Source organism: Tenrec ecaudatus, chromosome 1 (assembly GCF_050624435.1).
Source record: "Tenrec ecaudatus isolate mTenEca1 chromosome 1, mTenEca1.hap1, whole genome shotgun sequence".
NCBI lineage: Eukaryota > Metazoa > Chordata > Mammalia > Afrosoricida > Tenrecidae > Tenrec > Tenrec ecaudatus.
In genome coordinates, this window is record NC_134530.1 from 209,762,111 (window position 1) to 209,834,199 (window position 72,089).

Sequence of the window (72,089 nt, forward strand, 5' to 3'; positions counted from 1 at the left end):
TCTTTATTTTTTAGTATTTAATTGATGATGGTTTGAAGTAGCATATACATATCTTACTTTCTGTTTTTAAATCACAGATCTTTGTTATTCTACTTTTTTTTGTCTCTGGCAGACATGCATGATTTTTCTGTGTGAGTAATGAATGAACAGAAGTTGGAAGAAGTTATTAATTCCATGAATGTGTGAGGATTAGGCTGTTTACTCCATATATTTAGGGATGAGAATATACATGAAAAGGAAGTTTGGACAGGGCTTAGTGTCTATAGATGCAGCTAATGTAGAAAACCTGAGGGTGTGACAAGACCCTAGCCCCCTGTGAATACCCCCTCCCTTGAATGATGAAATTGTCTCATAAATTTTGGCATGGTTACAAAAGTAGAGCCATTTCTGAGAGAATATTCTTTCAAACATATTCATATGTTCTAAGGTTTGAAGTACTAGGTCTTTTGGAATTTATTCCTGATCTGTACTTCTCTCAAACACACACAAATATGGATGTGTTTCAGAAATTATAAGTTCTCACCTTGTGCACTTATAGGACAGGGTAGAACTGCCTCTGTGAGTTTCCACTGCAATTCTTTATGAATTAGAGAGCTGCTTCTTTTTCCTGAGGAGCCACTAGCGGTTTTGAACTGTTGACCTTGTGTTCAGCAGCTCAACTCATAACCACTCTGCCAGCAGAATTAGTGGAATGGACATATAATGGCCTAGAGCAGGGGAAGGATACTATAATGTTGCATGCACAATCAGGGTGAGATGCTCAGATGCACAGAGAAACGAAGAGAGATTGACAACAGTGTGTACAAGAGTGCATGTTGAAACTTTCCTTCCTTCCTAGTTTGGTCTACCACATTTCTGACAGTGCTTTTTGAAATGCACTTCTATTTAGACTACTGTACCTTCATTCTCTAGAGAAAAATGAGGACATCACACTTTTAGTTCTCAAACTGTCTGACTATGGGGAGTATATCATATGAAATTTACACACTGAAAAAAATGTCTACTTTTAAAGAAATGAGATAGGAATAAATATTAACATACTGAATACTATCAAGAAGTAACACTCCCTAAAATAATTTGAATTATTGTGCAATTAAAAATACTTAAATGATCTTGGATGGGACCTAATCAAACTAATGCTAATCTCATGACATTGGTATGGAACTAATGAGTTAGCCTGAGATAAGTGATAAAATATAAGAAAATAAAGTTATGGTATTTGAAGCTACACACTTGTGGTATTTCTACTACAATAGCCTTTTGAGAGCATTATTCAATAAATGATGTGTAGAAAACTGACAAACTATTTGGGAAAATGTATTAGAAACACTGCTGAAAATCACACTGAAAGGAAATCTAATGGGTTAACTATATAAATACTTAAAAAATGAAAATACACCATGGAAGTATTGGGTGGTTGCCATGCAGTGCATTATTTAATATGACTTTTCTAGCCATAGTCTTTCTAACTCCCACAAATCAACTTTTTCCTGATGAGTTTGGATAAGAGAAGTTGGGAGAAGATACAGATATGTTTCAGTTGTGAATGAGTGTTAATCTAACAACGGAATTGGTCAGTTTTGACATCCTGCCAGATTTAAAACGAGCCATCTCAGAAGCCTGGGAAGGAAATCTCAGTACCATCAAGAAAGAAGGATTGGACTGTGTTTGGAAGACCCTGAACCCCCCTGGTCATCGAGCCTCATTGATCCAGGGACAAAAGCCTGTGACACGAGAGAAGTGGCAACGGCATAACCAAGGGCCAGAGCACTAGATACAGTGATGGGCTGCCTGCCCAAGGAGCCAGTAAAATTCAATGCCTTTGGGCAGGAGACTGTCTTGTGGAGTAGCTTGTCTCCAGTCACTGAATCCGGGAGCTAGATTTTCTGACCCACCCACAGAGCTGGAGTTGAGCTTCTACAGCCTGAGGATTATGGCAAAGTGATGTGCTCATTGAGAATTAATTGGCAGCCATAAAAGAGCTTTATAACATTATCCAAGCAGAGAAGAGTCCAGGTCAAAAGGCTGAGGGCCAGAGAGAAGCCTGCCTACATGCGTGCTAGAGAAGAGGCTGTTCTTGTGTCTTGAGTATTTCTCAACTAAATGGTAACCTGTTAACTCCCCTAACAAGCCCCATAACCATGAGTAGTAGCTGTAAGTGTGTATGGCTATTGCAATGAATTGTGAAACCTTTCTTATAAGTAGCTGGTCTGTGGGAACATGGTTGGCGTGAGAACTGATAACAAGGCTAGTAATTGAAGGCATGTCTGTCCTCAGCCTCACAGAGATAAGCCTTGGAAGGTGATGCTGATGTTATTTACTTATTGTGAAGTTAGAAGAGGTCATAGCAGCCATTTCCCACCCACAGTGGTGAACATTATTAACATGCCTTTTGGATAACTGAATATTTGAGTCCACCCAGAAGTGCCTCAGAAGAAAATTCTCACAATCTATTGCCAAAATATCAGCTATCAAAAAATCAGTTCTATTCCAAAGTATAGGAGGTGCTCATGAGATAGAATCAACTAGCAGAGTATGTATGAAAATGTAGAGGACATTTTCTTCTCTTTGAATCTAGGTTTTCTGATTTGTGACCAATAGATTATAACTTTGGGAAACTGATAGTTTGCCTTTTTTATTTTTTGAGATATTTGCTTTTGAAACTCAACCACCAAGCTGAGGTGAATTGCATGTTACATAGGAAATCTGTCTGTGGAATGACTGGCCGGGGGTCACAGGTGACGTACGAGCTAAGAGTCAACATGTGAGTGAAGAAGCCATTGAGATGATTTAGGTCCAGTCACTGTATGACCTCAACCCTAGAAGAGAGAGGTCCTAAGTGACTCATTCAAGTCTAGTCCTTCCCCAGACTACGAGAAACAACGAAGTGATTGTGGTTGTTTTAAGTTTGTTCTCTCCCATTAGATATCTACAATGACATTTTTACAAGAAAAATAGAATATTAAGACAAATGACTGAATGTAGGAGATGTTCTGTCACAAAATGGTACAAAAAGGGTACATAGAAGGTAAAAGATAATAGACTAACATAAAATTATATTTTTCTGATGGCAGACAGCAGCATAAACCAAGCTAAAATTAAAGGACAAGTGGCCAAGAGTATTTGCAACCCATAAGCATAGTAGTAATTGGAGTGGCATTTAACAGAGTGGTACCACATAACAGCAGTAATTGGAGTCACACGAGCATTTACCAACAATAAGATAAAGTAACAAACATATAGAAAATGAGCATTTAACATAAAATAGGAAGGAACCTTTAAAGTTGTGGAAATCCTTTGGAAAGATCATCATCTTCATATTGTTAAAAAATATCCAATGCTATAATACGGCTATGGATTGAATTATGTTCTCCAAAATATACATTGATATATTGATATATGATATGAATCCAATTCTCTCTATCATTGTTTATAGTATTACTGAAGAGCCAGTTATCTTTGTTATGTGAGTGATTCAGGATTAGTGTTAATAGGATCTTGGACCAATGTCTTTGGTGATAAAAAGAGATTAAACAAGCAAGGCAGTAAGTAGAGATCATAGAACATAATTACCAAGTTATCATGTCCACATTATGATACTTATTGCTACACGTTTCTGTGATTTTAGTTTTTTCTGGAATAATTTTTAAAAGAAAATATTTCATTGACTGCAATAAGTAAAATTAGAAGCTGTGACTTGTTTATGTTTACTAATTTTCTTTTATAACGTATCATCTCAATGTCAGAATAATAACTTGGGGTTTACACAGATATAGAATTGATGGGACCAGAGAGAATTGGGGACCTAGGGTCAATAGAGTGAGGACACAGGTTAAGCATAGCCCCAGCTGCTGGAGCTAAAGAATCTGGGCCTGTACGGGGAATCCAATATCAAACATTATGGAGCAGGTAATATAGACCGTGTAACTGTTCAAGGATTGCTTCCTTTGGACATATTATCAAGAAGCACCAATTCCTAGAAAAAGACTTGTGGGTTTGTAAATAGAGGGTCAATGAAAACAGAGCATGTAGGAAGATGGATTGATACATTGGCTACAATAATGGGCTCAATGTTTGTGAGGATGGCCCCGAGTTGATCACGGGCCATTGTGAGTTGGAGCCATTGTGACTCAATGGTGCGTAACAATAGCAACTGACAAAAGTCAGTACTAGGCATAAGCAGCAAGAACTATCCTATACACCCGTGTGTAACCCGAGGTTTTCAGCACATTTTAATGCACTTTTTGTGGTAAAATAGGTGCCTTGGCTGATAGTCATATCAGTTTACACTGGAGTATACATGGTACATTACGCAGATGAGGAGAATAGCTCCTTAGAGTATGTGGAGCTCTAAAGTTGTGGCCGGCAGTAGGTAGGAGGGTCCAGTAACCTCCCAATTTCTTGGCCAAGACAGATTTTAGGGCCCATGAAGAGAACAGCTCTGTAGGAAGCTCTTGGTGGGACATGTGTGCATGAGAGCACTTGCTCCCAGAGACTGGAGTGCTCCAGATGGGCCAACAATCGCAGCAAGGTGATGGTGAATCCTCTCAGCCTTTTCAGGAGCATCTCAGCTCTTTTGCCATCCAGGGTAGAGCTAAACCTGCTTCTGAGGATTAAATATTCTAGCTGAGTGTAAAAGAAATATAGCAGCAGGGAGGCAGACACATCAATATATTTGGTTTTAGAATAATTGGTGAAAGCACGAGATGCTGTGGAAACGAGTCTCATTCTTACAATCAGACTGGGAAATGCTACATGCATTATCTCCTTCGAAGACCTACGCTGTGCTGCACATTAGCATGTTAAAAGCTCCGAGAGCTCATGCAGTAGAGAAAGTTTTACATCTGGCGCCTATTACCAGCCCATGCTTGAGAATGGTTAGATTAGAGGCCCTTCTTTGCAGTTGCAGTCATCGACAGCTTTGTGAAGCTTTGTGATAACTTAAATGGGTAAAGGCTAGAAACACACTATCAACTGCGTCTCCAATAAATAGAGATTAGGTACCAGTCAAGTGTGAGAAAAAGAAATTTGGTTCAAAATAGTTTGTGAGTATGTCATCAAGATACAGCTTGTCAAGAGGGAAAAGCAAGTGTGTATCTTTGCCCGGTTTCTTTGTTAGCAGAAGTCAGGAAAGAAGCTATCTGTTTGGTTGCATAAGTGTGGATTTAAGCACTAGATGAAGAGGAATAAAGGCAAAGAGATCTTTCAAGTGCCTGTCTCTCCACATTTCATCTCCAGCCCCGATAAGAGCCAGTCCTACAATGGACAGGCTGCAACGCTGAAGGAGATGAGGGCTAAGAGTTGATGTTAGGGAGAGGGTGTGTGGCAGCAAGAGGCAGAACAAGAAAGTACTCTCTTTAGTGCTAGTTAGAGGCTATAAATAGCCTGTAAATGTTGTTTCACCTGTGCAAGGCATGTGTTTCTCAAAACAACCTAACTTATTCTTAAAGAGTCAATGCCGACTCATAGCAACCCCAAAGGACGGGGTACAGTTGCCACTGTGAGTTTCTGAGACTCTGTTAACAGGAGTGAAACCCCATCTTTCCCCTGCAGAGTGGCTGGTGACTTCAGACTGCTGACCAGGCCAGCACTTCACCACGTAACCACCAGAAATCCTTTTAACACGTTTATAGCAATGTAATTTTTGATTTACAGGCCATTCTTGTAAAAATATTTTTAATGCTTCCTAAAAAATCACACAACTGAAGGTATGCAGCAGAGCAGCAGGGGAGCAGACTGATGAAGCCCCCGGGGGAAGACCAAAAATAGACTTGGGAGACAGAGTGTGACACCCCATCAAACTCCACTGGAAACACTCATAAAGACCAATGGAATGACCTTGAATTATTTATAGGCTTTTCCATTTTTGTCAGTGCTATTGTTATTTTGTTCTTGCTTTCTGCTGTTGTTATTGTTCTGTTGGTTTGACTTCCTTTGCTGTTTTATTTGACTCTGCTTGGTTTTCGCACTTACTGATGAATCTGCAGATCTGTCTAGATAAGATAGGCAGGATAAATAATTTGGAGATGAAAAGAAAGGGACCTGTGGTTGGGGGTAGGGATGCAGGGAAGTGGGAGGTTGGGTGAAGGAAATGGGGGCAACCAGCCCAGGGACAAGGGCAAAACAAGTGAACTAAAATCAGTGAAAGGAAGGTCGTTGGGTGCCTAGAGGGGCTCAGTCAAGGGCACTGCAGTAGCGAGGAATTATTAAACCCGAGTGAGGGCCAGGCATGATGGCGGGACAAGAGGTAAGTAAAAAGGAGGTAGAGGAGAATTGGGATTGCAGATGAACTTTGGGTCTCCACTATAGTATTCCCTTAACATGGCAATGCTTTGTTCTAACAATCTGGCATCCTGTGATACTCACCTTCCCGACACGATCCCTGGAGACAGGATGGGTACATGGGCAAATGTGGTGGGGAGAGCAGATGGTGCCGGCTATCAAAGGGTATAGCGTCTGGGATCTTGGAGGCTTGAGGATAGGTGAATAGTCATCTAGCTCAGAAGCAATGGGGCCCACATGGAAGGAGTGCACCAGTGTGTGGTCATGGGGTATCCATGGGATCAGGCATCAGGCATCTAGGACCCAGAATAGAACTATGCCCAGTGTGGGTGGCGGGCGTGGGGGGCATGCCCATCTGTGGGCATTGGACACCCTCTCACAGAGGGTGTCACAGGGAAGAGATGAGCCAGTCAGGGTGCCATATATCACCGATGAAATACATAACTTTCCTCTAGAAACATGCACACTACTGCAGATGGGAGCCCACGACACAGGGGATCCAGGATGGATAGGCCCCTCAGGGCCAACACGGAGAGTAGAGATACAGGATTAGGGGAGGGTGGGGGGAAGAGGGGGAATCAATTGCAGGGATCAATTAGGACTCGTTCCCAGGGGCCGGATAATGGGAAAATGGGTGAGGGGCAATGGAGGATGATGTAAGATATGGAAATAATAATCTATACCTTATCAAGGGTTCGTGAGGGAGGGTAGGCGGTGGAGGAAGGGGGAAGAAATGGGGAGCTGAAGTGGGAAGAGAATGCTTTGACAATAGTGATGGCGGCACATGTGCAAATGTGCTTGGCACAATGGATGAATGTATGGATTGTGATAAGAGATGTAAGAGCCCCCAATAAAAGTATTAAAAAAAAGAATTGTTTTTGATTTATGGGATCATTGAGGCACCAAATGAGCATGAAGTGCTTGGGTTATTGTGGAGTTATTTCTCACATCAAAATTGTGTTCTCTTGAGGATTCTTCCCTTTTTACAAATTTTATATGTGATCAAGAAGCCACAGAAGTAGATAGCATAAGTTTGTGCACACAGCAGTTTAGGAGCTATATACAAGCATACGAAAAATACGCCCAACAGAGGGGCAGCATTGGTAGGAAGATGAAGCAATAGTTTGGGCAGCTAGCAGGTGTTAAGGACAGAGGTCTGTAAGAGGGAGAAGAGAAATCAGAAGAGGTGGAGAGGGAATTAAACACAGGGCTGGGGTTAATGAGTTGTTCAAATTGCTGAATGCAGAGTTGATAGTCTGAAATACAAACTCCTCTCCTAATCTATAATAAAAATTAATTAAAAATTGCGGCAAATCATAGAACACTATTAAACAAAAAATATTAAAAGGCGAAGCTATTGTTTTTGATTTATCACCCATTTGGTATAAACATTTCTGAAAGTGGATTTCCATCTTTCTAACACTTTCCAAAGGAATCCTGTGCTCTTTGACATATAGTGCATTAAAACAGCCATTCTGTGAGGAAATAAGTCTAAAGGGGCAAGGTCTGGGCTGTAAGGGCATAGGACAAAGTTTTCCGATGAAATATTGGTAGGAAAGCTTTTATTATCCGAAGGGAATGAGTAGGTGCATTGTCATTCTGCGGGGGTGGTGGGTGGGGAAACCTCAGTGCAATATTCCCACGCTCTTTCTCACCAAAACCGTTTTCAATTTTCTTAAACAGTGTTCAAAATAAGTACCCATGATTGTTTGGAAACCCATAAAAGAGTCATCATAATTTTGGTGTGAGGGAGGACTAGCCCCCCCACAAATAATTACGGGTTTGATGGGCACAATTGTATAGTGATCATAAATAAAGATCATAGTGAAGTCATAGAGAACATGAGAGATGGAAGAGAGATTGAAGGAATGGAGTCAGACACATTTCATGGTAACATAATCACCTCAGCCCTGCTTGGTGGTCCTCGTGGGGAGAGCCTGAGGGGGCAAGAGCAGGAGAGAACAACTTTATTGCTAACCAAGGGTTATAATTACTTAGGGGGGGCGTGATTACAGGTAGCCACATGTCACAGGAAGGGGCAGTACAATAGGCATACATATCATAGGAAGGGGATGTGTGATACGCATAAGCGTGGCAGGAAGGGGATGAGCTAGGGGTGTGCACATAGGAATGGGAGGGACTAGAGGTATACATGTGACAAGATGGGCAGACCCTAGTTTCATGATAGCCGCCTAACCTTGGTCACCCTTGGGTGGGCTTGACCTCTCAGGGGTCTCCTACAAGGAAACAGTCAATTACTATCCTTATCAAATGGGAGTGGGTCCTACTTGTTGTGGGAGAAACAGTGGTGTCTGCTTGCTCTAGATGGCTGATAACTCTTAGGGAGAATAACCCCTGACCTACTTCTGTTGACATCGAAGTATATAGTCATTCACCACATGTAGCAAGCAGCTAAATTTGACATATATTTGGGGGAGACAACTTGGGAGAAATCTTTCTGTTTCCCACATTTGAGCTGATCCCTCTGCCTTAAGTTTAACTGGCTGAAGGGATTCCCTCAAGAGCGACTGTTTGGATCAGATTGGACTGTCTCAAAGGCACAGATGGATGCATTACTGAGAGCACGTCTCTGCAGCCATCCACTGATTCACACATAAGCTTTCTTTAGAATCCCAATAGCAATCAATATCTTGCGACTGTGCCTCATATCTACATGTTAATGATGCATCTATATTTACAACAGCATCTCCATGTATTTTCTTTTTTTAATATTCTTTATTTGATATTATTATTTTTAGACATTTTATTAGGGACTCATACAACTCTTATCACAATCCATACATACATCAATTGTATAAAGCACATCTGTACATTCTTTTCCCTAATCATTTTCAAAGCATTTGCTCTCCACTTAAGCCCTGTGCATCAGGTCCTCTTTTATTCCCCCTCCCTCCCTGTTCCCCCCTCCCTCATGAGCCCTTGATAATTTATAAATTATTATTTTGTCATATCTTGCCCTGTCCGATGTCTCCCTTCACTCCCTGTTCTGTTATCTGTCCCCCAGGGAGGAGGTCACATGTAGATCCTTGTAATCGGTTCCCTCTTTCCAACCCACTCACCCTCTACCCTCCCAGTATCGCCCCTCACACCCCTGGTCCTGAAGGTATCATCTGCCCTAGATTCCCTGTGCCTCCAGCTCCTATCTGCACCAGTGTACATCCTCTGCTCTGTCCAGACTTTCAAAGTAGAATTCGGATCATGATAGTTTGGGGGGTGGGGGGGAGGAAGTGTAAGGTCTCTCTCTCCGGGACTAGATTTCAGCCTTGGTCCTTGGTTCCACGCGAGAAAGATTTCATGCCGAAGCCGGGCTCGTGATCCAAGTGAATTTAGTGAAGGTTCAAAGAAGCATCAGGTTTTACGCGGCACCCATAGGATTCCTTTGACCTTGCGGCCTGGCAGAGACTGCTCCGGGACACACAAGGATCTCTCCCCTCCCACGAAGACGACCAGACCACCCAAGCAAGACAAGACCAAGAGACCAAGAACCCAAGAGACCCTCTCCCTTCAGGTCCTTGCCTTTTCAAGGGTTCCCGGGGGAGGTGTGGTGAACGACCCCAGGTCGATCCCATTGGCTGAATTGCAATCACCCGGCCCAGGTGGGCTGCTCCAGGTGTAACGCCCATCCGAGCCCACCAGCGGGGAAATCCAGCTTTGTCCTTTGCTGGCTCTCCTGGGCATGCGTAAATGGACTTCCCAATTCCCTAGGCTAAGCTACCTAACAGAAGCATTTAGGAACTGGAGGAAAGCTGTATTCTTCATCGATGCTACATCACACCCTGACTGACTCATGTCCTCCCCTAGACCCCTCTGTGAGGGGATCTCCAGCGGCGGACAAATGGGCTTTAAGTCTCCACTCTGCACTTCCCCCTTCATTCACTATGGTAAGATTTTTTTTTCTGATGATGCCTTATACCTGATCCCTTTGACACCTCATAATTGCAGTCTCCATATATTTTCAAAAAGAAAAATTATGTTAAAATATCTTTTTATTAAGGGAAAATTCTCCTTTTCCATTTGGATTTAATAGCATAATATTATATTTCCCCATCTAAATGTTTTATCACATTTTCTCTATTGTGCATATTTTAGTGCCATAGGTCAGCTATAGATTAAGATATACCTTTATATATTTACATTCTACCAGGTAATTTATGGTAAGAGGATATAACTCTGATGCACACCCTTCTAGATTTTAAATCAAACAGTATTCTCCTGTTCTATTTGTACAACTGCCTCTTGATCCATTTGTGGGTTCCACTTAAGAACAATGAATTGTTCTGGAATTCTAATTCTTCTGAAGCCTATCCATAGATTGTTACACGTGATCCACACAGTCAAATGCCTTTGCTTGGTCAATAAAGCACAGATAAACATATTTCTGGTTTTCTCTTCTTTCAGCAAGTGAGGACAGCTTGAAGCACTTGCTGATGAAGATCAAGGATTGCAGTCTTCAATATGGATTACAATTTAATGTAAAGAACACAAAAATTCTCACCCCTGGCCAATAAGTAACATCATGATAAGTAGAGAAGAGATTGAAGGGTTAAGGATTTCATCTGGTTTGGATCCACAATTGATGCTCATGGAAGCAGTAGACAGAAGATCAAATGGCACATTACCTTGGGCAAATCTGCTGCAGAAAACCCCTTGAAAGGATTGAAAACTAAGAATTTTACCTTGAGGCTTAAGATATGCCCAACCCAAGCCATGCTGTTTTCAATGGACTCATATTCATGTGCAATTTTGACATTGAATAAGAAAGACCAGAGAAGAAACAATGCATGGAAATTATGGTGTCTGTCTTGGAGGGATATGACCAGAATGCACCTTGGAGGTAAGGATGACGAGACTTTATCTCATGTGCTTTGGACATGTTAGAAGGAGGGACCTGTCACTGGAGAAGGATACTATGATTGGTAAAGTAGAGGGGCAGTGGAAAAGATGGATTGACAATATGGATTGACACAGTGGCTGCAACAATGGGCTCAAACATAAGAACAATTGTGAAGATGGGTCAAGACAAGGCAGTGTTTTGTTCTGTTGTTCATAGGAGTGCTGTTAGTTATAACCGACTTGAAGGCGCCTACAAACAGCAATATATAATTTACAGGTTTTATACTGTGATTCATCTAACTTGAGTTTAGTTAATAATTACTATTATTTTGATGGGAAGTTTTGTGGTAAAGTGAAATTGGTTGCTGTGACTCTCCTAGGCATCATCGTAATTCCCACCCTGTGACTAAGTAGGAGCCTCCAAATAGCATGTAGCTACCTCTATCTTGGGGGATTATTCAGTTTTATCATTCCTCACAGGGTACAAATGAGCTATCTCATAAACAGGAACAGAGGATACCTAGACTATAAAAAAAGAAGAAACACCAGCAGAATATGAGCACCATCACCCCTGAATTGCTGGTGGTAGCAGAAGTCTCAGATATTCCATCCGAGTAGAGGAATGGTGCCAGTTCTGTGGGACAGAGCAGGGGGTCCAAGAAAGGAGTGATGCTGAAGGTTTGGGGGCAGGGGGCTAGATTCCGGTGTTGGGTGCCCATTGGGTATCATCATCGTCTAAAGAGCAGTTACCTGAGCAGAGCAGAGCAGAGGCCCATAAGCCTTGTGACTAAGAGACTGAGAGCCAGAAAGAGACCAAAGATCTGAAAGAAAATGTGCCTGCAGGCATGACTATGAAGAAGTGCTGTTGTGGAAAAGGGATGTATCCTTAATGTTTTCTCATCCTGCCTTTTAGGAGCTTGTTAATTTGTCTAAGAAACCTCCACATAATCAATATTGTTTTTTGGGACTTCTGTGTAGCTATTGAGGAGGACCATCAAAGCCAGTGGCAAGGCTGAGTGTTTTGGGAGGGATGGTTGGTGTCAGAATAAGGTAAAGAAACTTGCAAGTTGGAGGCATGTCTGACCTCTGCCTCAGAAGCATCATTGCTGTGCAGATTTGAGCTGGATTCTCCTTTTGCTTCATGTAACTAAAGGTCAGATATGATCTCTATACTATTCTGCCTTACTGCACTACTGTGTATATTAAAATTTAGATAAACATTAAGTTAACTGAGTGAGAAGCAGCTTTTTATTTAGAGTGATTTCAAAAATCTTTGAGCCGGAATGAGCGGCAATTCAAGGAAATTGTTCCATAATTCAGAAGTCATCACTGTTTTAAACATGCTTTCAAAATTTGTTTTAGAATGAGTATCACTGAAATCAGGAGACTAAATGCTTCCAGGTTTTCAGTATTCATGGTATCTTTTATGTGTTTCCATTCTTTATGATATTTCATTTTTCAGTTCAAACAGACAAACTAGACCATTCTACTAGTATAGAATATAGTAAAGGGGTTTTGGAACCATAAACTATCTTTAGCTGAGAATTTTTAAGTTTTTGGCAAATGTTAATTAACTATACTTCCTACCAACCCTGTGAGTAGTAACAGTGAGTAAGTGTATCATGATAACCATTTTTATGGGGAATAAAATTGAATAAACAATAGAAAGAAAACAGATCAAGTATATAGCTTCTCTAACTGTAAATTTTTTGCAAATATGCATGGAATACAATTGTACTTATTTAATACATTGAGTTCCAAATCCAGTCTGCTTTTTGCCTAAATTAAAGCACTTTTATTATAATTTATGCTTAAAATTTACATTTTGTGAAAAAGTACAGAGCCTCTATTATTTCTAAAACAAGCTACTTGATAATATGGAATTGAGAAAAAATATCAGTTTATTTCTGCTTCCAAGGAGTTTACCGTTTATAGGCTCATGGCTTAGGTGACTTTGAATATGATTAAGAAGACAAGGCAAGTGAAACATGAGACAAAGATAATTCATAGTGAAGTAGAAAACTTTCTTCACCATGGGTCCTAGAAAAAGCAGTCCCAGGTAGAAATGAAATATGTTTTGGAGGCTGGGTGAAGTGGAGGTGGTCCAAGGTCACATGTGATCACGTTTGAGTGTGAGAAGCACTTTGTGGAGGAGAATGTGACTGAGAAAGTGAGGGGAATGTAGGGTTTTGGGGTGGGAAAGAGAAGAGCTATAGGTGAAGAAGAAAGAACTGATGATGGATATGATGATGAAGTGATGAGAGAAAGTAGGAAGGGAAGGCTGAACAGACATCGAAACAGCTGTCTTAGGTTTCAGGTCTTTGGGCAGCGAACTGGACTTCAGAGCTTTCTAATTTGTGTCATGCTATATTATTTCCTCATTCTATTTTAGGAAAAGATGTAGTAAAAACCCTCCAGTTTGCTTGTCTTCCATTGTTGGGTGGGATGGGATGTTGATTAATAATATCCATGGTGAGGCAGATCTTGGCACAATCCAAATGTTATGGGAATTGTCACCAGGAGTTTGACTTTTTGTTTCAGGTCTCAAGTTCTAGCCAAGATTTAATTAACATTCTACAGTGGAGCCAAGAGTTCTTTTCTACCAAATTCTGCCAGATTTTGATCCTAGGTTGAAATGGGATAAAACAGGTTCTGGGTGAGAGTGGTGGCCCTGGAATGTTTTCTCAGTGAAAGAGAGGAATATTGTTACATGCTGAAACCTCAGAGACCATCTCTAGGGACTTCACCCTTTGATACCAGATCTTTCAGATATACAGGGCATTTGAAAAATCTGTAAGCCCAGAAAACCGAAGAAACAGCCTTAGGAGATTTCAGGCTGGTTATTCACTTTCCCACATTCTTCAAAGGAATCCTGTAGGCATAGTGGATTCCATGTTGGGTTGCTAACCACCAAGTCAGCGGTTCAAAACGTCTTCAAAACCCACAGAGGGTGGTTCTGCTCTGCCCTGTAGGGTCATTATGACTCAGAAGTGCTTTTGTTGGTTTGATTGAGAATGTCTCCCGTCTCTACAAATTTTGAGAAATGGAAGACTTCTGAAATAGAAGAAGAAGGAGACGAAAAAATTATTTGAATAATTCAGGATGTTTTCCCTTTGTATTTCTCTGTGGAGGGGCTACTGCTTTGTGCAAGGCAATTAAGCAAACACTACAATTCATGGTGAATTCTACTGGAGAGAAGACCATCTTGTGGAGAGTCTAGCATAGGTGAAATAGGATGGAAAATTCTATTTAGTTACACATTGAAATGTTACAGAGGAAGGAAATCTCAGTGTTGGACAAATTCCAAAATTAGTGAATGTCTCCAGTGTTCATCTTTAGGAATTTTGTGATCTCAAGCACAGAGCGAGCTTTCATTATGTGCCAGATGGCCTGATGCTCTAAGAAATCTTATAGAGCAATGCTGGGTGTTTTTGAGAATTTGGCAAGAGATAAGGGTGGGATTGACAATGCAACAATGGCATGTGTGGCAAGCACTTTAATGGTGGGCACAGATAGACAAACTCCTCTGCCTCTACTTCAGGAGAACAGGGTGAGCTTTGTTGGGTAGGTCTAGGGAATGAGAGAGTAAAAGAAAGAGAGCACTTAAAAGTTATTGATGCTTTTAAGCTAATAAAGGTAAGAGCATCACCATTTTCAAAATATATAAGGAAAGCATCAGAACAGTTTTGTAGAGGAATGATGCTTTCTTTGTTTGACTTTAAAAACATATTTACATATATAGATCTGCCAATTCAACACTGTGATGATGGATTCGGTGACATCAATTACATCCATCACGCGTGCAGCCACCCCCAGTATCTGTTGCCAAGATTTCCACCACCAGAAACATATTCAATATCTCCTAAGCAACATCAGTGTTGAAAATGATGATTTTGATAAGAGATAGTCTACTTTAGAGATTTCACTTCCACTTCAAGAGCTAGCTCTCAAGCAAGCAGAATTTGGAAATCAACAGAAAAATAATTAAAGAGATTTGATAGATAAGATGCTTGGATTTAGGTATAAGCTAGGGCCTCCAAGGGAGAAACTCAAAAAGTGGGAGAGCTCTACCTCAAGACCCTGCAAAGAGCCGCCACAAAGGGGTTCAGAGACAGAGCTGCTGCGAAGCGTAGTTTAGAACAGGAAGGAGCGATAGGTGAGGTCAGCAGTGCGATACTGTATTGAGTTTTGGGTAACACTATTCAAACTGAGGATCCCTGGTGCTGCTGTGGCGGTTTTTCCCTGCTAGCCAGTGAGAGGGACAAAAAATGTTGCCTTCTTCTCTCATAACCATTAGGCTTGGAAACTTTATAATACCTTTCTACTCTGTTTTATGAATCTGAGGACACTCGATGGCAACAGGTCTTTAAACTTCACATTAACCAAAGCTTCATCAAGATTAACTGGATGAGGAATCTGTCAAGATGGCGTCCAGGTAGAATTACCTGCCTGGTGCATCTGCTGCCAGACCAGAAAATTAAGATTTAAGGACTTCAAGACTGGGAGGCTGGGTGCTAAAAATAGAGTCAATGTACTAGGGTTCAGCTCAGACCTCCCCCTTTGATTTTCACCCACAAAGCAATTCAAGAATGCACTGAAATGCTCTAAGCTGACTAGGTCTCTCTGAGGGCTCCACTAACCCTGTTTTAGGCCCAGAAGGATGGCATCTGCCACCCCTTCCTGCACCCTAGTCCCACAGTGAGCAGTAATTTCCCCAGACTACTATCTAAAAGTGGTCATAATCCTAGGCTCATAGAGAGCCTCCAAGAGCTTGCCCCACACTGCTAGCCACCCTGTGCTTTCAGTTTAAGGCTTACCAACTCCCCTCCCCAGCCAGGAATGGCCTACCTGCCTCTCCCCAGCTCCCCTCCTATCAGCATTGGTAACTATAGGTAGTTAGCCAGTAATTTGCAGCCATCAAAGAGGCACTGTGATATTTACCTGTGTCAGAAGGCAGTTCCACAGAGCACAACTGGATAGCCAGGGACAAATTCAGTTCCAATAAGTCCCCCCAAACCCTCTCTGCTAAGCTAGTCCCTCTTCCCTGGGACCAGTGTGGCAAAGCCCTGAAATCAGGGCACCACAAACCCAAAATAAAAAGGGAGAAAAACATTTCTTGATGAAAACACTTTCAACTCCAGGCTGTGGTCCTTTGTGTACCTTAAGAAGAAAACAAGAAAGACAAAACACAAGAGTGTATTTATGACACTTATAGAAGAATCAGACATGGATCTGTCACAAGACGACCTTTTCAGAAGGCTGTTTGGAGTAATACAGGAGATAAGGGAAGCAATGCAGAATAAGGATGCAATGATAGAGGAGATCAAGTCCATGATATAGGGGATGAAGTCCATGCACCAAAGGGAAATTCAGGATCTAACGGATGAGGTAACAGAGGCTAAACACAGGATCACGGATCTCATGAATAGACTAGAGGAGGCAGAGAATTGTACCAGTGATTTGGGGACAATTGGGCAGACTTCAACAGATGAGAGAGTCAAACAAGATAATCAAAGAGGCAGAAGAAATTATGAGATCAATGACAGATGCTATGAAAAGGAACAATATTCAAATAATTGGATTACCAGAACAAGCCAAAACAAAGGAGTCAACTAAATTAGCAAGGGGATTTCTGAAAATAAACCTACCCAACTTAATGAATAAGAATCATACAGGAAGCAGGGAGGACACCAATTATACTACCCCCCAGGAAGAACTCACCAAGGCATATAATAGTTAAATTATACAGCTTTGAGGAAAAAGAAAATTTTAAGAGCAGCAAAAGAAAAAGAGGTGGTCACGTACAATGGTGCTCAGGTAAGAATATGCTCAGACCTATCAGCAGATACCATGACGAGGAGGAGAGAGTATAGTAACCTCATCTGAAAGCTGAAAGAGAAATAAAAGCCCACCTGAGAATCCTCTACCCTGCCAAATTATCTATTAAGATGGACAGTGAGACAAGACTCTTCCAGGACAAAGAGAACTCAAAAAAATATGCCATAAGACACCCAGCATGGTGGAAAATCCATGCCAACTCACTATGGAAGACCAACATCCACCAAGTACAAGCAGGAAAGGAAGGAGCAAACAGCAATAGCCAGAATGTGCGACGAAACAGGGGAAATCACAAGAGACCCCGATGAGATGACAAGGATCATCACAAATTTCTTTGAAAGTCTGTATTCCAATGATTTCAACAACGTGAAGGACAGAAAAATATTTGGAAAAACAATCCCTCCCTAGAGTATCCCAGATAGAGGTCAAGGACCTTAAGAGAAAAAGAAGAAATAGATATGGTTATCAAGAAACTACCAACAAAAAAGCTCCTGGGCCAGATGGCTTCACAGGAGAATTCTACCAAGCATTCAGGGAAGAGCTGACACAGATCCTCCACAAAATATTCCAGAGCATAGAAAAGGATGGTAAGATCCCAAGTTAGTATAATTTTGATACTCAAACAGGGAAAGGATCCCACAGAAGTACAGACTGATATCTCCAATAAATTTAGATGTAAAAATCCTTAACAAGATATTGGCCAATAGAATACAAAGGTATATAAAACATATCATCCACCATGATCAGGCAGGACTCATCCCAGGGATGCAGGGATGATTTAACATGATTCTATACACTGAAAACCCCCAAAGCTCCACAATAGGAGTACTGACAGTGATAGAGGAAAATGGAAGAGTGGCAGGATACAAGATCAAGAAACAAAAGTCTATTGGGTTGCTATATACATCAGACGATACTATGGAAGAGAAGATCAAGAAGGCTGTACACAAAAGTCAAGAACAAATTGAAATATCTAGGGATGTATTTAACAAAAAAAACAAAAGACTTATACTAGGAAAACTACAGGACCCTATTACAGGAAACCAAAGGTGACCTCCACAAATGGAAGAATAGCCCATACTCATGGATCAGAAGACTCAATATAGTAAAGATGTCAATCTTACCCATGGCACTATATAAGTTTAACACTATCCTGATTCAAATACTGTGTTAGACAGAGTTTTCTAGAGAGATAAAAGCAGATTGCTAATAATTATATATAGATAGATAACACAAGAAATAAACAGTTAAATTAGAAAGCAGTACAAATGGGTCAGTACAATTCAAATGTGTTAGAGAGTTGTGAGACACTGGCAGTCCTTCAAGTCTTGAGGGCTGCCAGGTAGTCCTCTGTAGAGAGATTCAGGCTATCCTGGCGCAGGCAGCAAAGAGCAAGGCAGGTCACCAACAGTCAACCAGGTCACCAACAGTCAGTCCCCAGCTCAAGAGATGTAAATTCCAATTGTATGGTGAAGGAGGTCTTAAAGGAATCTCAAATTACAGTGACATAGTCCACAGGTTAGGTGTCCCAGAGGTAGTGTAGCTTGTAAAGTGAGGCGCAGAACAAGCAAGGCAGCCACACACTGGTCAGATAATCAAAGAGCAAGAGACAAGAAAGGTGAGGCTCACAGAGCCATTTATCTCTCCGCCCTTCAATTAACCCCACATGTGTTTATCGGCCAGGCTGGCACAATAAGCTAACTATCTCAAATACCAACAACCGTCTGCAACGAATTAGAAAAGCTGACCTCCAATTTCATATGTAGAGGGAAGAATCCAGAATTAGCAGAGAACCCTCAAGAAGAAGAACAAGGTCAGAGGGCTTGCCTTACCTGACTTTAACACCTACTACACAGCTACAGTGACCCAAAACAGCACAGTATTTAGTATAATGACAGATACTCAGACCAATGGAAAAGAACACAAAACCCAGAAATTAAACCAAGAGCTGATAGACAACTGATCTTTGTCAAGGGCTCAAAAAGTATCAAGTGGGAGGCAGATGTCCTCTTTAACAAGTGGTGCTAGAAGCAATGGATATCTACCTGTAGAGAAATGAAACAAGATATGTACTTCACCCCATGCACAAGAACAAACTCTAGGTGGACCACAGACCTAGAAGTAAAACCCCAAACTATCAGGACCATCAGTGAAGGAATTAGGACAACCCTAAGACCTTTGGCTCAGGGAATACACAGGCTCAGTGCAATAGGGCAGGATACACACATAGGTGAACCTGACATCGAGAAGTGGGATGTACTAAGGATAAAACACCTGTGTGTATCTAAAGACTTCACCAAGAGGGTAGCAAGAGAACCCACAGACTCGGAGAGGATTTTTAGCAATGACACAATAGACAAGGGAGTTATTCCTAAAACCTACAATACTCTCCTAGCCTGCAAAAAGAGGAAAACAGTTAACCCCCTGTGGAAGTAGACAAAAGACCTGAACAGATGTTTCACAAGGGAGGAAACATGAATGGCCAATAAACATATGAGAAAATGTTTCTGATCATTAGCCATCAGAGAAATGCAAATTAAAACAACCATGAGATATCGTCAAACACCCTTGAGGAGAGTCCAAACCAGAAAATCAGAGAGCAACAAATGTTGGAGGGCATGTGGCAAGATAGGAATTCTGTTCCTCTGCTGGAGGTCTCGTAGATACGTACAGCCTCTGTGGAAAGAGGCATGGCGATATTTGAAGCGTGTGGAAATGGAGCTACCTCACGAACTAGTTATACTTCTACTGCACAAGTACGCAGAAGAGGTGATTTTGATTAGATGGGGAATAAGGATTTTGTAATCTCTTTACATTTTCACAATATTTTTGATTCCCAGGGCAAAGGAGCCCTGGTGGTACTGTCAGGGAAGTTTTGAATTACTAAATGTAGGGCCGGCTGCTAAAACCTACCAGCTTTCTATGGCAGAAAAATGAGGCAATTTGCTACTTTCATTAAAGACCCGCAGCCTGCGAAACCCGAGGTGGTCACTGAGAGTCAGAATTGGTGCAATGCCAGTAGATTTATTTGTGTGTTTTCAGACACAGTGATTTTAACAATAGGATTAAATGTAGCAATTGTGGGGAGGATGGCACAGGACCAGGCAATGTTCTTTCTGTGGTCCCAGGGTTGCTATGAGTTGGAAACAACTTGATGGCTCCCAAAAATAGGTTGTTATTTTGAGTGTTAAGGTGCCCTTGGCCCAAGCCATGGTATTTTCCATGGCTTCATCTGAAAGTATGACACTGAATAAAGAAGACCAGAGAAGAATTGATGCATTTGAATTGTGTGCTGGAGAAGACTATTCAAAGTATTAGGAGCTACTCACAGAACAAACAGATCTGTCTTAGAAGAAGTGTGGCCAGCGTGTTCCTTATTGGCAAGGATGGCAAGACTTCATCTACATACTTTACCAAACACATACAAGGGTATAGTGCTTGGTAAAGTGGCTCTGCCGTGGAGAAAAGGAAGGCCCTTCCTGAGATGGATTGACCCGTGGCTGCAACAAGGGGCTCAGGCCAGGAACCATTGTGAGGATGGCGCAGCACTGCGCCGTGTTTTGTTCTGTTGCGCACAGCGTTGTGATGGATTGGAACTGACTCGATGGCGCCTCACAGCAACAACAAAAATGTTACCTCAATTGATCAATCAGATATTCAAAAACTTCCATGAATTCTTATTATCGATTGAATGCAAGTTTTATTTTAACACTGGTTATCCTTTCTTCTAAAAAGCGGTTGAGAGAAAAGACAAGCTATGATGCTACCAGTAGTTTTTCAGTTTGAATTCTGTTTCAAAACACAGGGTTACAGTTTGTATTCTATACTTTTGTCATGTGCAGTTTTCTTTATGTGTATTTTACTTCAATACAATAGTTGTTTGCAATTCACATAAAAGTAAATATAGCAGAAATAGAAAATTATACACGGAGGAGAAAATAAACAAACATACCCCCCACGACCCCCTGGAAAACCAAAATACTCTGACTGCTTTTAAAAGTCGTACTAGGAAACATGAATACACATTCTTGCAGTCTTTGCCCAATAAAAGCCAGCAAATTAAATAAATGCGATTTGATTTTTCTTCAATCTCTGGGAGCTCTCCACCACATTTATATGCAAATATCTGGACAGAAAGCAGAGGAGTGGGCAGTCAGTAATGGAACTCAGAATTCGCTTGGTATATTTTTAGTCTACAGTTGGTGTGGATATTTTACTAAAGGGTTTAATAAAAACACTAGTTAATGAACTGGTTAGAGAGAGACGATTAAAATGTGAATTAAAAATTTCTGTGGGCAATGAATAGAGCTAATTGAAAATTCTGTCTTAAATTTAAAAGTACACTTTAAGAGATAGTATCAATTCAACTTACCAATCCTATGCAGACACTGGTTGCTGCCAAGTTTTCACAAATTCATTATTATTAGCCCGTACTTATAAAAATCCTGTAATATTCCAAACCAAACACATACATTGCTTCAGCTATATTTTGATTCAAAGCAGTCTTATCGGACAGAGTAGAATGACCCCATAGACTTTCTAGGGGTGCAGTTATTCACAGAAACTACTACATCTGCTATAGAGCAGCTAGTGAGTTTGAACCCCTGGCCTTCTCGTTAGCAGACCAATGCCTTACTCACTAAACCACCGAGACACCTTGGATGGTTCTTACTGCCGTCGAGTCAGTGCTGACTCCGTGACCCTGTGTTGGTTTCTGAGACTATAACTGTAAGTTTTTTAAGGAGTAGAAAGCCAAGTCTTTTTGCCACGAAGCTGCTGGTGGTTTCAAACTGCCAGCCATGCAGATCATAGCCCAGTGTGTAATCGCTATATCAGCAGAGCTCCATTCTTGGCATTTAATTTATGTATTTATCCTTGGAACCCAGGGTTGGTCCTTGAAACTATCTGCTATGCCCAGGGCTATCCCAAGTGGGGTTGAGGAAGTATTTTGGAAATACATTTGAAGGTATCCATATATGCCCTAGAGTACTGAATCTTGTTTATGGATTGCTAGACTCAGTTCCTTTCTCATACCAATGAAAAGATGGCTTGACAAGTATTCTTTAATATAATTTTAGAAGTGGTGATCAAGAAAAGAGCTCTTGGGTTTTCTTCCTGATCCATTGGTCCATGTTCCTACCATCATACCAGTATGAGGCTGTTTTGACAGCTATGACTGTAGAGTAGGTTTTCAGGTAGGGTAGTGAAAGACCACCTACTTTGTTCTTCTTTTTGAGGAATATAAAAGTTATGCTTCAATTAATTAAACTAATTAGAAGATGCCTACATCTTATTTGCAATCATTCTTTAGGGAGAATGGTTTCCTTCTAGCTGCAAAAAATGAAATTTGTCCTTTTTCATATGAAGTAGTCATTGCTTCATATAGTGATACCCCCTGCGGAATCACTTCTGATGGGTCTACTCCTTAGTCAGTCGAGAGCCTCATTATCTCTCGATGGTCTTCACTTTTGACCATAGTTAATATCAGCTCCCTGTTGCGATTAAATCACTTTTATCCCTGAGAGCCTGTCTAGTGTATACCCACCCTCCTGCAGCGCTCTATGATTTTCAGTAACTACCTGCCAGCTTGTGGGGCTGGCACACAAGATAATTAGCATGACTCAAACTGATCTTCTATTGAGTTTTTTTCCTTCCTTCCTTCTGCCTGCCCTTAGTTTATCCTCCCTTCCTCCATTTAAGTCTTTTTTCCTTCTGTTTAGTCCTATTTATTTCTCTTTTTAACAGCAAATATTTATATGTTCAATTAATATTAATTTAATTAATATTTGCCTCTTTGAGGCAACATATTAGCCACCATCTGAATTGTTTGTTCTACCCAATTTCTATTCACTCATTCCATTTATCATCTTCCTAATATAATCCTGATTTTTGTTATTTTTTCTATGTTTCTCCATGCTTGTTTCGAAGAAGGCTTGCTGTGACTGTTACATAATTTCCTGTCAACTTGAGCTAAGGGGTGGAGTCTAGCCTATCAATCAGGTCATAGCCAATGATGCCTCTGTTTGGGCCTGGCCCTCTCCTGAGGATTCTGGGAACTCCTGTCTTCCTCTGCGTAGGTGGGACAAACACTCTCTCTGCTTCACATTCCTGTTGACAAGCTACATGGAGCCACACTGATGACAGCCAGAGCCGTGGAGCTGGAGGAGTCACATGGAGGCAGGCGCCAGGGCCGAGATGCTTCTACTGCCACTGGCTCCATCACTGGCCTGTGATCTTCCTGTATTCAGCATCCTTGCTTATGCTGTGTGAATCAAAAGGGGGACTTCATGAACTAGTATCAGATTTATGGGCTAGCATTGGGCTTATGGACTTGATCTGGACTGGGCTGGGATGTTTTCTCAATATACACTTGCTGTTACATATAAGGCTCTCTCTTTTTTTTTTTTTTTAAATTTTAACAATTTATTGGGGCTCATACAATTCTTTTCACAGTTCATATATATACATACATCAATTGTATAAAGCACATCTGTACAGTCTTTGCCCTAATCATTTTTTTCTCTTTTCTTCTTTTACATTTTATTAGGGACTCATACAACTCTTACCACAATCCATACATATACATACATCAATTGTATAAAGCACATCCATACATTCCCTGCCCCAATCATTCTCAAGGCATTTGCTTTCCACTTAAGCCCCTTGCATCAGGTCCTCTTTTTTTTCCACTCCTCCCTCCCCATTCCCCCCTCCCTCATATGCCCTTGGTAATTTATACATCGTTGTTTTGTCATATCTTGCCCTATCCGGAGTCTCCCTTCCCCCCTTCTCTGCTGTCCCTCTCCCAGGGAAGAGGTCACATGTGGATCCTTGTAATCAGTTCCCCCTTTCCAACCCACTCACCCTCCACTCTCCCAGCATCGTCCCTCACACCCTTGGTCCTGAAGGTATCATCCACCCTGGATTCCCTGTACCTCCAACCTTCATATGCATCAGTGTACAGCCTCTGTCCTATCCAGCCCTGCAAGGTAGAATTCGGATCATGGTAGTTGGAGGGAGGAAGCATCCAGGATCCGGGGGAAAGCTGTGTTCTTCATCGATACAACCTCACACCCTAATTAACCCATCTCCTCTCCTAAACCCCTCTATGAGGGGATCTCCATTGGTCGACACTTGGGCCTTGGGTCTCCACTCTGCACTTCCCCCTTCATTTAATATGATATATATATACATATATATACATACATATATACATATACACATATATACACATACATACACACACTTATATCTTTTTTTTTTTTTTTTTGCATGATGCCTTATACCTGGTCCCTTGGGCACCTTGTGTTCGCACTGGCCGGTGTGCTTCTTCCATGTGGGCTTATTTGCTTCTGAGCTAGATGGCCGCTTGTTCACCTTCAAGCCTTTAAGACCCCAGACACTATCTCTTTTGATAGCCGGGCACCATCAGCTTTCTTCACCACATTTGCTTATGCACCCATTTGTCTTCAGCGATCCTCTCATGGAGGTGTGCAGTCAATGATATGATTTTTTGTTCTGTGATGCCTGGTAACTGATCCCTTTGGGACCACTCGATCACACAGGCTGGTGTGTTCTTCCATGTGGACTTTGTTGCTTCTGAGCTAGATGGCTGCTTGTTTATCTTCAAGCCTTTAAGACCCCAGTCACTATCTCTTTTGATAGCCGGGCACCATCAGCTTTCTTCACCACATTTACTTGTTCACACACTTTGGCTCCAGCCGTTGTGTCGGGAGAGTGAGCATCATAGAGTTCCAATTTAATAAAAGAAGGTATTCATGCATTGAGGGTGTGTTTGAGTAGAGGCCCAAGGTCCTTCCGCCACCTTAATACTTGACCTATAAATATAGACACATAGATCTATTTCCCCATCCTCCTATATATATTTGCATGTACATGTCTTTGTCTAGACCTCCATGAATGCCCTTTGACTCCTAGCTCTTTCCTCCATCTCCCTTGACTTTCCTCCTGCCCTACTACCATGCTTCATCGCCACCTGGGCTAGAGTATACCTCTTCTCTAAGCAACCTTACCCTTGATCATTTCCCACCAGGCCTGCCAGTCCCACTTCTCTACCATTTGGGGTCCCATGTTTTTCCCTTGTCCCTGGGTTTGTTAACACCACGTCCTTATCCCCCCTACCCCCCCACCCCAAGTCCCCCCAAAACTGTCGGTCCCGTTGTTTTTCCTCCAGATAGTTCATCCAGCCTGTCCTATTCAGACAGACCTGTGGAGTCACTAACATGCACGAAAACTAGACAGAGGAAAACAAAGCAACAGTATACAACCAGACTTCAACCCAGTGTCGCAAGGTGTGAACGCAATATCCCGGTGTGGAGGAGGGAACCGGTGGAGAGGTCTGGGAGGCTGGCCCCAGCACCATAAATTAAGTGGATTCCTGCCCCTCCCCCGAAAAGAATTTTTTCCAAAGGACGACATTGACTCTGCAGCTCTGGGAGATGGACATATTTGATCAGAGCACACGGGAGCAGATGAAGGGGCAGGAGGAGAGAGTGGAGCACAGCCTGGCCCACCAGGCCGTGATGATGATGTTCCTGAGTAGAGCAGCCAGTCCACAGAGAGAACAACATGGCTGGCCCCACTATGAGACATGATGCCCCTCAGTGACTAAGGGTGATACAGGGGACTGCACCGGAGACACAGTGTGGGAATTGCACCTGACCTGATCCCACCACACCGAGGCAAATCACTGGGGGAGTGCAGCGGAACAGCAAAGGAATGGAGTGGCAAGGTCCCCAGGGAATGCTGAAAGTGGACTTCGGGACCAGGGCGTGGTGCCCCAACAGACTGGACTGGAAAACGCTCCTAAGGGCCAGCAAACGATCCCTGAACTAACTACAAGCTTTTCTCTTGTGAACTGTTTTATTCTGTTCTTTGTCAGTGGTTTGTTTTTGTTGTTTTGTTGTCTGGTTGTATAAGGCTCTCTCTTATACACATATGAGAGTCCCTAAATTTGTTTCTCTAGTCAATCAGGTCTAACACACTTGTAAATTTTCTACAACCACAGTGGTGGGTACTTTTGGTTGCAGGCAACTCATCATTGTTTTAGTTTCCCTTATTTGTGATGATTTTAGACTTTGGCCACTGAAGCATGAGGGAAAGGCCTCTGATAAGTCTAGGAAAGGATGACTCACTCTTAAAAAGTGTCCTTTGTTCTTTTGTGCATGATTATGTCTGAGTATTTTCTGTTGGAATCACTGTAGATCTAGTTGTTCTGTGAGAGGAAATAGGGCGAAGCTCAAGCTAATACTTGGTAAAGAAAAGGAAAAACAGTTCCATTCTAATTAATTTGACTCATAGCCATGTGTGTCAGAGTATAACTGTGCTTCGTAGGGTTTCAGAGGCTATAATTTTTCGGAAGATAATCAGGTCCTCCCCCTTCCAATAGTATTATTGGCACCTACTTCATAGATCGTACAATTGAATCATTTAAACATCTTCAGACGATTTGTGCAATCATCACCACCATCACTTTCAGATGTTTTCTTCTTATGTTCTTTGTTGCTGTTGCCCCATTTCCTCACACGCTCCCTACCATGCCCCAGACAAGTGTCACTCAAATTACTGTCTCGATAGATCTGCCTAACCTGCATTTTATATGCAGAAAATCATGCACAGCACAAACAAGAAGTAAACAAACAAATAAACTAACATCGATGACAGGACAAAATATAGAAAAAAACCTTGATCCAAACGAAAGGAAAAAAAGGGAAACAACTTTAGAATGCATGAAAAAGGACACGGAGTGATGAGGTATTGTATTTTAACCTGACTCCATCTGCTATAACCGACTCTACAAAGGTCTCTGTCTGATAGAAAGGGTATTCACGTCCCTCCACCATTGTCAGAGGGAATTCACCAGAATTCATCCACGTGGGAACCCTGGAATAGATTTTGAGCTTCCACTGTTTCTTAGAGCCTTCTGCAAATCAGGTGTTTACAATCAACACTATTTCCTCCTTTTGATTTGGATTTTATTATTTACAATCCTTAAATCACACAGGCAGGTGTGCTTCTTCCATGTGGGCTTAGTTGACATCTCACTTGGACGGCTGCTTATTTGAAGACAAGCCTTTAAGACCTCAGAAACTTTCTGACATTTGGACACTATCTGGCTTCTTCACCACACTTTGCTATAGTATCCATGTAATGAGATCTTCATGAGCGTGAGCATCAAATAAGGCCGTGCCATAAGAAATCATTGTTTTTGGATTGGGCTAGAATTAGGTGGGAGCCCAAGGTCTTTTTTTCTGAGGTATCTCTTGGTATACTTGAACTGCCAACTTTTCAGAGTGAAAAGGTGAGAAGAACCTGGCCTTTGATTATGAGGTCATTGAATTAACCAGTTCTCTACCTATGGATCAATTCTTAGTTGAAATAATAACATTTATTTAGTTTAAGTCACTCTGAGTCATGTGTTGCCACTGTGGGAAACCTTTTGATTCAATATGTAGAGCTTCTAACTATTGTGTCAGCTTAGAAAACACATTCTTTCAGAGCTTCATTTTCTGCATCTTTATTTTTGTTTTATAGATTTGTGGAGGTTCAATAGCATAGTAATACTAATAAACATTTACTGATCCTTGTTTACTGAGCATTTCTTATGTAAATCTAATATTGAATTGAAATATTTTATATGTTTTAATTATTTAAATATGTTTGTGAGATGCAACTCAGTATTGGCATGGAGTAGATGTTTTCTTCCTGCTCTTTCTGTTCATCAAAGTATTTGACATGAGAGAATAAATGTGTAGTACATCATCATTTCTTCTGCTTCAGCATGAACTAATGGAGCCCTGGAGGTGCTGTCAGGAAAGAGAGAAAGAGACCAGACCCCACCCCAGAACAGCAAGCTTTGAGGGCAATACGCTAGCATGGAGCAGTGAACTAGTAGAAAGTACAACAGGGCCAGGCCCAAGCTGAGCTATGTTGGCCCCTTCCCAAAAGAAGGCAATAGAGAGGAGAGTACTGAACACAGAGCCTGGGGAGAGAGGATCACTGAAGACAAAATGGGTGCATAAGCAAATGTGATGAAAAGAGTGGATGGTGCTTGGCTATCAAAAGATAATAGCACATCAGGTCTTAAAGGCTTGAAGATAAACAAGCAGCCATTTAACAGGGAAGCAAATAAGCCCACATGGAAGAAGCACACCAGCCTTTGTGATCATGAGGTGTCGACAGGATCAGATATTAGGTATCAAAAGATCCAAAACCAATAACTATATCAATGTGAACGAGGGGAGTAAGAGTGGAGACCCAAAGCCCATTGGTAAACAATTGGACATTCCCCTAGGCTATAAAGGAAGGGATGATTCAACCAAGGTGCAGTATAGCACCGATGAAACACACATCATTCCTCTAGTTACTGAATGCTTCCTCCCCCCACTGCCATGACCCAGTTCTACCTTAAAAACCTGACTAGACTGGAGAACACACATTGGTGCAGATAGGAGTTCTCAACACATGAAATTCAGGACAGATACCCACCAGGAGCAGTAGTGGAAGTAGTGATATTATGAGGGTAGGGGATGGATGGGGAGGTGGGAGGAGGAGAAAGCAGGAACCCATCACAAGGTTGGATATGTAGCCGCCGCCACCCCCACAAAAGGGGTTGAATAACAGACATGTGGGTGAAGGGAGACAATGGACAGTGTATGATACAAAATAATAATAACAATATATAACTGATCAAGGATTCATGAGGGCGGAAGGGTGGGGGAGGGAGGGAGGAAGAAGGAGCTTATACCAAGGGCTCAAGTAGAAAATGTTTTAGAAATGACGTCAACCTATGTACAAATATGCTTAATACAATCAATTTATGGAATAAGAGCCGTAAGAGCCCCCAATAAAAAGATTAAAAAATTAAAAAAATTAAAATTAACAATGGTAGATGTGAGCTAGTTTGGGAATTTAGATTATTTGCAAAAGAAACTCTGGTGAGGATATTGGAAACTTACAAATAACTGCTAAATTGGATGGCAATGACCTAAGTTGTAATCTAAGGATAATTTGGAAACTAGAAGGCCTGAACACATTTCAAGGTCCTGAACAATAAGCAAAGTAGAATGGAAGTTTTTGATTTAGGAAGTAGGAAAGAATGGCGTGGCAGTGGCGTCTGCCCTCCTCTAACTTCACCAGGGTATGAAGGCAAACACACCTCAACATTAGCTCAAGGCCAGCTCCTATGAGACAGAGGTTAGATATGCTTCCACCTCCCCAATCTTCTTTAGCAATCAGACATCAATCATCTCTCCAGAGGCACTTTCTGCTTCTCTGAGTTTGAGAACTCATTGCAATGGCCACAAAACTCACAAGGGACACTTACAATTATGGGGCCCACTTGGGAATTAAGAGGTTACAATTCAAAATGAGAATTATTTAGGATACAGTTCTCCCAGTCAGGAATGCCTCTTCTCCACTGTCTGTCCTCCACTGGTGCTCCTCTGATGTCACAGTTTTGTCTCCTGGATCAACGATATTCAGCATGCAGCAATCTTGGAGTCCAGAGAACACATTCCACATTCCCCTTTTTTTTTTTTTTTTAATGACATTGAGCATTGAGCTCTTTCATTCCTGCATCTGAGATGGTTCTTTTTAAGTAAGAGAGCAAAACTGACCGATCCTCTTGTTAGGGTTTCATACATTATGTTTGCAGGTTTCCAGTCATAGTCTTTGAGACACAAATAGTTTTTGTGGGAGTTACAAAGACCATGGCTAGAGGAGCCATCTCAGAGAATTCACTACCACTGCAGAGTAAGATGGTAAAAATGAGATGTAAAGAAATTTCATCAAAGTGAGGAGAGAAACTACATTTAATAAATAAATTAAGGACTCTTACAACATAACCCAGCTGAGTTGTTGAGATCTAAATTAAATTCATTTGTTAAAATTTTAAAAATCAGAAAGATTAAATAATGATAATATATTTTGTGTCTTAGTATACGAGGGGGTAAAACCACCACCACCCCACAAAAAAACCCAATAACAACCAAAAACTGGAATAAAACTCCACTAGATGGAGCGTTCATAGCACGCATCTCCCCCGACTAGTCCAGCATTGAGCAACTCACTGAATTAGTGCACCCGGTGGCATTGCTTGGGAAGGTTCTCTCTGGTCACAGTGAATTTTTTGAAAATCAGTTTCTCTCAAACTTCACTTTTTTTGTGATGACCAATTTAAGACAACAGCATGCAGCTCTGAAATTTTATTCCCTGCTCAGGAAAAAATGCCACAGAAACGGTTATGATGTTCAACACGGCTTAGAGGACAGCACTATGGGAAAAACTCAAGTGCATGAGTAGTTTTCTCATTTCAAAGAGGTGAAATGTAGATTGATGATAAACCTTACTCTGGACATCTGTCAACTTCCTGAGTGAATTAAAATCTTGACAAAATTCATGTACTGTGTTCAAAGACCAACAGATGGATCTCTGAAGTGATAGTGAAGTTATCTGAGCTCTCGGAGCTGGGTTCAGCGAATTTTAATGGGAGAATTGGGAATGAGAAGGTTCACTGCGAAATGTGTGCACCACTTCTGGCTGACCATCAAAAAGAGCATCAAGTGGAAACATACCATGCTTTTAAAGAACAGTTCCAAAGCGACCAGACTTTCCCTCCCACAAGGTCATTACTAGTGACGAGACATGGTGCTGTTCTTACAACCCCCAAAAGCAAGCTTCAGTTAAGCCAGTGGAAGACTCTATCCTCACCCCAACTAGCTCGCTAAGTGAAATCAAAGAACAAGACAATCCTCATTTGATTTTTTTGATGTGAGGAAGATCATTCCATCAGGTCAGAGTGTTAATCAAGCTTTCCATTTAGAGCAGCCATGCTCAACCTGTGGTCATGACCCCTTTGGGGGTTGAATAACCCTTTCACAAGGGTTACCCAATTCATAACAGTAGAACAATTACAGTTATGAAGTTACAGTGAAAATAATTTTATGGGTGGGGGTCACCACAACATGATGAACTGTATTAAAGGGTCAGAGTATTAGGAAGGTTGAGAACCACTTATTTAGAGGTTCTGTAAAGATTGCGTAACAGTGTCAGACAAAAAAATCCCGATTTGTGGCAAATAGGGGACTGGTTTTGTCCCCATGACAATGTACCTGCTCACACAGACCATCGCAGTGTGCCAGTTTTTGGCCACAAAAAACCAGCTTGCTTCTCTTGTCCCCACACCTTACTCACCTGACCTCGCTACATGCAACTTTTTTTTTTTCCATGAATGAAAAGGGACATGAAAGGAAAGAATTTGATGATGTAGAAGAGGTGAAGAAAAAAATGCGGGAGGCGCTGTCCGCCATCCAAACAGATGAGTTTGAAAACTGTTTCCAAGAATGGAATCACAAATTTGACAAGTGTATTAAATATGATAAGAGTACTTTGAAGGTGATAAGGATGTTTTGTAAAACAATTTATATACATAGCTTTGAAAAAGAATTCCAGTTTATTTGGGTGCACTCTCAAATCATACCACTGATTTTCACCAGAATTCCGTAAGTGAATTTAGACTGCTTCAGTGATTTTTACAGCCCGAGACCTAACAAATGATGCTCTGTTGTCATTGACGGTATTCATGTCTTAAGGAATCGTCTTATAATATGAAAGCATTCTATACACTCAATATCTATAGGTATTCTCAGTTAAATAAAGAGTTAAAATAGAGGTTCGCATCCCCTACCACTTGGAAAAATGTCAAGTGGTTTCATTTAATTTAAAAATCTAATCATCTCTGTATTTATTGCTTTAAAAACTTGTAGGAAACTTACAGAGTATTTTAATATGTTTGTTATATATACATTTTTGTATATATTTCATTGATCTGGCTGTAAATATTATTGTTTTCCACATCAGAGAAGAAAGCAAGCCAGTATATCATAGGTGACACCTCTGGTTAGTGAAAAGGGGAATTGTGGAGAGAAAATACCTAGGTAAAAAAAAATCTATTTGTCTCAGTTAACAACAAAATGGTTTAAAAGAACAAGGCCTAGCAAATCATAGAGTGAAACAACAACAACAACAAAATGTAAGAAACAGGAAAGAGATAATGACATGCCACAGAACAGAAGAGACCATGCCCAAGGCTGGGCAACTCATTACAAGTACAGACATAAAACCTCAAGTGAATACAAGGTCAAAAACAGAATTGTCTCAGGACCTCAATTTCAGGAAACAAATCATATATGGCCTACACATTGTCATGAAGCATTATTTCTTGCCCTCTTATCAGAATTTTATTGTATTTTTTTATTGATTGTCTTAGATGCACCCAGCAACAGAAAACCATGAAAAATTACCACCCATGTGTTTAAATATAAAATGATATGACCTCAGTATTTTGAATACTGTTAACTAGAGAGCAGAGAGGTCTAAACACCTCAGTTAGATGGTTTTTGTTTTTCTCCATAACACAGACCGATATTCATTTAATTGGTTTAAAGATTTATGTAAAATTAAAGATAATCATTCATTAATAAAAATGGATGCTGTCTCTTTTGTTATACTGTCCTCTCATTCATTTCATGAGAATTGTTAAGTTATATTCAGTTCTTTTGATTAGCAAAATATTAGGTAAATTCCTTAAATACCCAAGATGCTTACTGTGGTTAGTAACTATTGACAAAAGACTTTGTTGTTTTGTAACTTTTGTAATTTATAAACCTTAAGTTTAAATATCATATTAATATTTCAAACAATTTGTGAAAATAATATTGCACAGGCTAATTTAATTTGAATCTATTTTGTAAATATTCATTATGTGTTCTTAACATGGAATGAGCTAGAAAAATCTTGTCTTGCCCTTTAGACCTTTACAGGGAGAAATAATTATTGACCAACCTATAATTGTAAATGTCATGGAAGAAGAAACATGGGACATCAGCAATAATACTTCTTGTACCACTTTCGCTTATGAATCCAGCTATATTTCTAACGGTTCCCTGATGATGCACTATTGTAACAATATTAAAAATAATCTTTAGCCAAATTTTACTTGAATGTGACATGAATGATATTATTTGATAATTTCTGCATTCTGAGAGATCACATTTCATAGTTGTGCACATTTCTCAACAGGCATTTTTAAAACTGTATTTGTATATTGAAGCATCTCCATCGGTGTCCCATCAATTCCTGAAGACTTCTTTTCCCCAATGCCTTCAGTATAGCATAGATGTCTTCCTTTAAAACCATGCATTCTTGACCAGAGCTTGTGTCCTGAGATGTTCGAACACTGCCTATTTCTTTTTAGCACATCGATTCCGTGTATGTCTTTTCTTTTTTCAATCTTTCCTGTAATGTTCAATATTTGTTCTTACCCCCTTCAATGTTTAGCTCAATATTTGGATTTTTATTTAATTTTGTTTCTTTCAGTTTGAGTGTGCTGTTCCTATTTGGTTTTCTAATTCCAGGCTTTTGCCATAAAACTGTAATTTGTCTTGAGTGGTCCTTTAAAATTTTCCGTTCTCATCTCTCGCCTCATCATTTCTTCCCATTGCTTTAGCTTCCTTACATTCTAGACCAAATTTCAAAATCTCTTCTGACATCCATTGTGGTCTTTTGTTTCTTTTCGGTCTTTTAAATGGCATTGCACGTTCTCCACGTATGATGCCTTGATGCCATCCTAAAGCTCTTCTGGTCTTTGGTCATTAGTGGTTGAGTGATCAAATCTAGTCTGAATTCAGCTAGTATGTACGCCAAATCATAGTTTGACTCTTGTGGACTTGCTTTAATTTTCTTCAGCTTCATCTTGAAGTTGTATATAAGCAATCGATGGTGTCTTTAGCAGCCATTCTCTAGCCTTATTACAATGGATATTATTAGTATCTCTATCACCTCTTCCCATCAAGCATTTTCCATCAAGTCAGGTGTATGGCCACCATTTATGTTTTTTTATTAAAAAAGTATTAGCAGTAGGTTGTTGGTCTTGTAAGTTTTCGTCTGAAAACTTCTGACATAATTTCTATCACCAAGGCTTTATTTGCTACCTGCTGATGCTTCTCCACTTTTCCTTAATATTCTTATACCGATTACCAAAAACTACTGCATCTTGATGGCATGTTTGATAAATTTCAGACTTCAGAAGTTGCTAAATCTCATATTTTTCATCTTTGGCATTAGTAACTGGTGTGTAAATTTTATTTATAGTTGTATTAACTGGGCTTTCTTGTAGGTATGTGGATATCTTCCTAGCATTGACAGCCTTGTGGATCAAAGTAGATCTTAAAATGCTCTTTTTGATTATAATGGTGATATGCCATTCCTCTTCAAATTATAGATAGATTTCAAGGCATAGTAGATCATATGATAATCTGACTTATAAGGACCAGTAACAACCCATTTCATCTCATTATTTCATCAGATATTAATCTTTATGAGGAAATCAGAGAATACCAGAAAGATGTTTTTCTCTGTTTTTAAAAAGACTATTCATAGGCATTCAACTGTGCAGATAATAATAAGTTCTGGATAAGATTGTGAGGAAGGGAATACTTATTTGTGTCTAGATTGAACCTATATATTGACTAACAGACATTTGTTTAAAGAAAAAATCAGGAAAGATGTGTGTCAGGATGGTAATCTTTGACAATATATTTTTTCACCAGTATGCTGTGCAGATCTGCGAAGATGGAATTTATAAAGAAGAATCTGCCATCAGGTTTGGAGGAAGAATCCAGCACATGATTTGCAGTGACCCAACTTTACTTGACACAAGTGAAGAAGCCTGGAAGCACACACCGATGAAGGTCAAAGACTACACACTTCACTGTGGATTACTTTTCAGTTTAAAGATAACAAAAATCCTTACCACTAAGCTATTAACAACATCATGATAAATGGAGGAAATTTTGAAGTTGTCAAGGTTTTTATTTTACATGGGTCCATGGTCAATACCCATGAAAGCAGTAGTCAAAGATCATTCTATTAGGCCAGTGGTTCTCAACCTGCGGGTCACAAAAGGGGTTGAACAGCCCTTTTACAGGGGTCTCCTGATTCATAACTAGTAAAATTACAGTTATGAAGTAGCAATGAAAATAATGTTATGGTTGGGGGATCACTACAACATGAGGAACTATATTAAAGGGTCGCGGCATTAAGAAGGTTGAGAACCACCCTATTAGGCAATGTAGTTGGCTGGGTTGACTAGAGAAACAAATCCAGTGACACTCATATATGTGTAAGAAAGAGCTTTATATCAAGAAGCAATTGTATATTGGGAAAACATCCCAGCCCAGTCCAATTCAAGTCCTTAAGTCTGAAACTAGTCCATAAGTCCCTTCAGAGACTCACACAGCCACATGCAATGGTGCAGAATGCAGGAAGATCACAGGGAAGTAGGGGAACCAGCCTTGTGGATCCAATGGCATGGAGGTATCACAGAGCTGGCCCGGGTCTCAGTGTGGGTCGTCAACAGTAAAGTGAAGGCAGAGAGAGAGATGTTGCCATGACTTTCCTTATGTGAAGGTCATGCCCACATGGAGGCAACATCAGGCTGTGATATAATTGACAGGCTAGACTCCACCCCTACACTTCTACATCTTCAAGTTGACACAAATTTATGTAACCACCACAGGCAACTCTGCTGCAAAAGATCTCTGTAAAGTGTTAAAGAGCAAGTGGTTAAAGTTCTCACTTTGAGAATGAAGGCTTGCCTGACTGAAGCCATGCAAAATGTGGACAATGAGCAAGGAGGATCAAAGAAGAATGGAAGCCATAAATTATGGTGTGAGCAAAGAATATCGAACATGCATGGACTACCACAAGGATGAAGAAATCTACCATGAAAGAAGTACACCCAGAATGCTCCTTAAACATCAGGATTGCAAGAGTTTTTTCTCAGGTCCTTTGGACATATTACCTGGAGGAACAAGTCTCTGAGAAGGGCATCATGCTTGATAAGAAAGCATTTCAGACCCTCAAGAAGAAAAAAAAAGGAAGCCCCTCACCAAAATAGATTGTCGACAGGGACCAAGCCTCGCAGGGAGGATGAGCAATGGTACAGCGCTAAGTAGTGTTGAGCTCTGTTGGACATTGGGTTTTTCTATGACTGAAGACACTTAACAATGAAACAGCAACATAGAAGCAAAAAGAAGTAGCAGGAGCTGGGAGTGGTGAGGGACATGAAAATTCAACCCACACCCAAAGGTTGAGTGCAAACTGGCATGTTACAGGGAAGGGAATTCAGGTATGTGGACAGAGTATATTTAAGGATATGTATGGACAAGAGGTAGTAGGAACTTTTCAAAAACAGAAAATTTAATTTTTGTGGAGGTTGGTGCTTGAAGACATATGTGTGCAAAATTGAGGTTGGAAAAGTAAAGCTTCTCGTAAATCTTCAATGTGAAGAAGATACCCTTTTCCTCCCACAAGTACACAAGTATTCTTAAGGATACTTTACAAGAGGGAAAGGAAATAAAGAGCCCGAGTAAATTTCTTTTTTGTTTTTCATTATATTAATTGTTTGATCTATTTTAAGCAAGTCTTGATTTTTGTTAGTTCCTAGGCATGTGAGACAGAGCCTTTACTTTAGTACCTCCCTCTAGAGTGTATTTCCTTTCACAGCCAATTGAGAAGTTGCATTCCAAGACTCAACTTCCAATAGGAAATTTATAGTTCTCCAAGGAAAATACTTGGCGGAGATAAGCACTATATTCAAAAGAATGCAGATTTTTTTCATCTCAGAACATATTTATGAGCCTCCAGAGGCAACATAGAAATGCCTCAGAAGAAACTACAGAGAATGGGTTTGTTCTCGCTGCAGGAAAACTCATTGATGTACTATCAGTAGACGCGTCAAGGTTGACATTTTATTTTAAATACTCTCCTTTCAAGGATTTCATTTCATCATATGGTTTAGTTAGAGATTCCTAACTCCACCCAGAGAGATCCTTAAAAGGACTATGTTTTATGGAGTCAAACGAGTTAGTTGTTATCTCTGTACAAACAGCTAAATCTGACAGGATCTTGTGTTGAAAACGCACAGGTGCTATAAACAGTTATGCCACTCATGAATTTTTGACACTGAGACTGTCACTTGCAAAAGTTGGCAACTAACTCAATGTCTGGCAGCTTGAACCTCCCCAACGCTGCTCAGAAGAGAGGTTCGGCTAATCGCCTCTGTACGATCACAGACTACATGCACCAAGATTCTGCCTTGCTCCCATGCGGTCCTCCTGGTTACAGTCAACTCAGTGGGCACTAGCAACACGGACTGCTCCATGGGGCTTTCATTTGGATATGCTCTTTAGTCAGCAGCATCTTTGCTGGTGAGTCTAGTTCCAGGTTCTCATTGGTGTGCTTTCATAAATGAGATGTAAAACAGAAAGCTGAAAAGTTCCTCATTTTTTCTTCTAGTTGTATGAGTTATTAACTGTGACCTTTAAAATTATTTATTTAGTTACCACATGTTGTTGTTGGATGCAGTTAACTGGGTCCCAACTCGAAGCCACAGGGTGAAGCACAGCCCATCCCTGTGGGTCCTTACAATTGGTCTGGGACTCTGTCAATCCATCTTGGATTGACAAGCAGAGGGCTTCTCTCTTCCCCCCCGCCCTCCACTTAACAAGTTTTGAGGGACTGCTTTCTCCTGAAACATGTCCAAAGTAAGGGAGATGCCCTTTTAAGGATATTCTTCCAAGGTGGATTTGTTTGCTTTGGGGGGCAGTCTGTGGTACTTTGAATATTATTCACCAGCATCATAATTCAAATGCACTAATTCTTCTTCAGACTTCTGGGTTCAATATCCAAGTTGCACAACCATATGAGGTGACTGAAAATGCCATGGCTGAGTCAGGCCCGCAGCAGTCCTCCAGAGGACATCCTTGTTTTTTGACATTTTAAGGCAGCGGCTCTCGAGTGGTAGGTCACGACCCCTTTGGGGGGGTCAAACAACACTTTTACAGGGGTCACCCGATTCATAACAAGAGCAAAATGACAGTTATGAAGTAGCAACAAAAATAATTTTATTGTTGGGGGTGGGGGTCACCACAACACGAGGAACTGTAGTAAAGGGTCCCGGCACTAGGAAGGTTGAGGTCCGATGTTTAAAAGTCTTGTCTGTAGATTTATTCAGTGCAATGCATCCTTTGATCTCTTGGCTGCTACTTCCATAATCATTGATCCAAGCAAGATAAAATCCTTGGCAACTTCCACCTTTCCGCCATTCATCAGGATGTTACCCAGTGGTCCAGTTGTGAGGAATTCTGTTCTCTTTACCCTGAGGTGTACTCCATAATGAAGACTGCAGTCTTTGCTCTTTATCAACAAGAACTTCACGGTGCCACTTACATAATTGTTTTTTTATTTCTACCTCTGTTCTATGAATTTGATTCTCATAACAAAGTGATGAGATAGATACTACTATCATTGCTATTTCAAAGCTACAGGAACAGAGGTACAAAAAGACTAAATTGCTTTCTCAATGTCACATGATGTAAGTGGCAAATCAGGCCGTCTGGTGCACTTTTATGCTTTTAAATATCCTTCTGTTAGTTATGCCACCTGAGAGGTTTCATAACTTATGGAATAAGAAGTAAATATTTCACCAACCTTAGGTCAATAGCTTAACAAAAAGCAATAAACTAGTTTATGTGAGAGGATTTACCAGGAGTGTGAGCCACTGTCTCCTGAGTTAGCTAGACAGTCTGCTGAAGTCTCTGCTCCTGTTGCTTTTTCCTAATGAGAAATCGATTTCTGGAGAAAAGAAACTGTTGTCTGTGAGCCTAGCTTAATTCTATAATGGACAATATTTTAGGAATGGAACAACTTTTATTTTTATACCAGGTCCTGGAGGAGAAATTGGTGCTCTTCTGGCTGACATCACAGTAGCACATGGATATATTTCTCAAGGTTTGGCCAACATTCACCTTTAAACAAGCAAATCTTTCTTTGGGGGGGCGGTTACTAATTTTATTGAAATGAATGAAGGAAATGTAAAATAATTTAACATTGCTCCCATAAAAAGAAAATATCGGTTCTTAAAATGGATGAGAAAATGAATAGAAATTGGGAAAGATTTCTTTCATGAAATTAATTAGCCAGAATAGGTTAACTCCTGAGGAAAAAAGAAAACCTCAGTGGCTTAAAATAAAAAGCCTATTGCTCACCCCATGAGGTCTGGCATGGGCTTGCTCTGGAATCTCGTTGCCAAACAAGGACTCAAAGGCTCTCTTTCCTTCCACTCTCTGACTGCACTCTGCTAAGAGAGACAAGAAGGCTGTGCATGGAAGTGTTGTGTGGACAAGACCAACCGGCAGTTTACATATTTCAATTTATAGTTCATTCACCAAAACTCGGTCACGTGCCTAAAGGAACCAGTAATGGAAAGCAACGAAGCCAAGAGGGTTAAAAAAAAAAAAGAAGAAGAAGAAAGAGAGTTTGGGGAAAACTAACCAGCATTCCACAGGGAATTACACAGAGAAGAAAGGTGTGCTTACCTTCGCTGGTAGATGATCTCTTTGCCCCTAAGTATTTATTTGACACATCCTACCACTGTGAAGTAATATGCTTTCTTTCCCCTTAGAAATCGGGTTTGGCTCTGCTATTTGCTTTGGCCAATGAGATGCAAATTATACCACCTTCTGGCAGAAGTGTACAAAGTCATTGTGCTTTGGCTTTTAGTTCATTCTGTGTGCCATAAGAACAGCATGCTCCAAATTGAGCTGCTCATTGAACCTGGGCCTGGAATGTGAACCTGTGGAGCTGGGCCAAAGGGAGCTGAGAAGAGCTGATCGAAACTGCAGCAGCTTCAGCCAACCCATAGCCACCAATGTGGATCAGAAGCAAGACATAGATGTTTGTTATTAAAAGCCACTGAGAGCTGTTGGCAGGCAGCTGCGGTGCCCATTATTGAAGGGGGAGGAAAGTCTCAATTTTGGCAGAATGGAGAGGGCAGGAACTTTGGGAAGCTGTGGGGCAGGGTTGTGGGCAGCCCATCCACCCAGACTGCTCATGGCTTGTACAACGAATGGACGGCAGGGGTCGCGCGGGTCACTGCCGAGGACTCCAGCATCACTTTGGTCCCTCCTTCTTCGTCACCCCCCACAGCGTGCACACCTGCACTCCACTCGTGTCACCAGGGCTCTGAAAATCCTTTAAAACATAGTTTTACATGGACATATATTGTGTCACCATGACTGAGTGTTGAAGTATGGCAACTGTTTTTTAAAATAAATGAATAATAGTGCATCTACTCTCTCATAGGAGCCCTGGTGGCGTAGTGGTTACGCATTGGGTTGTGATCTGCAAGGTTGACAGTTTCAAAGCCCCCAGCCACTCTGTGGAGAACGATGAGGCTCTCTCCTTTCATAAAGAGTTAAAGTCTCTCAAACTCACAGGGTCAGTTCTGCTCTGCCGTATACGGCATCAACTTGATAGTAATGGGTTTTTGAGTTTTCATTACATGCACTCAAATGATATGGCTATGAAATAGATATTCTATAAGAGCAAGTAAGAGTACTTCTACAAAATTGTAGAAATCTTTATGAAATGAAAATACCCAAATGTGAAACTATTGTTTTTCCATAGATCCTCCATCGAGGTCTGTGCATTATGGGAGGCCATATGTCCACTGCTCTATCCTCTCCTCAAAGGATTCAGAGCTCTTTGATTCGCTCCCTGCAAAAACTAAAGTTTTGGCATCCTTGAAGGACTCAAATCATTTTCCTTTCAAACGCCCTTTGAGATTTGGGAAGAGGAAGAGGTCTGAACGTGTAGAAACAGGGTTGGGGGGTGAGTGAGATAAAGCTTCGCAAGCAACTTCTCCTAGGATAGCCCTTGCTGCTCTTGAGGAAGAGCATGTGCTTTGTTGGGACGGAAAATAATTTCTCGGGGGCAACTTTCTGACCACTTCCTCACCAGTTCCACTTTAATTTTCTTAAAACTTTATCATCAGTCTCCCTGATCATCCTGGGTCCTTCTAGAAAAATCTATCAACATGGCCTATTTGGTATCTCCCAAGATGTCACTATTCCTCTCTAAACTGATCTCGGTCTTAAATTGCCTAGCACATACTCTTGGAATTCACTACTGTAATTCCCTGCCCCCACCCCCCACCCGGGCGTCTTTATTTTTTGGACAATGCCCTAATGAGAATAAGACAAATGCACTACTGAGGGAACTTGCCTGCAGCCATCCACTCGTCCTAGAGACATGTCTAACTTTGTTGGTTTGGAAGAAACCAGTGCATGTATAAATGAGAAGCCTAATAGCAATATTTTTTATTTATTCTCACATATTATATATATAGCTCTCTATATAATGCTGAGAATATGATAGGCAGGCAAAAAAAATATTGCATTACTATCTACTTTAGATGAGCGTGGATAGTTATTTTAGAAAAATTTCAGTTCTATTCTTAAACTTTCCTCCGACTAGCTTTGGCCTTTGACAAGCACTTGGGTGGTGAGGCCGCGTCCTTTCATTTATACAATGCACGCTCTGGATTGGGTGGTCTCTACTGTCTTCCACCGTTTTAGCTATGAGTGCTGGCACTGGCCTGCATTTCTAGGACCAACCTGAATTTTAAACGGCCTCTGAGATTTAGGGGGCAAGTGGCTGAGTAATTGGGTGAATGGCCCTTTCCTTCTCAATTATACTCTGTCTTGGCCCACAGACCTGTGGACATCAAATCACTTCAGTCTGGTTTGTAATATTACTGAAATCCTGCAGCTCTCCTTTCTACAAACCAGGGTGGAAACTTTCCAGTGCATCTGCCACTCTAATTTATACCTAAGAGGATCGGCTGACCAGAAAGGCCATGGAAATGCCTACATTTATTCCCATTTGTTCAATTACGGTGCCTCTTTCGGAAAAGGAGGGTTGTTGCTACAAGATTTTGAGTATTCTCCCTCTTTCCTGGAAGAGGCAAATGCTGACCATAAAACCAGCAGCCTGAAAAGTAGGACATGCCTTGAACGCAGCCATCAATTATCTCCCGGGCAATGTTTCTAGAGAAACGTGAGTCAAAAAGCTGGATGCGAACCACCGCCGGGCCCTAAGCAGTGCATTCTGAGTCACCCCCAAATCGAAATGGTCCACAATTTCCCTAACCCTATGCCCCTTCCCACTCTACTTACAAAGGACATTTTTTTGTTTCTGCTAAAAATACATATAATTCATCTTATTTCTTCAACTTTTATTGGCAATGAGACTTGTCTTCTTACCATGTAAAATGTATAGGGAATGGCACATTTGAGACGAGGCCAATAGACTCTCAATCGTGTAATGAAGAAGTAATTCACCAATTATTAGTTGCAATATAACTTTATCAATGTGGCAGATAGCATGAGGTAATTAAATTTTATGCAAAGGGAGAAGAGATTAAAACAAATATCTGTTAGAAATGAATGTATCAGACCCTGTGATAGACATTTTCATATACACGAATCTATTGCTTCCACAACAATGCTGCAAGGGATGTGGAATTGTTCTAGCTTCTGTGTGAAGATGTGCAGTTTCAAATGGTTATATGTAACTCATAGCTAATAAATCAAAAGCTCTGATTATAAAGCAGTGCATTTGGCTATGAAGCTAATTCTTTTTCTTCGCAATACACTCTGTTAATCTGGATTTTAATTGTATAAAGTTCAGCATTGATCTTTGTAGTAACTCCCACATTTATTACATATTTACTCTGTGTCAGGCTTTGCGCCAAGGTCTTTACTTCTATTAGTTAATTTAATTCGCATAACAAGGATCCCAAGCTACTTTCACCATTATGGCAGTTAAGAAATAGATCGGTCAGCAGGAGTGTCTGTTCTCTGCTCCACACTACATCCAGAGATTTTTAAGAAAATAATAATGAAAAGAGACCATGCCATTTTTGTGAGGACAATCTTTCCATGCTCTCCTCTTCCAATGCAACATTGTGTGGCCTGTCCCTTGCAGGCTCGCCAATCCCATCTCGGCTCACTTCCCACAGCTCGGTGCACCGCAGGCACTTGATCTTGGAGTTTTTCTCCCCAAGAAGGTCCTCGTCCCCAGCACTCCACTCACCCTCCTCACCAGGTTCACTCGGATTTGCTCTTCGATCCTCATGACTTTTTAATGGAAATCTTCCCGAAACAATGTGGCGTTGCTCTTCCATGCAAGCCAGGGCTGACTCGTGAACCCACTCTGGACAACAGAAGGCAGGGCTGTGGTCACGTGGCACCTTCATCCTTGCTGCTGTGCCCGAGGCCCTTGGCGCTGTCATCCATCTCTTTGAAGGGCGGCCCTCGACTTTTCCAAGCACTGTGTCATTTTTGAGGAGTGGGTCTTTCCTGATAAAATGTCTGAGGACAATTTCTATTTCAGAGCAGTAATCACAGGACTTTGAATTTTTTTTAATTTTTTTAAGCTGCTGGACAGGGGCAATGTCTGTCGCTGTGGTCACCCCTCTTGGGAGCGCATCTCTTCTTGTTGCAGTGGTTAGCTGGCACTGGCTTGGTCCCTGACTTTTGGTGCCCCTATCCCAATGTGATGAAGCAATTGGGATCTATAGTACTTTCATTGGTGGGTTTTCAGAAGTAGATTGTCAGGCCACTTTTAGCCTGTCTTCGTCTGAAAGCTCCGTGGAAATCTATTCACAGCAGCACCCAAGCCTCCACTGGCGGATGCGAAGGGGAACTTGCTGGGACTCAGATCGAAGTTTTGCGCAGTTCTACCAGTGATCCACTGCTTCCTCCTTGGAAGAAGATAGCTAAGCCGCTCCTAACTTAGTCATGTGAATTGAGAACACGTGAGAGATTTGACTAACTGCTATAATTATGCAGGAAACTGCGAGTCTAATAAAAATTCCTTGCGACACTACCGGTGGAAGGAGTAGATTACAGATGACTGCATGAGTGATTGGGTGTGGGCCTGAAAACAGCCGCAGAGAGTGCTGTCGTGGAGAACCAAGAGTGCTCATGTATTTTTCTTTGTGGCGCCAAGTGGCATGGATGTGACACTGGGGGTTGATGGCCTAAAGAAGTCGCACGCTCCTAGCACAGGAGATGCAAGCACAGATGAAAGCTTGGATTATGCACATTGGAGGCCAGATGGTGCACATAACAGCCTGCATGGTTTCCAGCATGGGAGAAGGCAGACAGCGGAGGCCAGTGGTGGAGATAATCAGAGCCACGCTGCTCCAATTACGTTCCAGGAATAGCAGGCCAGAGAAACACTGAAAGCACACGTGCCTCCTCACCGATTCTCCAAGGCAGCAGCGAGGGCAGAAAGAAGAAGGTCTCCAGTTTGACTGAATCAAAACTTTAAGTAATAAATCATCTCAGGGGAAATAAAGACTTCAGCTAGAACTTAAGTTCCACTGCAGCAAAGTGTGAAATAAATGTATATTTGAGTACGTATAGTCTTGTATACCCAAATTCCTGGTTAATGAGAAATTGTACCTCCTGCGACTTATTGTCCTTTACTTTTTCAAAGATATTTTACAATAACTAGAGAGCCTTGTATTTTAGGTTGTGTGAAATCAATGTGGCTAAAACATACTCTGCCCTTCAAATCCCAAAGGAAATGAATTTTGCTGTTGGTGCCTAGACTCAGTAATTCTGTGGTGGCGATTGCCTTTCTCCATTATACCAATAAGACAATAGGACCTGCATAATTCATGTGAAGCAAAACATTCAGTCCTAAAAGTAAACTGCTCACAGAAAAGGAGAAATATCACTTTTTATTATTTTTCCATATACCTTGGTATTATTACATTGAAGATAAACTGCCTCAAATTCCAATTTACCAAACCAGAATCCTCTAATAAAAGCAAGATCTGTCAGGTGGCCAGATTTAGCCTTTCATTACTTTGAATCACTGGCAAATACAAAATTTTCTAATATAGTAATGTTTTCATTTCACATTCTGTTCCAACGTGTAACTGGGGAAAAGTACAAGAACTCTCGATCCAATTTTGCCATTTTGAATGTTGTCCATTTTGTTGTTTATTAAATTAAAAAATGTTTCTTTAAAACATAAGTGACCTTTTTAGGGCAGACTGACTTTCTGCTATTTAGTTGAATGTTCTTTGAATTATGACTACTTCTTCAAGGAAAAGAATGTTTTCAGAGGTTGGCAAAATAGGCGCATTCATTTTCATGTCAGGTATTCATTAGTTGATGCTATTTTAACTACTTAGCAATTTTTAATAATGTATTTATTTTAAGAAAATAATTATATTTTCCTATCAAGAGTTAATTATATTTTGCCTTTGAGAGTGACAGTGTTTACTCTCATTCAGTTGTTCTAAGATTTTTTGAAGGTGGGAGGGATGGAAAGATAGAGTAGTGTACAATACTGTTAATGGTCACTAGAGCATTTGTTCTTTATAAAATATTTTAGTATACATGGTAATTTTCCCCCTTTAAGCCAGCAATGATGGCAATGAATTATAATGCATCGTCCATAAATATTAAGGTGATTTAAGGTATAACATAGTCATTCTATCATGCTTTGGAGTCTGATTTATTTGAGTTGAAGTCTCCAGTTATTGTGTTAACAGGATAATTTCCAAATAGTTACTGGACAGATGTACTGGCAGATTGAGTATGTTGATTCTTAAAGATGGATCCAGACTTCTATTTCATGAAAATGACTGCGGAAGTCAATTGCAGTAAAATATAAATTACTTATATGGTTAACATTTTCCTGTTTTGAGAACATGATGAAAGAAATCTATACCCAAAGTGATCATATGTCAATTTAGAGATTTTTAACATTTACATTATTGTTAGTAGAGAACTCGATGCTTTTCTATTTTAAACAGCTTGATTTTGTGTGGAATTTTAAACTACGTAAAAAGCAAATGCTAGTTTCACTCAAAATTATCCTTGAATACTTTTTATATTCTCAAATTTTTGTCAGTCCAGATATCTCTCCTGCATTCTATGGCTATCCAATTAGACACATACTAGACAACTCAAGCTTATTCTTGACCCCTTCCCAAATAAATTTCACTTGTGTGTGTCTCAATTTAGAGATGGTAACTCTTTTTTCAGTTGCTCAGATAAAAAATTTTGAGCCAACTTTGACTCTTGACTTTTTTTATATGTCACATCCAATTAGCCAAAGGTGTAGGGGGTTGACTTTCCAAACACATCCGTTATCTAACCTCTTTTCACCAGTTTCAGGGTTGCTTCCCAGTAAGACCACCTTCTGCGTGGGTGTTGCAATAGTCACCTCACTTGTTTTTATGCTTGTGTTTTTTCATCCTTTCAGTACTAAATTTGGAGCAATCAAAGCATGTCATTCCTCTGCCCAAAAGTCTTCAATACCTCTCTGATTTCACTCAGAGTGAAAACAACTTCACAGTGACCTATGGTACCCTACATGACATGCCTCTACCACATTGCCATTATCTCAGACTCCCCTCTCCCTCACTCATTTTCCTCCAGCCACAAAAAGCTTCAAGATGACCTCTATGCAACAGGGGGAGATCTCTTTCTGAAGGCCTTTCTACTGAAAATCCCTGGTATTCTGTGAGTTTTCTTCTAGATATTTGCATTTGTAACTTTTTCGTCTTCTTCACATATTATTCAATATCTTATTCTCATTGCAGGTTAAGTCCTACCTTAACCAGATATTTCATGTCATATACTTACTCCCCTACCCATTTCTGTCTTTGTGTCTTGGCCACTCTTATTCTGCATTAATTTGCCATTTATCTTTTCATGGAAATTGGAGCTTTTGAACACACTATATACTTTATTTATTAGGCTTTTTGCCTATCTTAGCATATTTTGTTTTTTTCACTTCCAGATACATGAGAGTTTCTCAAAAATACATGTTGAAAATCTGATTAAACAATTACAAATCCATTGGAGCTGAATCTTTGGATTCAAAATCCAATAATTATCTAATTTTGGCATCAGCTTCCATTTAAAATTTGACTTTTTTCCCTTTGGAGAGTGAGAAAAAGGTCTTAGTGTAGCTGGATGCCCTAAAGCCCTTTATTCTTAACTCTGCCAAGAAACAAATAAATTGAACTCTTTTTCAAACTTAATTCATGAATTAAAACTGTGAAAGTTAAATTCCTCTAGGTTACAAGTTCAATCAAAGGGTAAGTCAAAAGTACTGCTATAAAAAATAGAAATCTTTATTAAACTAAGTGTCAAAATGCAAAGTTATTGTTTCTTGCGATGCTCTCATCTCAGCCTTCTGAAGGCAATGCTTCCATCTCTCTAGTCACTCCTCAAAGATTCCGTGATCTTCAATATAAGCATGTCACAGTGGCAGATTTGAATCTTCTAGGGATTCAAATTGTGTTTCTCTTCAATATCCTTTGAGTTGGGGAACAATAAGTGTGAAGGGTAAAGGACAGGGCTAAAGGGTGAATGGTGTAAGGTTTATCAATGAAATTGTTATAGGGCCTCTTTTGCTTCTGTAGGAGAATGAACAGGTATATGGTTGTGACAGAAAAAAAATATTTCTCAGCAGAACACCCCTGGCAATTTTCTCAACAATGGGGTTTTCAGTTTTCTTAAAGCCTCTTCATATGTTCATGATTGTCCTGTGTCCTCTGAGAACAACCTCAGGTGATTACCCCTTTTGAGTCTATAGAAAAGTTACCACTTCCTCCTGCCTGGACCTCCCTGCATTGACCTTCACTGGCCAAGCAGATGCCCTAGGAAACCGCTGTTCTGACTGGACCTTTTCTGAGACGCCAACTGCGTGCCTTTCATTACTGTCAGAGGGAATGCTGGTAGGTGGAACACCTTTGAGAGATACTAGGGGTCAGCTTGTGACTTTAGGAGTTTGGGGCAGACATGAAGCAAGGAAAAGGATGAAGTGAAGGAAGTGAGGGGCCAATCTGTTAGATTGGAAATTTTACAATCTCTATAAAAATGCTGGAATAGAAAACGACAAGTAAAGTGTATTTCTTCCAAATATGATGTAAAAGGTTTGAGTGTGTTCCCAAAAATGAGGGGAGGGAGATTATATTGTGTGCTGGACAGACTCTAAGGTACAGATTTTTAAAAGATCATCTTGACATTGACATTGACATTGACATTCAATGAGAGAGAGAGAGAGAGAGAGAGAGAGAGAGAGAGAGAGAGAGAGAGAGAGAGAGAGAGAGAGAGAGAGAAATAGTCTGGGAGAGCCAGAGCGGGTTGTTGTTAGATACCATCCAGCCCATTCCATTCCAACTCAGGAAACCCCCATGGACACTAGAAAGAAACACTGGCTGGTCCTGTGCCATTCTCACAATTGTTCTTATGTTTGAGCCCATTGTTGCAGCCACCGTGTTATCTTGTCGAGGGCCTTCCTCTTTCACAGGGCCCCTTTACTTTACCATGAACAGTGGTTACACATTAGGCTGTGATCCGCAAGCGTCGGCACTTGAAATCACCAGCTGGTCAACTGGATAAAGAAGGGACCTTCTACTCCCACACATAGTCTCAGAGTCTCACAAGGGTAGGTCTACCCTGTCCTACAGAGAAGCCAATTTCTCTGAGTATTTGCTTAAGTCATTTGAATGAAATTGACCTCATGCTCTTCCATAGAACTAATATCAACCCCTCAAAATAGGATGCTGCTTCTTCTCTTCAATTAAAAAGTCTAATTAAGGTTGAATTTAATCAATAGTTCCTGGTTTATGCTGTTATGCAGAGTGTAAGTTGTTCAAACTCAAACCAAATCAAACTCACTGACATTAAGTTGATACTGACTCATAATGATGCCTGGTCGGGAAGAGAACTTCCTCAGTGGGCTTCTGAGACTGTAGAACTTTAGGGGAGTAGAAAGCCTTTTCTTCCTTCTGCAGATTGGCTGGTGGTTTCAAACTGTTGACTTATCGGTTAGCACCCACCATGTGGTCCACTAAGCCACAAGGGGTAATGATTCTCTTAACGTGGAGGCCACTTACAGAAAATGGTCTTCTTTTGTAGCTTTTACAGTATATCGTTTGAGTTTCAGAGAACCCATTTAATTACTATATCTTTGATCATCCATATAACCAACTGACAGTGCAGAAGACATGTGCAGATTATACAAAATCATGTTACAACCTCAACGTTCTGAAAAACATCACTTTATGGTAATTGTAATTAAATTCAAGGGGATATTTTTGTATTAGGGGTGTTGAAAACAAGAACTTCCTAAAGATCTTTTTCTAAAACATAAAATTACATTCTAGTTATAAGAAGTTAGCTAAGTAAACTACATTGAACGTTCCCATTAGGACTGAAGAGACTTTAGAAAAAGTTTCTCTTTTTTTCTGTACTAAGTACTTTTATGCATGAAAGAATAAAGACTTTTTTCTTTCATTTTCATTTCTCTTATTAGAAAATTGTTGATCTGGAAACTATTCTATCCAATTGTTTTTCCAAAAAATATGGAACCAGATTTTTAAAAATGTAAGGAGCCCATAATAGTTAATAGGTACAGGCAATTTTGCACCAATTAAGCTAAATATTTCTATTACTCATCTACTTTATCAATCATACAGTCACTTACTGTGTATCTATATGTAAAAAAAAACAACTTAATACCTATTCTTTTTTTTCTTCAATCATTTTATTGGGAGTTCATACAACTCTTATCATAATCCATCCATCCATCCATTATGTCAAGCACATTTGTACATTTGTTGCCATCATCATTCTCAAACCATTTGCTTTCTACTTGAGCCCTTGATATCAGCTCCTCATTTTCCTCATCCTCCCCCACTCCACCCTCCCTCAAGAACCCTTGATATTTTATGAACTATTATTATTTTGTCATGTCTTACACTGTCCAACATCTCCCTTCACCCACTTTTGTGTTGTCCATCCCTCAGGGAGGAGGTTATATGTAGATCCTTGTAATCAGTTCCCCCTTTCCACCCCACCATCCCAGTATTGCCATTCTCACCACTGGCCCTGAAGGGATCATCTGTCTGGGATTCCTGTGTTTCCAGTTCCTATCTGTACCAGTGTACATCCTCTGGTCTAGTCTGATTTGTAAGGTAGAATTGGGATCATGATAGTGGGGATAAGGGGAGGAAGCATTTAAGAACTAGAGGAAAGTGATATGTTTCATTGTTGCTGCACTGCCCTATGGTTGGCTCATTTCCTCCTCGAGACCCTTCTGTAAGGGGATGTCCAGTTGCCTACAGATGGGCTTTGGATCCCCAATCTGTACTCCCCCACATTCGCAATGATGAGATTTTTTGTTCTTTGATGCTTGGCACCTGATCCCTTCAACACCTCATGATCACACAGGTTGGTGTGCTTCTTCCATGTAGGCTTTGTAGCCAAAAACCATCTGCTTTCTTCACCACATTTGTTTATGCACCCATTTGTCTTCAGCAATTGTATCAGGAAGGTGAGCACATTTGATATGATTTTTTTGTTCTTTGATGCCTCATACCTGATCTCTTCCACACCTAATGATCACACAGACTGGTGTGCTTCTTCCATGTGGGCTTTATTGCTTCTGAGCTAGATGACTGCTTGTTTACCTTCAAGCCTTTAAGACCCCAGATGCTGTATCTTTTGGTAGCAGGGCACATCAGCTTTCTTCACCACATTTGCTTATGTGCCCATTTGTCTTCAGCAATAGTGTTGGAAAGGTGAGCATCATGGAATGCCAGTTTAATAGAACTACATGTTCTTGCATTGAGGGAGTACTTGAGTGGAGGCCCAATGTCCATCTGTTACCTTAATACTGAACCTATAAATATTTTCACAAGAAGCCCACAATCATTGAGTCAATTCAAGTGACACTATATCATAAAAAGAGTAAAATGGCCCCACGGATTTCCCAAGGCGATTCTTGTTTATGGGAGCAGACAGTCAAATCTTTTCCCCATGGAGCATAGATGCCCCTGGGTCTAAACCATGAAACTTCCTATTGGGATTAGTAGCTGAGCACTTTAACCACTGCACCATCTGGGTTTTCTCAGCAGTCCTCCATCTGTGGGTCATGACCCCTTGGAGGTCAAAAGACCATTTCACAGGGCTCCCCCGATTCATTACAGTAGCAAAATTATAGTGATGAAGGAGCAATGAAAATAATTTCATTGTTGCGAGGGGTCACCCCAACATGAGGAACTGTATTAAAGGGGCGTGCCATTAGGAAGGTTGAGAACAATTGCAATTAAGTAGGCAAAGTGTTGATGTGTTATTTATCTGTTTAATTCTGTTAATGGTGAGGAACTGAAGTGGTTTTTAAACATTGAAACATCCATCTCAAAGCTCGTTACTTTGAGAAAACTTTCATTGAGATCATTTTAGAACCTAATTACATACTGGATTAATGCATTTGATATGGGTTTCTGTTTCTTCTGGACTTATTTCAGAAAGATAATTCTTATTTTTAATTCTTGAGTATTTCCTCTGCTACAAAATAAATAACCCAACCATGTAAGCAAAGTAATAAATGAACGAGGAAAGACTGAAATGCATTGTTTGAGGGATGCTTAAAGTAGAAACTGACAAAATTTACATGAGAGGATACACGTGTCATGGTCAATAGGAGCTACTCACGGTAGATTGTACACTGTAAGTTGTCAGGTAGTTATTCTATGACGTTTGTAATGACTAAGCCATGGTCTGCCGCTAGTATGAGATGATTGGTATGAGCTAAATGAGTTTGGGTTAGTGGTATGGTATATGAAACTACTCATTGGCTCATGATTAAATGGGAACTTTGGCATTCTTAACATAATTTTCTAATCACAGATAATTGTGTAATCAGCCACACGTAGACTGATTTTATTACAATATTTTCCCCAAATAAGACTCATTTCCTTTTGTGTCATTATGGAACCTAGAGAGCTACATATAAATTATAGTATTAATGTATCTAATTAAAATCAGCCCCAGCATTCTCACTTTCTAATCTCCAACTTTCTAACGCTGAGCCATAAAGCATAATGCTGGTAAATGTTAACTAGAAAAAATATAAATGCTCCATACTTAGATGACTTATTCACAAAGGACATTTTGTGTGAAGGCCAAGATTCACGAAGGAAAATGAATGCTGAGGCAATCCCACTAGTTAGAGGCGATCGCCCTGGTTAGAGCAGACGCTGTGAGGGACGGCAGGGCAATTGAGGGGCTAGAGGGTGGGCAATTGAGGGGCTCGGTGGTGGTTACCATTCCAGCTATGCTGGAGTTTTTATTTTGTCACATAATGATTGGACAGTCTGTCTTCTACATTAATTGTCTTCTATATTATTTGTGACTCTCAAATGCAATAGAAAATGATCCCATAAAGTCATTATGTTTACACAGCTATTTCTTCTGAACAATGATTTTCCACCTTGATTAAACATTCAAAATCCTAGAATGTTGGAAATGTCCCCAGGACCCAAGCCACCCCGATGACTAATGAAATGGTGCCTTTTGTAAAGCTCCTGGTTGTGTGCCTCTGAAGGAATTCTAATGGGGACGCTACATGACCCAGCAGAGCTACTTTAAACTCTTTCCTAGATGCTTGTCACGTCTGGCTCTGCTGGAGGGCTGGTGGTGGGTTCACACCATAGACTTTTCCATTACGAACTGAGCGCTCAACTGTTTTGTGATTCGTGTACCAGTGTCAGTGCCACGAAGTAGACTCTGGCTCACGCGGGGCCCCATGTTTCAGAGTATAACTGTGCCACATAGGGGTGCAAGGGTCTGCTTTGGTGACGTGGAGTGTCATCCTTTTCTTCTCAGGGATGCACTTGAACCAACAACGTTTTGGTTAGTAGCTCCTTAGGGGATTGCAAAAATCAGCCAAAATTGAGAACCACTCTTCTGTGGAGGAGAATATTTCATTATAATGCATTTTACCTGGTGGCAACATGGTGAAGCATGAAGATGCTATCAGAAAAGTCGACAGTTTGAATCCACCAACCATTTCAAGAGAAAAAGATGTGAAAGTCCGTTTCTGTAAAGATTTACAGACTCAGAAACTCTGTCTGGCTACAGAGTTTCCACGCTGCCCTACAGGTTCATGATGAGTTGAGTTGGAATCAACAACAGGTTTGGTTTGGGTTTTAGTCTTGAAAATGTATAACAGCTAAGTATTATTTCTACCTTAATCATAACTCCCTATTGGTTTGTGGGATGTGTAGCAGGTTTCTATTTCTAATGGTCAAGTACGTTGTACGATTGTACTGTCCTTTTATTATGAGTGTTATTTGAAAAGAACAATAGTAATACCTCTGGGGAAATCTTAGGCATTCCAGCACTCCTTATTGTTTCAAGGCTGGAGTAGAGCGTTCCCATGTTTTGATCCACTCATTTATTTCCTCAAGACTTTAGCTAGACAAGGAGAGTGCCACGTGGGAGCTGACATTCAGACAAAATCACTACATGTGTTTGTTTGAAGGTAATTATTGAAGTAAACAGAGTTGACATTATTCCAGTGTGCCAGGTGCAGGATATACGTGTGCACAAATGTGTGTATCTTGGGAACAGAAAACACCTCCATGGTGTATTAAAAAGTTTGTAAAGAAAAATACATTATATTTGCATACTGGAAGAATTTTTTTTAAATGCTCTTGCAAGAAGTCCTGGCTAAAACCTGAGTTTGTGGGCACAAGTAGATCCCATCTGTTTTTCTGAAAGCAGACTGACTTCCTCTTTATATTTGGAAAGGTAATGGGTGAAAAAATACACATGCAAGAGCATATAGTCATGCAAATATGTATTCGATAGTATGTCCGAAAGGAAATACGTTTTCTCATTTAATTAATTTCATAAACCACCAATGTGTGATATTGGTAAATATCCTAAACAAGGAGCATCCTCAGTGGTTAGACCATGAATTTAGAAGCCAGAATGTTTGGATTGAAATCCTGGCCACTTACGAGATATATGACTGTACTAAGCTTACTAAATATTCCTGTTTCCTCAGTTTATTAATAGCATTTACTCTTACGGTGTTATGAAATTTGAATAAGGTAATACTTGAAAGTGTGTTCAAAACTGGACTTTACACATCCCACTGACCCTGCCTTTGTGTTGATTCTGACTCATAGGAATTCTATGGGGCAGTAGAAGCGCTCTGAGACGTGGAATTTCTGGAACTGTGGAGTTGGAAACCTCATCTTGCTCCCAAGGAGTAGCTGGTTAATTCAAACCTCTGACTTTTCAGTTAGCAGCCCAGTGCTTTGCCACTAAACCTTGCATATAGATACTAACATATTTAAACATATTTGCTATTACCCGAAACAATATAAAACACAGGACATGATACCACATCCCTAATATGTAAGATATATATGTGTGTGTGCAAACATATATCTACCTTTCAACCAAATCTATTAAGTAAACCCAAAACTCCAACCAAACTCATTGACCTTGAGTGGAGTCTCAATCATTTTGACTCTATAGAAGAAGTTCGAACTGCCCCTGGGGTTTCTGAGGCTGGAAATCTTTATGGAAGCAGGAAGCTCAATTATCTACCTAGGAATGACTGATGGGTTTGAACTGCTGCCTTTATAGTTAACAGTCCAATGGTAACCTACTGCGCTATGTAAAATTCTATTAATTAACATATGAAATTCATTTGCTGTTGAAGACCTTCTAACTCATGATGACAGTGTGTTTTAAAGTAGAATTCTGCTGCATAGGGTTCTTGGGAGCTGTGACCTTCTGTATGATTAGATCTTATTTTCAGGAACCTCTGGGTGGATCTGAACAGCTAATCTTTCAGTTTGTGCTGGGTGTATAATGATTTACATCATTCATAGACTCCTAAGTAATGCACTGAGCCTATATAGAATTTATGTTGGTTTTGATGTGTCCTGTCGAGTTGATTCTCAGTCATAATGGCCTTATATGACAGAGAAGAACTATCCCCCTAAGATTTCCTAAGGAATGACCTTGTGATAACCTTTGTGAAAGAGGACCCTTCCATTCGTTCTACTACAGGGTGGCTAGTAGGATCAAACCACTGACCCATGGGCCTCCTGCGTGAGCCAGAGTAGAAGAGTGCTCCGTAGGATTTCCAGTGGCTGATGCTTTTGAAAAGAGATCACCAAGCCTTTCTTATGAGGCATCTCTGGGTAGACTTGAACCAACAAGCTTTCTGTTTAGAGTCAAGGAGATGAACTATTTGTATTAAGGACTAAGGACTGCAGAGCAAATATAGAGCAGGGAGATTCCTAGGTTACTTTTCTTAAAAGCCACATGCTTTACTCATACTGTGACCCTGGAGCTTCATGCCATTTCACATGATTTTCCCTCATGATTTTGACATTGTTTTAAATGCCACTAAATTGTCACATCTGTGCACTTCATGTCACATCTATGCGCTTCACATCTGTGCGCTACCTGTTCAATTGGTTTCTATTGCTTTGGTTGTGAATTATGATTGTTAACAGCTGAGATTTTAAAATTTATTTTTAATTGGGAGTTAATAATCTATCATTCTGTAGTTCAATTGCATCGAGCAGAATCATACCAAATTGCTACCCAAATCACTTTCCAAATATTCATTTTGCTCCTGAAGTCCTTGACATGGTGTCTCTTTTAACACCCCCCACACACCCCTGCCCCCCCTCCACACCAACCCGGACACCTAATCCTTATTCTACTTTCTGTCCCTGTCTACTTTCTGTCCCTTTCTGTCTCATCATTCTCAGATTTCATATACAAAAAAATGGAAAAACACATAATACAACTTCATGAGGGTGAACTCCGATGATATAACACCTCTGAGATCCACCCTAATATGAAAAAAAACCCAACAAAACAAAACGAAAATACAGAAAATATTGAAACCCAGATCAGCATACATCAGAGGGGTGGATCAACTGACAAAGTTTTAACTGTTTAACTCAGATTTATGCCTTTCATCTTCTATACTCATCTCTCCAATGCACTCTGTTTAGTAAGATTTAACCCTTATAATCTCTTGGTCCTTGTTTTACTCTCTGGTTTTCCTTAACTGTGGTTTAAATACCTGTTCGCCTGACCTAACTGTGTAGAGAGTGGGAGGGAAGTCCATCCACTCCACTGGCACTTACCCTGGCATTCACATCCTCCATGATCTCCTAGTATTGAGGTCTCGATTGTATATTCCTGCAGATTTATCTACATGGATTATTTTTTACTGGAAAAAAATGACATCTGTCACATATTTGCTTTCTCCTGCTTTTATTCAATATTTACTACCTCGATGTTTCATACTTTGAGGATCATCTGGTGACTAACTATCCAGAGAGAAGGTGACTTTAAATGAGACCTTCAGATACCAGAGACCATAATTCAATGAAATGAACTCCAGTTGAAAATCCAGGCCCCGTGGCTGACGGATGAAGAAAGCTGGGCCTGGGAAGTAAAGACGCTGTTGTCAAACTAATAGTTGGCACCACTGCTTAAACTGTTGCCATGGATAAGAAGATTGTTTTGCTATAAAGTTTTGCTCAAGTTTTAGGGACTATAAGGAAAAAAGATGTAGCCTGAAATTTATGTGCTTTCTGAAAGAATTCAAAGTATACTTACAAGGACTTAAACTACTAATAAAAATCCTTTATAATATTGCTACAATATGCCAGTAGGGCAGTTTCTGTAAAATGACCCAGCTAGGAGATATTTTCTTTAATCACAGTCATTTAAGTGCTTTCAGCAGCAAGGAGTCCCCCACTAATCTTGTCATTTGACACTAAGAATTAGGGTACTGCTGACAGCATTAACAGAATTATAAATAGGCCACCTCTCTGCTAATGGATATTTTATATCAGTATTACATTTAGGATTTAGTCAATTAGAGCTTCTTTTGTTATTTGCTCATAGGAAGAAAAAGGAACATATCAAATATGGAGATTAATTATGGCTAAACCAAGATTGTCTTATTTAAGCCCATTGAATACTTAGAAGTAAGACTTCCCATAAGTTAGGCAGTCTCTCTTAGTGATGCTTTAGGACCAGCCTAGGAGAAAGGAATCATGATGCGTTTACACTCAGAAAGTGTCATCTTTTAAAACTTGTTTTCGGTATCTTGCTTAAAAAATACAACACTAGAAGAGTGTTTTAAGAAGTGAGCTTATTAGAAAATGGTCCATCACATTTTAAGCACCTCATGTACCCCTATGTAGAAAGAGTTTGCCTTCTTTGGTGAGTCTATCCGACTCAAAGCCTGGAGAGTGGCTCAAAGTCCAGCTGTGCACATGTTGGAGTCTGTCTGGTAGAAAGAGTTAACTGATTTGGCTGTTCATTTAAAGGTTGAAGTTCAAGTGTATCCCCAGGTGCCTCTGAAAACAGGCTTGATGATATTGTCCCAAGCAATCAGCCATTGAAAACTCTCTGGAGCATAGTTCTACTCTGACCCGCATGAGGTGGCCACAAGTTGGGGGGAACTTGACCACCTTGTTTTTCTCATGACCTTTCATTATTTTCAGCACTCGGACAAAAGTGCTCAACAACTCAGATAATGTTGGCAGACACCTAGTTCACTCCTGTGTCACATTTCTGACCATCTTGAGAGTGAGACACTGACTACCTCTTCTCTGGACTCTTTTCAAGGAGTTTTGTCCAGTGACCCCTCTTGAAAGATAGCGATGGTGGCTCCCTCAGGAGCAAAGGGTAGGCCTTCTTATGGCCCATTATAAAAGATTCGGGGTCCGTAAGCTTAGTGTGCTGCTCCTGTAACACAGCCCACTGTGAGTCCTGGCACCTCCTCGTGCCTTTCCTGTAGTTCTAAGAGAACTGGATCTTGGTGAAGTGGAGCAAATCGTGACACTCTGCCTACCGCTGCCGCTGTTGCTGTAATAGCTATCCTCGGTCTCTGATTTAGGATCCCCACAACTTCTACCAGCATCTATGAACTTTGCCAGCCTAACCTGTTAGCTTGTAAAATCTCAGATCTTTGATCTCAAACCCAAAACTGAACTCACTGCTGTTGAGTCCATTCCTACTCTTAGTAATCCAGTTCAAAACCTTCTTCTTGGATTTTCTCAGGGGACTGTTTGAGCTTTCTCCTCCATAATCTCCAGGCTGGGATGTAGGTCTGGTCAATTTTACCAATCTACCCTTAGCTTACCTACTGTATATATGGACTCCTTGGTGAATTAAATGAAATAATATGTGTAAGAAATCCCTGGAGGGTGTAAAGCAGCGTACTGCTTTCTGTGACTTCAATGATTCATATTTTAGTTCACATTATTTCACATTTTAATGTGCTTGTGCTCACTGACATGTTAAAAACAATTAAAATAATTATTACAATCTGTCAGGAGACTCAAAGACATCCTTGTGATATTAGAAAACATAAGTGATTTTTAAAAAAATTCTTGCTTCACTTGAAAAATAAAGACAATGAAATGTTGCAATAAAATCTACGTATAGTCACAAGCTTTAGGACTAACTCACACATCTTAGGAAGCAGTCACAGTTTGTGACTGGAATTTCATGACTATTTCTATAATTATTATTTATGTGATTTTATTATAGAAGTTAGATCATTAGCTGTAACTAAACATTTCTATTTAAAAATAAATGTAAAAGACCACTAGTATTATTGAATACTTTTGAGAATACCTTTTTAATGACATCTTCATGAAGTACTAAAATTTAAAACTATGTACACTATTGTCAAGAACATAGCTTCAACATGAGAACCAATTAAATAACAACTCTTATTGAATCATATCTTACTGAGCCTTAGTTCTGATACTCTGTGTGTGCTGTGCGTTTACAAAGATTTGGAGAGTGATGGTAGAAGACAGGAAATGAATCCCAATAGAAAAGAAAATGTCTAGAATCCTTACTTATGTAATTTATTCCAGAGTCATTCTCATAAATTCACAATTGCTGTGTTGATTTTCTTTCAGCAACTCCCAACCATGCACATCCTGTAACAAACAATAGATAAGAGCCTGGAACCTAGCAAATATTTTTATCTATTTTCTCCAAGGTCCAGTTATCCTCTTGACAAACAGATTACATTAGGTAGTCTGCTTTCCTTTTTCTGTCCCATGGTACACAGAGGGCACGGATTCCAAACCAGCAGCATTAACTCTTTGCTCACCAGTTACAGGGGCGAAAAAGGACAAAGCCGCTTTTAGACATCTTCAGCAATATGCATAGGGTTAATTCTTAAAGTGGGTTAAATTTATACACATATAAGGGGGCTTTGAATAGTGTGTGGCCAAATTATCTTTCAATTCCACTTTTCCACAACTTTTTGCAGTCCCTTCCTATTATTTCATTCCACCAAGAAAGTAACCCAGCAAGATGGCAGTTCCAGTCAGCGGTTATACATGAAGACATTGGACTTGAAAGGAAGGACATACTTCCCCCAACTTTGCATATGTAATAGCTGTTGGAGTCAAGATTTGCATTCAGCTCTCTGCATTCACCAAGTCCCTGATAGTCTTTAACCTTGAGTCCTTTGACCTGAGTACACACTACCAGTGCCTGTCAAGCTTGGGGTTCTCCAGCTTGGGTCGGGATCGATTTGGTTTCCCCCAAAGCTGTAACCATCGCGCATCACCCGCCAACTGGTTTAGAGGAACACGTGCCGAACCTTGAAAATTCAGAGGCGCTTCTTTGGTTTCCTCTGGAAGGTACTTCCGCAGAGGTTGTCAGGAAACGAAAAAGAGAAAGAATAATAATTTAAATTCTGACCACAGACTTTCTTTCACTTCCCCTTCTACTCACAGGAAATAGCTAAAATGGCAGTTATTTAAAATTCTATGGTTCGGAGAATGGAGGAAAGAATGACTTGTGAATACCTAGAAAATAATAGAACGCTGTCGATGTGTTTGGATTGAAACAGACAGCGAGCAGGCAGAATTGAAAGGATGTGCACTCGGGACCCCAGCGCCTTTCCGAGCCAATGTGAAGGACCTCTTCCTCCTGCACAACGCCTGGGGGCTTCTTTCGCTTTTCTTTCGCCCAAGTACACACACAAACGCGTTTATTGGGTCCACAGTATGTGCTGAGCACTTTAGCTATTATATTCTCTATAGCTCTCATCTTTCTGACAACAGCAAGGTCTTCAGTCACCCGGTCCTTCCGGTTCTCTACCTTCTTGGTGGAGGCAGCAGTCAGCTGGGCTGCTGGTGGAAGAACGCCGGTCCTTTCGTCAGGCTGCTGGCAGGGGGCCGGGGATGGAGGACAAACTGCAGTTTACAAACTTTCACTGTCTGGAAGGTTGCTGAGGAAGTGCTTGAAAATCTGCTTTTGAAAATTCTCAGAAACAAGTGGCTCTTTCCTCCGTGAACTGGAAGTGCTCTTACCTAGTATGCGAGGATATTATTATTTGGGTTCTGTTTGTATAAATTTCACATACTGGATCATTTATGAAAGATGACTAGTATATTTATCAACATAATATTTCAATAGATATTATATAGTTATTTTCAACACATTAGATATATGGAATGAGCAGACTCTTTATATTTTAAAATATGCATTTTCCCTTGTTATACCTATTAATCAGTAATTAAAAAGCAAACGAATTAGATTACAAAGAATTGGAAATTATAAATATGGAATTACAAGACAAAAGTTAGACTTCTAGGTTGTTTTTTTTTAATACTTACAAGACTACTACAGGGAGTCTCCGAGTAGTATGAGCAATTCACCTACTGAGCTGCTAATCAGAAAGGTGGGAAATTGAATCTACCTGGAGGCTGCTCAGAAGAAAGACCTGGTGATCTCTTTCAGAACAATCAGATATTGAAAACCTTATAGAGAAACAGTCTCATTTTCTTTTTTATTTAATAATTTTATTGGGGCCTCTTTTAGCTCTTATAACAATCTATAGACCCATTGTGCTAAGCACATGTATATGTATGTTGCCATCATCCTTTTCAAAACATTTTCTTCCTACTTGAACCCTTCATATCAGCTCATTTTTTGCCTCCCTACCTTATGAACCCTTAATAATTTATAAATTGTTATTTCATATCTTACACTAACCACGGTCTCCCTTCACCCACGTTTCTGTTGTTCACCCCCTTTGGCGGGGGTTGGTTATATATCAGTCATGTACTTGGTTCCCCCTTTCTCCCTCCACCTGTCCCCCTATCCTCATGATATCGCTACTCTCATTATTGCTCCCAAGGGGTTTAGTCTGTCCTGGATTCCTTGTGTCGCCTGAGGTTGCCCTGAATCAGAATGAACTTGACAGCAACTAGTTATTACACTACTTCCTTGTGTACATTGCTGTTATTAGATCCATTGAGTCAGTCATGATGAAAAGGGACCTTGTATACAAGAGAACAAAACACTGCCTGGCCATGCACTAGCTTCACATCTTTTCTAGTTCAACTTATTATTGCAGCCATTGTGACAATCTGTCATGTCTAGGGTCTTCTTCTTCTTTCATGATCCTATGCTTTGCATATATGTATACACACACAACTCTACATATATGTATATACCTTCAAAATGATAATATAATGCCAAGTCCCAAGTGTGTGTGTGTGTGTGTTTGAGATAGCCATAGGGTTGCTAATGACAAGTTTAGGGGTTCAAACTCATCTGCCACGCCAAAGAAAAAATACTTTCATTCTTGTAAACCTTATAAGGGTCACTATATAACAAAATTGTTTTTCTTTTTTAGAGATATTAATTTTTTTTAACCAACTAGCCTGTTTCTTTTTTTTTAATAGTTTTTTTAGGGCTCATACAATTCTTATCACAATCTATACATACATCAATTGTGTAAAGCACATTTGCACATTCATTGCCCTAATCATTCTCAAAACATTTGCTCTCCACTTAAGCTCCTAGCATCAGGTCCTCATTTTCCCCTCCCTCCCCACTCCCCACTCCCTGATGAGCCCTTAATAATTCATAAATTATTATTTTGTAATATCTTTCCCTGTCTGATGTCTCCTTTCACTCACTTTTCTGTTGTCCATCCCCAAGGGAGGAGGTCACATGTAGATCCTTGTAATTAGGTCTCTCATTCCAACCCACTCTCTCTCTCTACCATCCCAATATTGCCTCACACCACTGGTCCTGAAGGGATAATTGGCCCTGGATTCCCTGTGATTCCAGTTCCTATCTGTACCAGTGTATATCAAGGAAGAATTCGGAACATGACAGTGTTTGTGTGTGTGTGTGTGGGCGGGGAGGAGAAAGCATTTAGGAACTAGAGGAAAGTTGTATTTTTTATCGTTGCTACATTGCACCTTGACTGGCTCCTCCCCTCCCCTAGGCCCCTCTGTGAGGGGATCTCCAGCGGCCGACAAATGGGCTTTGGGTCTCCACTCTGCACTCCCCCCCTCATTCACTATGGGAAGGTTTTTCTGTTCTGATGATGCCTGATACCTGATCCCTTCGACACCTCGTGATCACACAGGCTGGTGTGCTTCTTTCATGTGGGCTTTTTTGCTTCTGAGCTAGATAGCCACTTGTTTACCTTCAAGCCTTTAAGACCCCAGACACTATACCTTTTGATAGCCGGGCACCATCAGCTTTCTTCACCACATTTGCTTATGTACCCATTTGTCTTCAGCGATCGTATCATGGAGGTGTGCCCCCAATGATATGATTTTTTGTTCTTTTGGTGCCTCATAACTGATCCCTTTGGCACATCATGATCATCAGCTTTCTTCACCACATTTGCTTATTCACCTGCTTCGTCTTCAGTGATTGTGTTGGAAAGGTGAGCATCATAGAATGCCAATTTTAAAGAAGAAAGTATTATTGCATTGAGGGAGTATTTGAGTGGAGGCCTAATGTCCTTATGCTACCTTAATACTAAACCTGTAGATATATACACATAGATCTATTTCCCCATCCTCATATATAAATATATTTGCATATGTACATGTCTTATCTAGTCCTCTATAAATGTCATTTGCCTTCCAGCTCTTTCCTCTGTTTCCCTTGGCTTCCCTCCTGTCCCACTATCATGCTCAGTCCCCACCTGGGTTTCAGAAATTCCTCTTAGTTACATTACCCTTGATCATGCCTTACCAGGTCTCCCACACCCACCTCACCACCAATTTGGGTCACTTGTTTTTCCCTTGTCCCTGGGTTTGTTAACACCACTTCCTTTTGGCCCCACCTCTCCCTATCCCATGTCCCCACCGAAATTCAGCCCCATTGTTTTCTCCTCCAGATTGTTCATCCAGCCTATTTTTTTAGACACACCTGTGGAGATAATAACATGCACAGACAAGACAGAGCAAAACCAAGCAACAATATACAACAAAACAACAACAATAGCAAACCACTGTCAAAGAACAAAAGAAAAAACAACAAGACAGAAAAGCTTGTAGTTAGTTCAAGGATCGTTTCTTGGTCTTTAGGAGTATTTTTCAGTCCAGTCTGTTGGGGCACCACGCCCTGGCCACCTTCAGCATTCCCTTGGGACCTTGCCGCTCCATTCCCTTGCTGTTCCGCTGCACTCCCCCAGTGGTTTGCCTCAGTGTGGTGGGATCAGATCTGGTGCAATTCCCACACTGTGTCTCAGGTGCTGTCTCCCGCAGGGCCATGGGTCAGTGAGGAGCATCATGTCTCATAGTGGGGCTGGCCATGTGGTCCTCTCTGTGGACTGGCTGCTCTAATTGGGTCATCGTCCTCATGGTCTGGTGGACCAGGATGTGCTCCTACTCCTCCTCCCCCTTCATCTACTCCAGGGTGCTGTGATCAGATATGTCCCTCTCCCGGAGCTGCAGATTCAATGCTGTCCTTTGAAATAAATTCTTCTGAGGGGAGGGGAAGGTGTCCACTTAGTATTTGGGGCTGGGGCCAGCCCCCCAGGGATATTAATTATTTTCATCATACTGTTCACTCATCAGTACGGTTTTTTAAATTTTCTATCATGTTTACCAGAAATCAGTGCTATCTAAGCAATGACTTATTTTTCCCACCCTCCTCCCACTTCTGCTTGCTACCTATAAACATTGGTTTCTAGAAATTTCCTATTCTAAATTTTTCATGCATATACATAGGATTGTATAATGAATTTTTGTGACTGATCTATTTTATTTTGCCTATTATTTTCAAAGTTCCTTATGTTGTAAGATATATCAAGACTTCAGTTCCTTCATCTTTCAATTGCAAAATTTAACATTTAATTGTATATTGATTTAAATAATTACTTTATTTATTTTTATGGCTATGCAATATTCTTGTGTATGTACGCACACTTGTGGTAATAACTTCCTGCCGAAGAGTTAATACCAGACTAATCTCAAGGAATTGGACATTAAAACTCTCCCAAATGCCTAAATTTTCCAAGATGTTATTCTACCCTACTTCCCCTCTTCTCTTCCCATGAGCATATTCCCTTACATCCCTGGACTCTGTGATGTGCTGCAACCTCTCACAGAAATTCATGCAACTTTCAGCACACATCTCACGTGGTGGTGTTCAGTTGTAAACCCTAGGGCTATACAGAGGCGAGCAGCCAAATGCAAAGTCTAGAGTCAAAGCCAAAAGTGTCCAACCGTCACAGCAGGGCTTCTTGCTTCTACCAAAGCTCAGTGAGGAAACTGAGATATGGATTTCCAGGTGAGGTAATGCATTTTAAAACTGTATGGTGGTTCCAGTACACATGTGCTAGCAAAGGAAAACAAAAGATGATGTCTTAAGTCAGACTCCCGGGTAATGTAGAGTCCAAGAAGACCCCAAGATAACAAAGCATGTGTCTGGACTCAAACTCCCTCCTCAGGGCATGCCTTGATTCACAACTGCTACTAAAGTCAAGTTTAATCCCACTCTGGTATAGTAGAGAATGTCCTCCAAAATGGGATTATAGCCATAGGCATATAAAGTCCAGAATTACAATGTATTGTACAAGGAATTATAGCTAGACAGGCCATATTAATTGACTCAATTACATTTGGGTTGTCCATTCATCTGTTAATGGATTTTTATTAATGGATTGTTTTGACCTTTTGGATATTGTGACTAATACTGCAAAGGATAGTGGTGTACATTGATCTGTTTGCATTCTTGAGCATCTAACTATCAGTTAAATGGTTGATCCATGTGATAATTTTCTATGTAAGTTTTTCAGGAACTGCCAAACCATTTTCCACATCAGTTGTGTTCTTGTACAATTCTACCAGATGGGATGAGGCTTCCAATGTTGCCACATGTCTTCCTCCAACATGTTTTGCTTCCTATGTTCTTAATCAACCTCCTGTGTGGTGAAGGGAGGGGAGATTATGTGAAACAAGATCTCATTTTGGTCCTGATTTGTATTTCCCTAATGTTTTATGATAGTGTTGGACATCTTTTAATGTGCTTGCTATTTGTATGTATGCACCGTATTTCTGAGTACTGGTTACTCAAGTCCTTTGCCCATTTTCTGATTGGGATTTTTATCTCTTTGTTGTGAAGCTAGAGGAGCTCCTTATATATTTAGATATTAAATCCTTAGCAGGTAATATTGTTCTTCTAAAATTTTCCCCATTCTATCAGTTGTCTTCACTTTGTTGAAGATATTTGATGAACAAGAGGTTTTCTTTCATGAAAAGAACCCTTTTATTGCGATTTTTAAAAACTTTGGAGTTAATTATATATTATATTATTCCATAGTTCAATCATATCAAGCAGTATTAGTATATAATTCCAAAGTGCAATTATACCAATCAGTATTGTACAATTTACACCACAATTAATTTCCAAACATTACTTTCCTTCCTGGACTCCTGAACATTGGCTCCATTTTGACACCCTTCCCCCCTCACACACAATGTACCACTCTCTCCCCTGTCCCCCAAGCTCCCCCAAAATCCTTATTCTACTTGCTGTCCCTATAGGTTCCTCAATCTTGGGTTTCATAAACATAAAACACAAAATCACGAGCGTGACCCCCAATGACTTAATACATCTGACCCCAATATGAAAAAGCAACAATACAGAAAATGTTGAAGACCAGCATGTATCATAGGAGATCAGCTGGCAAGGTTTGAACTCTTCAAGTCAGGTCTATCCCTTTGAGCTTCTACACTCATCTCACTCCGTGAGAGAAATACATGGCTTTCTACTCTTGTAAAAAGTTAGAGTTTCGCAAACCTACAGGGACTGTTCTACTCGGCCCTCTCTGCTTGCTGTGGACCAGAATGACCCCAAGGAACGTGAGCTTGCAGAGTTGGGTAGCAAAGTTTCTTAAACCGTGGGTCACGTCCGTATATGGGGTCATGTAAATGCATGTGGGACTTAAGAAAAATTTGGTGGTCATAAAAAGGTTTCTTAACATGCAATGAAAAAACAAATAATTCTAAACCATACACAGAATGAATCTTGAGTTTCTGCTGACAGGGCTTGCCCATGTTGCAAGTATCTTAGACAAAAAGTAGTCTGAGAGTCCAGAGAGTTCAGAACGCCCTGGTCTGTCGTGCATTTTGAGGCTGGGTAGTGGGTGTGTTTTCTGACTTTATTTTTGTGTTTTCAAGATTAGTTTGGTTATTCAGAGTCTCTTGGAATTCCTTATAAATGTTAAGATCGACCTTTCCATTTCCTCAAGGACACTGTGATTTTGATAATGAGCGCAGGGAGTCTATAGGTTGCTGTGGATTATATTGACATCATGAGCATAGTCAGTCTTTTGATCAATGAATACAGAAGGTTCTCCTATTTATTTATTTTTAATTTCTTAAAGTAATATTCAATGGTTTTCAATGTACAAATCTTTCAATTCCTTGATGAAATTAATTCCTTGGTATTTTATTCTTTGAAATACTATTGTAAGTGGTATTGTTTCCTAATTTCCTTTGCAGAATATTCATTACTGATAGTAGAGACACTCAATTGAATTATGTGTGACTTTGTGGATTTATTAACCCTCGTAGTTTTCTTATGGATTATTTGGTGTTTTTTATATATGGGGCTCATATTATCTGCAAGGGGATATTTCACTTTTCCTGATCCTGATGTGAATCCCTCTCTTCTCTCTTAGGACTTTCAGAGCAATATTAAATGGTAATGATGTGATGGGAATTCTCTTCTTCTCCATAATTTTAAGGGGAAAGTTCCAAGCCTTTCTCCTTTGAATATGTCTGCTCTGGTTAGTCCATCAATGCTTGGCTCAGATAGAGTAGTTTCCCTTTTATTTCTAGTTTATCGGGTAATTTCATCATGGAAGATTGTTGGATTTTGTCGAGTGACCTATTGATATCAATTTAACTTCAATGGTCGCACAGGAACCCTGGTGGAGTAGTAGATGAGTGTTGAATGGTTAGTGGAAGGTCAACGTTTCAGACGCTCTACGTGCTCTGTGAGAGGCAGCCTGGGAAATCCTCTGGACCACTTAGTTCTCCTCTGACCTGCGAGGGCTCGATGATTTGGAATTGCCTCTGTGCTGGTGGATTTGGTTTGGTTTTGGAGGGACCTTATAGCTATCTCATCCCCACGCCCCTACCTGCCATTAGTTATTTTTGTTATCACCAATTATTCTATTCATTGTGTGCCCTGTAACATAAATTTATACAATGTAGGCATTTGTTATTATAAAGTGTGAAAGACAAATAGTAGGGGTTACCAAACAAAACTAGTTTAAACCTGGCCCTTTTTCTTTCATTAATATGAGAGAGAGAGAGAGAGAGAGAGAGAGAGAGAGAGAGAGAGCGCTTTCCATTACTCTCCTACACCCTTTTTTTTCCATTTGACAGACTTCCTTTGGCCCATATGTGGGGTACACCTAGCAGTTCTCAGCTCTCTTGGCCATTGTTTATAAAGGTTTGTAAAGCCTTAATCAAGCAGTAGCATTAATATTGCATGCAAGTATAAGGTCAGGGTGGCAACACTTCCTCCCTCCTGTGTTCAAAGGCTACAGCCTTCCTTATGGATTACTACGCAACCCGAAGAAAAGAGAACTCTCGCCACTAGACCAATGCATGTCACTATGGTCAGAGGAGAAGCAATTGATGTCGTTGAGCATTTCATTATGCAAAGAACCACAATCAACACCCATGAGAACAATAGCCCGGAAATCAAGTGACATCTTGCATTGGGTAAATCTGATGCAAATGGGTTAGAAAGTTTTAAAAAGTAAAGATATCACTTGGAAGAGTAAAGGACCTGACCCAAGCCTCGGCATTTTCAATCCCGTCATGTGCATGCGGAAGCTAGGCAATGAATAAGAAACACTGAAGACTTGATGTTTTGTGCCATAGTTTTGCTGAAGAATATTGAGTATTCCCTGGGCAAGTCTATCTTAGGTGATGTACAACCAGATGGTTTTTAAACACAAAGATTGTCAGACTTCATATCATATCATTTGGATGTGTTATTAGGAGAGATGGATCCCTGGAGAAGGTAATAGTACTTTATAAGAACTGTTAGTGAAAAAGAGGCAGGCTTTCCGAGAATGGATGGACACAGTGGCGGCAACAATGGACTCACATTTATGAATGACTGTGAGGATGGGGCAGGAAGAGGCAATGTTCCTGTGTGCATATGGTCACTGTGAATAAGAACTGACCAGACAGGATCTAACAACAACATTGAATACGCTATGCTTGCCATTTCCTCTCCTACCCTGTGATATTTTTGGTTAAAGCCTAGAAAAAAAGTTTCAGTCCTTCATTGGCTCCTAGACTGTTCAGAAAGCATACACTAATTTATCAACCCTCAGGAATTATAGCCTTTAGTTCCTGGTTACTTTGTGAGATTTCTAGTTCTAACTAGAGCCAGGTTTCGGGCTTTCAAGAGATATCCAACCAATCAGAAGACCACACTGATTAACCGACCCCGAGACTGGTGCAGTCCCTCGTCCTTGACAGTGGCTCCTCTTTGTTCGGGGAGAACTCGAATACTGATCCCAGCAGTGTTTCAGGAGTTCCTTTGCCCTTCAGACCAGCTCTGCTGAGGCTCTGGCTTTATGTTACGGCGGCTACTAAAAAACATGGACCAAGGATTGGGTCTTTAGTATGGATAACGACTCCCAAATCCTCGCAACCAGACCAATAGGCAAGATCATGAGAAATGGAGGAAAGATTGACATGGTCAAGGATGTCTTGCTTGGATCCCTAATCAATACGCATAGAATCAAAAGTCAAGAGATCAAAGGATACATTGCACTAGGTAATCTGCTACACAGACCTCTAGAAAGGGCTGAAAAGCAAGGGTGTTCCTTTGAAGGCTGAGGTGAGCCTGACCCAAGCCAGGGTAATTTCAATTGCCTCATAGGCATGTGAAAATTTTGCTCAGAATTGTGAAGACTGAAGAAAAATTGAAGCATTTGAACTGCATTGTCGTCAAAGAATATTAAAAGTACCCTGAAGTGCCAAGAGAACAAATGAATCGGTCTTGGAAGAAGTACAGCCAGAATGTTCCTTAGAGGTCAGGGTGGCAACACTTCCTCCCTCCTGTGTTCGGACTTTTTCAGGAGAGATGAATCCCTTGATTGGAGCACCATGCTCGGTCAAGTGGAGGAGCAGTGGGAGGAGGAAGGCCCTTAACAAGTTGGACTCATGTAACAGCTGACCGAATGAGCCTAAGCAGAAGAATCATTGTGAGGATGACAGGGCTGGGTGGGATTTGTTTCTGTGGTACAGAGGGTCACTATGACCTTCAACACACTCAATGGCACACGGGCAACAGCAGGGGCATGCCGGGGAAGATTCTGGGGAGCTAACAGCTATGAATGGAAGAAGAAAATGTGCTGAAGTTGATTGTGGAGATGATTGCACCATTAAGATGACTGGACGATTAAATTGTTGGTGATGTGAATTATGTGCCAACAAAGTATTTCCAAAGTAAAAAAAAAAAGAGGATATTCATCATAAAGTTTATGGTTCAAACCACAGGCCATTCTGTGGCGAAAGATGAGCCTATTTGTTCTAGTAAAAAATTTAAACTCTCAGAAACTCGAAGGAGCAGTTCTGTCCAGTCCTATAGGATAGCTGTGAGTCAAACAGACTGTATGACAGCGAGATTTGGGGGTTCAGAGCAGTCAGTGTGTACAATCTAAGTGATATCCTAGCAAGAGCCATCCTACTTGTTTGTGAGCCTCACACTGAGGCCCTCTTGGTGAACTGCAGAGTTGTGTGCTAGCTGCCATTCTGGGTCAGCTCCAACTGCCCATTAGCTGCCCCAGGCACGAGGAGGTGGGAAAAGTCTGTCCTTGATTCATCTTATAATTCTTAGTTATTTAGATTTCTTGTAGCAGAAATGCCCCAAGTAGGTGTCTTTAATAAACAAAAATTTACTTTTTATTTTAGGAGGTTTGAAATCCAAATTCAAGGCCCTACACAGTCCATGGCTTTTCCCTCCATTGGCTCTGAGGGAAGGGACGGTCCCTGGCTTCCCAGCCTCTCTTCCTCAGTTTCTGGTGGTTTTCTTGTAGTCCGGCATCCATCTTCTCCCATCTCTGCTGTTTCTCTGGTCCAACACGCTGATTTTATATCTGAAATGTGATTAGTTTAAGACTCTCCACTGATAGGGGCTCATTAACACAACAAAGAAAAGCTTATTCTCAAATGAAGTTATTTATATCTAAAGGTGTAGAAATCAAGATTTACACTTATTCTTAGGCGACATAATTCACCAAGCTCCCTGCTAGTCCTTCCCCTTTATTTCAGAGTTCTCACAGGCCTGAGGACAGACTTCTAGCTTCTTCTGTTTGTGGGAGGAAGTTTAGGATGGAAGGTCTGTTAATGCTAGCACCTTCTCCAAATGATCTGGGGTATGCATTCGTGATTGTTTTAAGTAAGTCATCGCAATTTATCTGTAACATGATTCACCCTTTGGTGATATTTGCTCAAGGTGTAAGACGAACAACTTTGAGTCATGAAATTCTTAATCTTCTGGGGAAAACAATATAGAGGTGGGAAGGAAACATTAATTTTAGGTGGGCAGGTGTGCTTCTGATTGAGAATTGCCTCATGACTCATGCTGCCCTGAGTCACAGGTCCTGTCTCAGATTTGGTTGGAACATTGTTGGACGCCTCTGGGTAGATCATTTGACTTTGAGGAGATTTAGTATTTCTCACTTGACATATATCCCCTTCTCTAAAGTGCCCATTTCTTGAGTAACAGAGAATATATGAGGTAATATATTATATCACTTCCCCTGCCCTTTCCAGGGCTGGATCCTTTTCAATGGTCCATCGGAAAGGTAACTTCTGAGGGAGATCTAATCAGATCACTGCTCTCCTGTACCTTCCCTTTCTTCCTGGCCCGTCACTGGCTGTCGTTTTCGGTCACCGCAAGCTATTCCTTTCATATTACTTCATTGTTTTTTTTTTTAAGTATCATGCTTACATATTTGTTTATTCTTTTCTTTTAAAAAATGTAATAAATATTTTCATTTGGGGCTTTTACAGCTCTTATAGCAATCCAGACATCAATTGTATCAAGCACATTTGTACATATGTTGCGATCATCATTTTCAAAACATTTCGTTTTTCCATTTGAACTCTTTTAATATCCGCTCTTCTCCCCCCCCCCCCCCCCATCTGGTGAACCCTAGTATTCTTTTCTTATATATTTGTTTGCACACATATTTTTGTCTGAATTCATAGAAGAGAAGTTTCAGGAGGCTAAGGAGCTTTTTATTTCCTCCGTGCCCCCAGAAGGATCCCCGAGGGCGCGATGGTTCAGCGCGAGGCTGCTAATTGAAAAGCTGGTAGTTTGGAATCACACGTGGGCTCTGCAGAGGATCTGGATGACTTCTGGAAAGATGTTAGACCCCAAACTCTATCTATGGGGCAGTTAGCGCTCTGTCACACAGGCTCCTTATAAACAGACTCAACAGCCCAGCACAAAATGTCCCTCGGGACCGTTCTATGTGTAAGAAAACTGAAAACAAGCGCCTTCGAAGTGCAGACAGATCAATTGCCACAGAGTAAATTATTCCATAGAATTGTCTGGACGGTAATTATTACAGGTACAGAATGCCAGATCTTTCTTCGGGGTTGACACGAAGTAGGTTCCAACCACCAGGCTGCAGAAGAGTAAGTGGAAATCACTTAAGCCACCCAGGAGCCAGGACACCAAAACGGGCATGAAAAGTGCAAAGCGGTACACACTCGCATTCACTTCCAATTAAAATGGCCATCGCTCCACCTTCCCCTTCCAGGTGCATGTGTGTTGTTGTTTTTATTTATATAGTAAGACATTTTTAACTCTTTAGTCTTTGTGGATGTCAGCAGTTGTTTTCGTTGTTTATATATTTTGTCCTGCTCTCTTTTTAAAGATCCGTGGAAACTATTTCTGTGTGAACAGTGAAGAAGACACAATGTGCTTAGCAAAACAGGAGCCGAGTTTTAAGTTGTGAAAGGAAAT